Below are 71,230 nucleotides of genomic sequence, written 5' to 3'. Positions count from 1 at the left end.
GCCAGAAAATCCTGATTAGGTGGCTTTCAGTTGCAGGGATAATACAGTGGGTGTTTCTGATTCCAGCTGCAGGACTTTTTTTTTCTTTTTAGGTGGGTGGGTAAGGAAAGCGACAACCTAGCTTCTCTGGAGTTTCCACATTTTACCAAGCTTAGAGGCTGCTTGGTACATTTTCACTCAAACATAAACTCCTGAACCCTCACAAAGTCATTTCCCCATCAGCGGAGCCTGGTTTCAGGGTAAAATCAGATCACCAAACCACAATTTAGACCCCGGTTCTTTTATACATAGTTGAAGACACCAGGCCACCACACTGAAAATTAAACTTATTTCAGGTTCTTGTTTCATTTGTTTGTGTGCCCGAATTTGTGCATAGTGTTCCTCCTGGTTCCTCTATCACACATCTGACAATAAATGAGAACAAAGCAGCGAGCTGCAAATTACACCTCAGTGTAAACCAGCAGATGGCAGATTAATCATTCACATTACCTTCTGTTTCCGTTCTGTCATTTATTCACTCACTCACTCAGGCCTCTCCCAGGTACACTCTATTCCCCAGGCTTTCACTCCTCACCTGTTCCCAGTTTCCCAATCAGTGCACCTGCCTCCTTGTACCCGATTACCCCTCCAGGATTTCTCCAGTCACTGTTGGATTTTCTGTTCTACCCTAGTGAGTCTTTCCCTCTGGTTTTGACCTAACACCCACACACAGAGGTACAACTTATTTTCTCACTCATCTCAGAATCAGCCACCTTATGTGTCAGTAGATTATTACACATATTATCATCACAACTATTTTAACCTTTTAGTGTAATTTAAAAAGTCCAAATCATTCCCAGCTCACCTTTAATTTTCAGCACCTGTTTGGGCTTTTACCAAACATCAGGTTAAGTTAAAAGTAGAATGAAAACAAAAAAATGGAGACTTGGGATAAAACCGCCTCATGGTCACTGTTTCAGCAGTTAGAGAGGTGAGGCTGACATGGTTTGAACATGTGTTGAAGAGGGATAGTAGATATACTTGGCAAAGGATGATGAGGATGAAGCTGTCAGGCAGGAGGAAAAAAGGAAGACCCCAGAAGAGGTTCATGCAGAGGGTAAGATTCTGGCAACAGGGTGAGATGGAGGCAGATGATCCGCGGTAGTGACCCGCGGATCATCCCCTAAAGGAAGCAGTGGAAAATGGAAGAAAACGATAAACTAATGGCCTCTCAGACTAGTATTAATTTCCAGCAGACAGTGTAAAAATTAACTAACTACAATCACTTTCACTTTATATTACTATAATATAAACTACTATAACTATACATACTGAAAAAACCCCCCACAAAAATAAAGAATTTCCTCAATATATGCAAACAGATACTTTGCATATATTTGTATATACTGTTGGTGTTAGAATGAAAACACCAACAGTCGAAACATATTTAAAGTTTTTATCAAACCAGCTGATTCCTTTAGAAGAAGGGCATTCAATGTGTAGTGAATCATTAGCCTATTTTAATCTTATAGAGTATGAATGAATTAAATAAAAACTAAACATAGTTGTTGAGAAGTTCTGTCAGTAAAATGTGCTTTTAAGTCGCCATCTAACGGCAGCTGTATGAAAATACAGCAGAGTGAGTGCACACCTGTGTAACTCCAGCTTCCCCTTCACTGTCTGTGAGCTCACAGATACCCTCACGCCTGTGTCTGGTCATTGTTTCTGAAGGTTCTGAGTATCAGGGGCTGATCTAGAAGGGTGGCATGGGGTAAGTGCCACCCCAAAATGATCTCTTACCATCCCAAGTGCCACCCTAGTTTTGCATATAACAGTGTTGTTTATTAAAATAAGATAGCATTAACACTTTGAGCGTAGTTACAGTTAACAGTGAATATAAATGCTAAAACTGAATATATTGCATAGTGTAACCCCCCTCCACCATTAACAAATGGTTCAGCCCATCGCGCAGACCGTTTTTTTTTCTTCTTCTTTTTTTCCAGTAGTAAGCAATGCTTATGATTGTGCCAGAGCACATTCTGAACAACACCATGGGGATTTCAGAGTTCGCACAGGTGGTTGGATGTTACACTCTGGAAATGGAATGAAGGTGAGTGTTATTAACCCTCTGTGGTCCACGGACACGCTGCACCTCCAAATCACATGACTGATGTAAGCTGACGCAGCAACAAGCTGCAGCCACGTTGACTCGGTTTTTCAGCTCATAGTGAAAGTTCGGACTTCAAAGTATACACCGGTTTTTAAATTTTAATTACAGGCCAGTAATTAAAGTTATGGAGTTATGAAGTTATGTTAAATATATATAAGCCATGCTTTTTTTCTAAACACGGTTTTGTGTGTGTGTGTGTGTGTGTGTGTGTGTGTGTGTGTGTGTGTGTGTGTGTGTGTTTATTTAAAGCGTTTTCTAAAGACGGCTCGAAAACAGTAAAGAAAAAGAAAAAAAAGGCACTTCTTTCCTATCGGTGGAAAAATGTACCATGTCGACCAAATTTTTTTTTAAAGTCATGTAGGATTTGGTTGTTTCGGAAGAGGGAGGGGAGAGTTTTGGGAGTGACAGTAAAGGAGAGAGCCAGAGTGAGCGAGTGAGAGAGAGACAGTTTTTAGATGTGGGAGATTTGTGACGTTTAGTGTGAAGTTAGTATAGTTAGTCTGTCGTGTAGTCGTTGTTTTGTTTTGTGTGTCAGTGAGGGGACTAACGAATGTCCCCTGAGGGAATGTCACAAAAGCACACATTTTTAGATAAATAGTTGTATATTTTTACAAAATGTGTGCATAAGTTTTCAAAATGTACAATTTATATTTGCATTTCAAGTTATAAAAATAATAACTGACTCAACATGTCTGGGTTTTTTTTTTTACAGTAGAAAAATACTACCAGGATTTTAAATTTCCTGTGTGATTTCAGATCAGTAATACTAAGTATTTCAATGAAAAAACAACTAAATTTGGTGTGATAAGTCGTGAGGTTGAGCTGCAAAGAATGAAACCAAATAAGGCAAGGGGAAAAAATAAAATGAAAACAATTTGAGGGTGAAATACAAATGTAAAATCAAGTCGCCTCAACAATGGCCAGTTATATTTTGGACCTCAGTGGGTTAATCCAACAAATCATGAAAAATTAAGTGTAAATTTTTGTTCGTGACAGTGCAGATTTCTGACATTTTGTGTAATTTAAGTATGTAACAATTTGATTTTTTTCTAACAAAAAACAGTGAAACTGAAGTTGAACTTGTGTTTGTAAATGAACCGCCCCATGTTGTGTAGCTTTCTGGATTTTATACTTATTGGTCTACATATTTATTTATCATACAGGCTACACAGTACATAAAATCAAAACTCACATTTTTTATGTAACTAAAGTGTTTAATTATGTGGGCTACAGAAAATAATTGAATTAGACTATATTTTTAGAAAAAACGTGTATACTTACTGCATTTGAATCATTTTAATTATAAGTAAACACCTACATATGTGTTTGGGGAAAAAAAGGCTTTGATTTTGCCACCCTAAGAAAATTTCTCTAGATCCACCCCTGCTGAGGATTCTTTTAAAATAAAAAAAATTACACGAGGGTTTGAGCTGTTACTAAGAAGGCATCAATGCTAAAACAAAAGACGTCAGTTTAGACTTGAATTAAAAGAATAGATGCTCATACAGGAGGAGATTGATATCCAAGTGTCAGGAACTGGAGTGAGAAGTGTCATTCAAAGAGAGCCACACAGTACAGAACAAGCCTGGCAGATGTAGGATGCAAAAAAAATTTAAAGACCCTGGAAAGAAAACAAGTGAGAGACATCTAAAGACTTCAGAGTAACTGCCCAGACACTCGTGAAGGAGTTAGCTAATGAAAACAATCACTCAGACTCTGCACAGGAATTAACTGTGAGGTCGCAGACCAAGAAAAACTCCACTTTTGCAGAAGAGACTAAAGTGTGCTAAGGACAACCTGGAGACAGATTATTCATGCTAGAAGTGAGTACGTTACTCAGATGAGCTCAAACTGGAGCTCTTTGGTCACAGAGACGCAGCTTATGTTGTTTTTAAAGAGAAAAGCGAGAGAAGTACAACCCGAAGTAGAGCGTCCCAACATTGAACCACGCTGGTGGGAATACTGTGAACGTTACTGGCTGACCTCCACAAAGCCCTCACTCCCACTGAAAATGTGTGAGGTGAACTGAAGACCAAGGTCCGTACCAGAAGGCCATTGAATCTGAAGGAACTGGAGAGATTCACGGGACATGTGCGATGTGTTTCTGTGTGTAAAGAAAATAATGTGAGCATTTAAAATAAAACTGGGGTGTTTGAAAAATCCTTGAACCGCTCTGGATCAGCTCTCCACTTCTTTGCCTTCTCGAGTCTCTGAGTCGTTGCTGGTTTTTCTCTGCCAGTTTTGTTTTTCCCATCATTTATTCAGCAATGGTCTTCTGAACCCTCTATCCACCCTGACCTTCTCCCTTTTGCTGAAGGTCCGTCTAACTATTCTTCAAAGTTTGGCTGGAGATTATATACGTTGTCAAAAGAACTGGGGGTCATTTTAAGCTTTATTCTTTAATGAAATATTAAATGTTTCATTCTTTGTCTTCTCACTGAGTGTTTTCTTATTTTTAGGAAATATCTGCTGGTTCCCCATGTGCTCACATGCTGTCCTTCCTGTTCCTGCACTCTTATAGTGCAGTCTGGTCTGCCCGTACACGTCTTACACGTGGGGTGTAACAACCTGAGTTACCGTTTAAATGAAGCGCAGCTCATAGGACGGTCCGGAGTGATGTCATACTGACATTTTTCAGGCTGTGAATGTGACGTGTAAGAAGCAGGGAAGGAAAGCAAGCTGTGGTGACTTTCTCTGGGCACGTTGGAAGTGGTAAGAAGACTTAAATATTTAATGTAATGATTCATTTCAGTGGAGCATTAAAGAAAAATGTAAGGAACTGTAACATAATCTGGATTCTCTGAGACTCAGCATGTCAGGACTCGTCTCACAGAGCCCGACACAGATGATTGTCTTCTTTTCTTTAGAAGAAAACACCCAAACTTTTGCTCATTTACCTGATTTATACAGCAATTTTTCCTACATTTAGTGGAAATTTCAATCAAATTAGTCCATGCATGGATGTAAATGTTCACTCGTGTGGAGTGAACAAAAACACACACAGCAGCACAGTGACTGCCCCTAAAACGAGAAAAGGACTAAAAACACTGAGTTTGCATCCGGTGATCTGGTGTCACTGCTGCGTTTGTTAAGAATCCAGAAGGCTATCAACACTGCAAAAGCTAAACTTAGGACATAATCAAAGCAAACTGAATCATTTTAGGTCTTAACTGCACTTTAATATTGCTCTAATATTTATTTAAAGTATGCGAGCAGACAAATTCACAAGAAGAAGCTTTTATCACAGCAGCGTAATGCTCATATTCATACAAGAATAACACAAACATCCCATCTATTTCTGCTTTTTGGTTTATCAGGAAGCCACAATGACGTCTACTAAAGAAGCTCTTTGGCGCACTCTTGAGCATCTGACAGCTGAACAGTTCAAGAACTTTAAGTGGTTCCTGAAGGAGGGGGATATGGAAAACGGTTTTCCAGCCATCCCAGAGGCCCGACTGGAAGGAGCGGACAGGTTGGATACGATCGATCTGATGGTGCAAAAATACCGCTGTCCAGGAGCTGTGCAAAAAACCATGAAGATCTTAAGGAAGATAAACAGAAATGATCTGGTTCAGGATTTGTCAAACCAGTCAAATGAAGGTAAAAATATGAAGAGCTGAAAAATAAAGGTTCACATTAGTTGCATGAATGATTGCATTTAATACAGCTCGAGAAAAATCCTCAATAAAAAAGTTGTTTACAGCTTTTCCTGTTTTGGCTTGTTTTAGACCACAAGATCTCTGCAGCGCTCCCACGTGATGATGAGACAAGGAGGGCCAAACTGAGGGAGATGAAAGCCCAAATTGATCTGAGGATCAAGGAGAAGCAGATGAAGATCTGTGAAGTCAGACGCACAGCAGAGCTCAGCAGGAAGTCTGCAGAGCGACAGACCTCAGACAGCAGGAGGGCGTTTGAAGCGCTGGTGGCCTCTGTCCAGAGCAGTCTGGATAAAATCATTGGAGAGATCGATGAAAAGCAGAAAATGACACAGAAACAGGCTGAAGGATTAATCCAGCAGCTAGAGCAGGAAATCTCTGAGCTGACCAAGAGGAGCGCAGAGGTGGAGCAGCTTACCAAAGACCAACGTGACTTCCTGCCAAGCTTCTCGTTCACAAATGAGATGCTGACAGAAGCCAGGTTCCCCCAGCCATCTTACAAAGAAACTGTGACTCAGCTGAAGGAAAAACTCAGCAAAGACATGGAGATGTTTCTCGCTGTGACTGAGCTGAACAGGCTCCGGCAGTTTGCAGTGGATGTGACACTGGATCCAGACACAGCACATCCCAACCTCATCCTGTCTGAGGACGGGAAACAAGTTCGCTGTGGTGACATAACACAAACTCTCCCAAACAACCCAGAAAGATTTGACCGTGCTATTAATGTTGTGGGAAATCAGAGCTTCTCTTCAGAAAGCTTTTACTATGAAGTTCAGGTTAAGGAGAAAACCTCCTGGGATTTAGGTGTCGTTAAAGAGTCAATAAATAGGAAGGGATCAATGTATGTGAGCCCCAAGAACGGCTTCTGGATAATATGTTTAAGGGCAGGAGAGTACAAAGCCTCACGTGTCCATCTCAGTGTGGACTCTCAGCCAAAGAAAGTGGGAGTGTTTGTGGATTATGAGAATCATTCGGTCTCTTTTTATAATGCTGAATCCGCACAACTCATTCATTGCTACACTGACTGCTCCTTCAAAGAGAAACTCCGCCCTTTCTTCAGCCCCGGGACTCTTCATGGTGGCCAAAACTCCACTCCGCTCATCATCTGTCCTGTCTACGGCAACTGTCAGATCTGATCAATCATCCTTACAACTGCGTGAGACTCGTCATAGAGTCGTCAGCTTCTCCACCTTTATTTATTTATCACCCCTAAGTGGACATCTGAAAACAAAAGGTCCAGATGACTGTGACAGACTTATCACACCAAACCCTCAGCCAACATTTGAGTGGTTCACTGTTAACCCGATGGGAGTGTTCAGGGGTTAATATAGTTTGTAGTATTCAGAGGGTCCAGTGTGGCCCTCTGAATAGCACAAAAATGTAATCAACCCTTCACCGACCCCATGTCACACAGCAGCATCAGGATTGGGTCTCCAGTCGTTAAACAGATGGTGTCATATGGGGCTGTTTGAATTGTTTATTTTATCATCAGTTTTACAGCCTTCAAACTTAGATTTGTGTGTTGTTAGTTGTGATCTTGTGGAAGGTGTCACAGAAGGGCCACAGTTTTACGCTCAGTACAGTGTTCCCTGACAGATTTATTCTCGGCATTCAGTTACATGGTTGAACAGGTAACTTTGGCCTGAGCTTATTTAAGACCATGCCGGTGACCACTGCACATGAGGTTCGGTGTCATATTTTACTCTAAAAGTTCAGGGTTTGGTCTAAACTCTAGAGAAGAAAAACCTTCCCGCACAATCAGAGAGAGACTGGTTTTCAGCCTTCAGGGTCTTATTTAACACACAGACAGTCATTTTTCAAACATCTCCTCCCTCCAGCAGATCATGTTTTACTTGCATGTCAAGTGGGGGGGATCCAAACTGCGACGGCAACCATTCTAACTTTGCATGCAGCTAGCAGGAGAAAAACTCATTCAAATGCAGGTGTGGTTTTTCTACATTTAGACTCTGTGGTCTCACAAAGGCGCGTCTTTCACCATCCGCGATCTCATACTTTCTAATGCCCTCTTTTTGCAAAATGGAGCAGACATGGTTTCAATTTTCCCACTGATAGTATCAAAGAATATAGACAGTGTAGTGCCTTTAAAATGGCACTACACTAGTTTAAATACATTATTACAGGAAATATCATGACTGTCCAGTTCATCCATAACATTTTTCTTCAGTGTCACCTTCTTGTTCCTCATGCTTATTCTGATGGTGTTTCATAGAGACATTTTTCCTAGTCCACTGTGCAATGCCACCACTCACTTAGTGCTTACTTTCATTTTTCTTTCTGTGTTTGAGCAGGGATGTCAGACTCCTTTTGTCATAAGCTACTTTGATGTTAAGTGAATCAGACCAGTGAAACTGACCTTTCTGTCAGTGTAACTACACAGTTACACCAACACATCTTAATATAAGGCAAAGAAGTGCCGTTTTAACTGTACACCTCAGTTTTTCTGCATGATAAAGAAATATTGCTGTTGGGTCATTCCATCTTCTGCTCGACAGGAGCAACAGAAAAAAATCCTAAAATCTGAACGACCGTGGTCTAAAAAAAGACACACATATTTAACAAAATCATTCTGAAATCACATGAAAGTGGGTTGATGGATGACAAAAAGGTTTCTGAAGTTTCTCTGTGGTCATTATATACGGTAAAACTTTGGATGATAATATTTTTTTGTTCAAATCAGAGATGGTCAAACATAAAATTTTAAAAAGTTTGCTGATTTAAGATGGAATAAATAAATTTGTAAATTTACAGAAGATCTGGCAGCTCATTGTCCAGACTCTCCTGTAATTTCAAAAGTGAAGATTTTGTTAAAATTCTGATTTTTAATTTTTTAAATACAGATTTTTCTCTGATAAATGCTAAAAAAAAATCAACAGCAGCAGTGTTCTGTCATTTCATTTGGAGTACAAATGGCAGTGGGTGAGGTCTTTATCAGTAGGAAAAGCTGTGACCAGTAAAAGTTTAATCTGGCCCCCGGGCCTTATTTTTGACACACCTGGTGTAAATGATTTGTTTTCAAACATTTTTTTTTCTTCTTCTTCAAGAAAGCCATCTTTACTGTTTACTAGAAAAGATCCACACTGAATTTTACTTTAATAAAGATGGATAATGTCATCAGTCTTTTTTTATGTCCCACATTAGCAGCACCCCCCCCCCCCCCCCCCAAAAAAAAAAAAAAATTTGCTGCAGTTTCCCTTCGTATTTGAGTCCCTTTGTATTTCATTTTCATTTCAGTGACTGCGTTGATATGTTACCTGTATGCAAACTTCCTAAAGTAATAAAGACACGATGGGCAGCTGATTACAAAATAACTTAATCACCAGGACACATAAAACTGTACAGTAATAACAAAAACTACCTGCTTTGAGCTGGAGCAATAGATGATTCAATCAACAGGAACCAGCTGTGCTAACGAGCCTCTGTGCTGCACTTCCTGATGTAATGTTTCAGTAAACTGAGTAGCACTAAAATCAGAAAACACCAACCAGAGGATACAGCGTGGTTTCATCATTAGATGCCGGAGCAGTACTGTTGGGTCTTGTGTATTGCAGTTAACCGCCATGACTTACTGACACGTTTTCATGAAAACACCCTGCAGTCCTTGACGTCGGCCATTACTGGCCCACCAGCCCTGTGTGAGCTGAAGTGAAGCTCATTAGAAAGTTTAACACAATTATCTGAGACTTTATCTCCAAACTGACATTCAAGTCTCTGGTTTGTGTTTCAAACTGCAGACTTCAATCCTTTTAGTCATTCAGCAGGGCTGCGTTTGCATTTTTGATTAAATCTGTTCTTACAGGACTCTGCAGTGCTGTGGAAAACTGAGTCCACAGTCAATGATTCAGTAGCTGTAGCAGTAACTACCTGCAGAAACTGTTTCCCTTTGTGACTCGTCTCACATCACTGTGAAGGAATTTTGGACCTCTTGTTCACAGCATTGCTCGAGGGTCCTGCAGCATTTCAGTCATTCTGTTGGAGATCAGCTGCTTTGCTTGGGGTTGTTCACCTGCTGCATGACCCAGTTTGAGTCAAGCTTCAACTGTTGAGCAGATGACTCACATTTTTGGTATTCAGTGCTGTGCAAAAGTCTTGAGCCACCCCTCATCTCTTGATAATTTGTGTCCGAGGAGCCAGACTTTCTACTAATTCCTTAAAGTGGTTTCGAGCAGTAGTTCTTCAGCTTTTTGAAGGTCTTTCAAAGCTTCTTTTGTCAGACATTAGCTGCCTTTCCAGTCCTTACACTGGACCATTTTAGAAGAATTATTTATTTTTGTTTGTTTAAGCCGCTTCACTCTGACCTGAGGTTCGCTGAATTATATATGAACTGGACTGAAAATCAGTGGCAGTAGGTCTGATGGAGTCATGAAAACATATTTGAAATTTTTGACTCACATTATTGTCAGTATGTATGGAGGAGGCCAGGAGGGAGGTCCAACAGTGAGTGTCTGCAGCCATGTGTTAAACATGGCGGAGGCTCTGCCATGACTTCTGGTACATCTTTCGCCACCTTACAATGAAGCGATTGCAGCCATTCCCCAACTGTGTGAATGGTACTCATAGCCATTGATCAGTAGTCTTTGATTAATGGACTTGTGCTACATCCATATGGACAGAATCAACCTTTTGGGATTTTCTTGTAAACTTTAACTAATGTGAAAATTAAATTACAAACTATTTCTTTCAAACACTCTGAAGGAAATGACACGTGATGAGCTGAAGACGTTCTAGTAGTTCTGAAGCAGGACGACACCGATGAAAATTTCTCAAAAAGAGCTGAGATGATTTTAAAGCTGATTTTAAATCTAAAGTTTTTATTCGAGCCTATAAAAGCTGAAGGTTTTTTACATTTCTGCTTGTCAAGAAGGAATCACGCAGCCCTTAGATAGAAGACAACACCAAACTTTTTAAGCTTATTAATAAACACACACAATGATTTAGTGCAGATGTTACGTTCCCCTAAAAGGGTCCAGGCGATGAAGGGGAAGTAACAAAAAGTGTCCGGGTCAGAAAAAGGAGACAGAGGCAAACTGGTTAAAGAGTTTTATTAAAGTTTCTATCAAATACTAACTAAAAGAGACGGTCAAGCCACTATCACCATTTAAAGAAACAAAACAAAACTCAGGCGTTGGTCAATAAACTGAAGAGTAAGTCAAAAAAAAAAAAAGAGTTTAGTCACCAAACACTGGCAGGACTAAACAATCACCAAACGCAGCTCACTAGCAGTAAACAGCAAAAACACAGCTCACCAGCTGCAACCACTAACATGGCACTCTGGCCCAGAGCTCACCTTTCCCTGGGCTTAAATACCTTTAATTACTGATGTGAGTCAGCTGTGTAAAAGAGAAAGGTGGCACCTCAGGCAGAAGAGATTGTAGGACACGCCCACACAGGCACCTTCAGGAGGAGGCCTTGCTAGGGCTGTAACACAGACACAAAATAATCCTACAGATACTTTTGAGTCACTCAAAGGTCACTTTAAAAATCTACTCAGTCCCAGAAAACACACAGAGTTCACTTGTCCTGATTCAAGTATTTACAAAAGGTTGAAAAAGTAGAGGTTGTAAACATAAATGAACAAACACTGAATGTTTTTAATGACTTCATGTTGCATTAAAACAACAGCTGAACGTTAAGACTGACCATGTGTGTGCTCTGCTCTGTGTTAGGTCTGAAAACTCTGCAGACTTCAGTGATGGGACAGAAATCAGGTCTAACAAACTGCAGCACTCTTCATGGCTGTTTCCCTTCACTACTACTCACAGCGCTTCAGTTGTTCCACATTTTGCCGTATTTCACCTCAATATTTTCCAGACAATACTCCAAAATGACAACACGGAAAAAAGTCTGCGTGAGCGTCCTTTTTATTAAAAATAAAACATAAAAAATACGGTTTAAATACAACAAAATGTAGAAAAACTGAAGCTCTGTAAACACTTTCTGGATGAGTTGTATCTATATCTCATCATCTTGAACAAACACATCACCTGTGAGAGAAAACAGCCATGAAGAGTGCTGCAGTTCGCTGGACCTGCACAGAGTCTGTGTGGATGTGACAAATCATTCTTCTAAACTTTCCCCTGCATAAAGAGCTACTCTCTAAATTACACGTGATAGCTCAGAAACATTTTTACTTTTTAGCCTCTTCCAGCTTTGTTTCTCTCTGAAAAACAAGCTGCAGACTGCAGCACGAGCATCGAGTGATGCAGGGAGATTTTTGTTTATTTGGCGGGTAAACCTTGTCTCTGAAACTGTATTTTGAGCAGCCAGTGAAACAGAGCTTGGCTTTAGTACATTATTTTCTCTCGTGTACACAAACGGGCTCTGGAGCAGCGTTTGTTTATAAGTGAAGTCTCACAGCTCCTCCATCTCTCTCTGTCCACAAAGAGTTTTTACAACTTCTGCTTCGATGTTTTAAGTTCACGTCTGCCAACAAAAACGAAGCGGTCTCCATTTAACACCATCGAGTGTTGCTCACCAAAAAATAATTTAATGATGCATATGAGTCACTTCCTGTCCTGTATTCATTGTTTAAGCCCAGCTTGTTGTTTAACACCAGGCTAGTTATCATTAACCAAAACGAGATGCAAAAAAATATTTTAATTAAATAAAAACTTGAGTTTTGCGAAAATAAAAGCATTTACATTAAAAATGAGAAAATAGAAAACTGTAAGTTTCACACTCTGAACTTGTTAAATTGACACAGCCAGTTTTCTATTCTTACACATCTACATGGATTGTGTGACAGTTTAAAAACCCAGCTGAGCTGTGGTTTAAGAACAGCGCCACCTTTTGTCCAGTAACAGCATGTGCGAGTTGTGTGACTAAAGTTCAATTCAGACGTCTGCAGGAAATTTATCCAAACATGTAACTGGAAACCCCTTTTCTTATTTTGTTGAATTTTCTTTTAAAGTCAATTTTGACTTTTAAGTTGCTGCAGTTGTGTTGTACGCTCTTATTCCTTCAGTTTTCTTCTCTCATGTAAGATCAGGAACTGAAGAGCGAATCAAACTAAAAATATTAATAATTCGTCAGCCTTCTGTTGTTAACTCTGCTGCACAGATGGGCTGCTGAGGCGTACAGACGCCATGCTTCATCAAATTATTTGAACTGCAGACCTCAGTCTGAGGGTTTGTCTGCACACTCCATTCTGCCTCCTAAGATCATTAAACTGAGGAAGCAGGAAGATGTGATAGGAGCACCTGCTGACGCTAAAGCATAGAAAGCCTCATGCCTGACCGTGAAACCAGAAAGAGCCTTTTGTAGTTCTTTAAATGCAGCTGACACCAACCCTTTGACCTCTGAGGGAGGAAATAAAGATCAGATTGACTGCGCTTCCCCAAAGATGAGAGAAGCCTTCAATGAGAATCAGTCAATGATGAAGACGTGGAGGTCAGAGAGCATGTCACATCTGAAGCTCCAGCTTTTTGTATGGATCTTTAGCGAGTTCTTCACACATTTACACTCATACATCCATCTGACTGGCTTTACTGGCTAAACCTTTGAGTCTATTGCTCTTAAAGAAGTCTGAAGCAAAAGGAAGATGAGCTGGACTGATTCAGACATGACCTCTGGATTATCTGGCTGAACTCGACCTGTCCTCAGTCCAGAGTTCCCCCCCCCCCCATGCTTTTCTCCCACTGACTGGGATCCATAATTCCCAGTTTCAGTCATTTAGGATAAAATAAAGGGACAAACAACAGAAGGTTTTAATGTAAATTATATTTAATCTGCAAAGTGCTTCTCAAAAACACAATTCCAATGAAATAAATGTGCAGTTTATTCTACACATGAGATCCTGTCACATGACTGTGCGTCAAACCATAGGCCAGAACAAAAGCACTCACACAGTCTCAATGAATAAAATTAACACCAGAATCTCTTCTCTGAAATTAAAATAAAAAACTTTTCTTTTAATTCAAAACAGACAAACATGTGAAACTGGACCAGTTCAGCTTTTGTACTTGGTGCTGAAGTGAGCGTTGACTTTGAGGATGGAGACGTAGAGCGTGAGGCCGACGAGGAAGAACTGCTGCTGCTCTTTCAGCCGGACCAGTTTCATCTTCACCTGCCCCTCAGAGCTGCGGTACACCATCAGGAAGTTGGTGCCGCTGTAGCCCAACGACTGCGACTTCTTCACCACGGAGATGGTAACCGGGGTGCTGACGCACCAGAAGGGTTTCTGGAACTCGTCCAGCAGGGTCAACGTCATGACGCAGCAGTTCTGAAGACAGAGTCAGAGCGAGACGTCACGGCGCGCCAAGTTATTCACACTAACATCACACCACCTATCACACATTTGTATTTGTATTCTATTTTTATCTTATTGTATATTTATTTTATTCTACTGTATATAGTATTTTATTTTATTCTATTCTGTACAGTTGTGTACTGTATTTATTCTTATTGTATTCTAATTTTTGCCTCATAACTTTTGCACTGTCCACTTCCTGCTGTGACAAAACAAATTTCCCACGTGTGGGACTAATAAAGGTTATCTTATCTTACACAACGACGTTAACACACGCAACACCACACTTTAACTGCAGCTTAAACTCAGACATCACATGTGTAAAACACGTCTGCACGAGTTCAAACATTTGGTTTCTTTGTCTGTACTGTGCAGAAGTCTTGAGCCAACCCTCATTTCTTTGTAATTTGGCGTTATAAGGTTTTTCCGTTGTTAGGGCAATTCACACCGACCTGTGAATCATTCAAGCTCACAGGATGAAGCTGTATTGTGTCTACATCCAACTCAGCAAGGAAACCATTTTAGCCAAACACACAACACAAACTGACATAAAACTGTATTTTTGCACCAAGGTGATTCCCAGAGAGCTGTTAGCCAAAAAAATGTCTTTCAGCATGATTTGCAGTGAGTCTCTAAAAAAATAAATAAATAAATAAAATAAAGAGCAAACTGGACAAATGGAAGATAAAGCCTTAAAAAATAAATAAATAAAAAATACACACTGGCATTTCAAAATCCTATGTCACCTTGTTGAGAGGTAGCTTGAGACCTCTGCACAGCACTATAAATCTCTGAATCATGTGTGTCAGACGGCTGTACCTCTACCGAGCCTTCCAGCTTCTCCCACTTCCAGGGCACACGGATGCTTCCAGACAGTGATCGGTGCTGGGACACATTAGTCCTGCTGATGACCTTCATTTCAGCAAGTCCCTGTTGAACTGCCCACAGGCCAGAGAGTGTTGGTGATTTAAAATTTTTCACTTACTCCTCAGTTTGTTGATTGTAGAGTTTCCATAATGTGAATCCACCAAGTGTGACCATCCGCGCTCCATGTGACAGGATGGAAGTTACCGATGTCGTTACATACGGTGGAAAAACAGCTGTTTAAAAAAAAAAAAAAAAAAAAAAAAAAAACAACAACCCTCGACAGACAACATGGCGCCCACCCCTAGTCTTTACCTGACATTATAAGAACAAGTCAATGTATAACTCAACGCAGCACAAATGTAAGGAAACAGAAATGAGTGTAAATCCTAAGATCAGAGTCTAAAGTGCAGTTTCTTGGCTCGTTTTAAATTAAAAAAAACAAACAAACAAACAAAAAGTTACATCTGCTCTTTTGTGAAAGACTCCCTGCTTAACAGGGAATGTAATCTCATTACTCCGTGATTACTTGTGCTGCAGGAGAGCTGGCAAAAGTGTCCCGACATGATCTGGGTCCTGGTATTGTGCAGGACGAAGTGCAGAGTGTAGCCGTGGAGACCAAATTTAGGGTCACGGTCGTCCACGGGGGGCGGGTCCAAAGGTTCGGAATATGGGCTGCAGGAAGGGACAAATGAGCATTAACACAAAACTGAATATTAAACAAAGTTTCTCTTAAACTGATGACAGACGTACAAATCCGGCCCATTTATTGTTAATATTATTTGGCATCACAGGAAAGCCAGGCTACTGATGCTGGCCTCTGTTTTAAAGCAGGACCACTTCCTTAAATTTACCAGACTGGAGATCCCAGCAGAATCTTCTCCACCAGCTTGTGGAAGTGCAGGTTGATCATGATGAAGGCTATGTTGCCCCGACCCTACACACAGAATCTTCTTTTACTTTTATAATTCATTTTATTCTAATAAAAACATACAAGTTAACGTTACAGAATTAGAGGCTTCACTGCAGAAGAACTACTTAAAGATGTTCTGTTATTTTAGGAACACTAACAGGAAAAACTGCATTTAAAAACGCACAGAAATTCACTCAGGAATTAAAACTAGGGGTGGGACTCTTTATAATTAAGTAATTAATCTTGAACAATCACATTTCATCACATAAGAAAAACTGCATTTCAATGCAAAACAGAAAAAATATAACATCCCTAGCCAAAATTAAGCAGACTTATTTTAAATACTTTAAGTACATTTTCAAAATGGTATTGTCTTTAAATAATAAAAATTTCAACATAAAGTGCAGTTTTTCTTCTTAATAAAAAAAAAAAAAAGAAAAAAAAGAAAAAGAAAAAACGCAGAAACAAAAGGGTATTTGACCAGCTTCACCTTTGAACTCCGAGTAACCTTAGCCAACTTTATTTTGTACATTAGGTTAAAACGGTGTGATCATCGACCATTTCAGTGGAAAAAAAACCAAAAACAAACAACCAACAAAACCCCATTGGACTCACAATACCTCCATTCTCATTTACGGTCCTTCTCTCAGCCAATTACTGTCAACTTAGACAAACTAGACTGTTCACATTCGCAGAGCTCAGTGCAGTTCTCCTATTTGTTACTATGTGACTGTTAGGGTCGCTGACCTCTAGAGGCTCTCCCCATGTGAGAGCTTTTTCTCCTGTGTTTCAGGTCTGCCTCATAAGCCACAGCTGAGATGTGTTGCAGCTCATCAGCCACTGAATAAAGACTGACGTCTCGAAAGGACCTAACTGGAAAACGCCTTTCTTCAAATTAATTGCAATTGACACGTTAAATTCCCACCTTGATTTAAAAGTAATTTAATAATCAGCAGATAAACATGAGATGTTAAACAGATTATAAAATGTGCATCTAAACTTACAACACCTGCATTTAAAACTCCAGAGCCACAGAAACGTTTTGGTTCCTTTAAAGAGTTTTGTTAAATATTTACCCTCCAGAAGCCGATGACGACTCCCGGCGACAGACACGCAAGCCTGATCTGTCCGTCTTTGCCAGTGAGCTCATACGGATGGGTCCTCATATCCAGGTTTAAAATCAGAGAGCGCCAGGCCAGCCTGGAGGAGGAGGAGAGCACACCTGACCATCAAATTTAATTACTGACAGAATTCAAAAGGATGAATGAATTTGATAAATGACATAAAAGTATTAAAGGCCCAGAGTGAGGGCTTCATACTACCAGATATTTTTACACACACACACACACACACACACACACACACACACACACACACACACACACACAATAAAAATAAAATGAAGTCAGTTAAATAAAAGTAAAAGCATTTAACATTAACAGAGCATTCTTTCCATGAAGGTGTTTAGTATCAGTTTTCACTTTTTGTGATCAGTTGACGACGTCAGCTCACTGTTGCAGTTTTAAAGGTCAATGATGGTGCGTCGTTACTCTGGAACATGGTCGATCTGCTCCTTAATATGGGTGGATACTCCATCTAACCATCACCAGAGGTCCACAACCCTGTTTGTCTGAACCTCATTAAATTCATGTCTAGAACTTCCTGCTAGCAACTACAGAGCATCTCCAGACTCTGCTCGTCCTCTCAGGCACGAAACCCTCAATCACACCTTCATCACCTCCAGCCTGGAGTGCTCTGCCTATCAAAGCCCTCCACATGCTGCACTTAGCTCAGGACTTTGCTTTGAGGTCTTACATGCCTTCGCTGACGAGAACAGTGGACTCCCGGCACATCGTTTTCAAACCCCCCGCGGTCTTTCACTACTCAGGTTAAACATGATATACAAGTCACAAAAATGTTATTGTATGGCTTTTTTTTCAGTGTTTTATTTGTTCCTGAGTAAATTGGTCTGGTGAGAATAAAGTTATAGTTTTCACATAGCTGAATCAAACAGAACACAGATTAAACAGAAGTGTGAGATGGTAGCGAATTTACTCCGGTGTCCTGTTATATTTGAGGGGGCAAGAAGCAGACGGCTGACTTTAAAACTCTACCGAGACAATCTGCAAAATTCATTAAAAGTTTAATAAACGATCATATTGTCTTTTTTTTAAAGTTAGCACATACCTTAAACACCTAAAGCTGTAAGCTAATGATAGTTATAACAGCAGATGCATGCTGGTGCAATGAGCTGTACGTTTTAAGTCCAATGGATGCATGATCTGATTAGTTGACTATCACAATAATCGTTTGTGGCAGCCCTACTGTCATTAAACTCCCAAATTTCCTTTAACCCTTTAAAGCCGGTCAGAGCAGGCACGCTCCGTTTTGCGTAACAATTTTTAAATCCCGGTAGAACCGGAACCGTGTAAGCTAGCGCAATAATTTTTTTTGCATATGAAACCAGATGAGTTGTACTTACATCTTATGCCATCAGCTTGTGCTAGGCCATGGTTTCCTTCCACATAAAGCTTTGCAAAAATTGCATAAAAAGCGCTTGCAGGAACAAAAACATAATATTCCAGAAACGGGCTTTGCTGATCCGATTAGCTGTTCAGAACACTTCCTCCATTGAAATAGACGTCAGTGCGAACTATCGCATGTCCGCCATTACCTCCCCGAAACCGGAAGTGACGTCATTTTCGTGGAAAATGTAGTTTTTTACTTGTAGGCCTTATAAGCCTTTACTGGTGTTTTTAAAAGTCATGTTTGACTTTATGCTTTTCTGAATAGTTTCTAGGATGCTTAGAACTCGAATTGCACTGCTTTAAATATTTTATTTTTATGCACATGCTGTTTTCTCTGCAAATTTGCATTATAGGATTGGTTTTTGTTTTTTCTGCAGTATATAAAAATTGGTGTATCTCAAAAATAAAACTATGAAAGCACTCAAAATAAGTTTCCTGTTGTAAACTATTTTTTGCAACTTTTTTGTATTTAAAATTTTGAGGGATAAACCTCTTAAATTTAGAGTAGAAAATGTGTTTAAAAAAAACAAAACAACAATTTTCACATTTTTTGTAGTTTATTGCACTTTTTTTGCAATTTATGTAGTTACTATGGACTTAATGCATACATATTATTAAAAATTGGGCTATAATGGTTGTATTGATGTATAGCAACTTGAAATGCTCCCAGAAATGGCTCCACAGCATGTAAAAATATAATATAAGCTCTGGCGGACTTGGTTCTATGGTAGGTCTTAAAGGGTTAAAATCCTTCTCCTCACCTATAAATCCCTCCATGCTCTTGCCTCCCAGGATTTATCTGATCTTCTCTTACATCCCATCTCAGATTCTACCTTCCACAGATAAAAACTTACTATTCAACCCTCAGACTGCAGTCTTTCAGAGACAGCCTTCAGTGCTCTTGAATGCTGCCTGCTCACTGACACCTTTGACTTTTTGTATAAAGCGGCCCTGGGTTCCAGTTTTGTCTTATTATTATTCTTAAATATAGAGAATAACACAGAGATACAGCTCTGTGGCCGTCTTACTTCTCCTTCCTGACTCCGTAGAGCTGGATGCTGTTGATGTCTTGGTAGGATGGAAGGCGGCCTCCGCTCCAGTGGACAATCATGGAGGACTCGAAGTAGTGCCCTCGGGTCTGCTCCAGCACGACCACCTGACCCCAGTGAGTGTGCAGCATCAGCTCCCAGCTCACATTCAGGTTCCTGCAAAAATCCAGTGAATAAATCTTTATTACACATACAGGAAACACGGGCCGCCCCGGAGTTCAACCAGGAACCATTTTAGTGACTTAAACAACCATTTATCCAGTTATGGGTCACAAACTCATGAAACCGACTAATCGAGCCTGAAATAAAGAAACAAACACTTTTGGAATAACCTGAAGAGGTAGCGGCTTGTACCTGAGCACCCACTCAGTCTGCTGGGGCAGGCCGGTGAATGGGCCGATGTCTCTCAGCTCTCCTCTCCACTTGTTCATCTCTCGCCCAGTTATCATCCTGAAGTACATCCACTTCCAGCAGCTCGTCGATCGATCCTCCGCTGGCTCCATCTTCACCGCCACGTTGCCCGCCGCTTTTGGCTTCCACCCAAACTCTGACATGTAGATCCTGTACCACAAGACGCTGGAGAGAAAAATGTTTCTTTTGCATGTTTCTGCTGTTTGTGCAGGAGCTTCTAATCTCACCACCTGGTGGGTAGATGAATCCTTCCACCTGCTGGCTGCAAGGGTGTATTACTCCAAGTGTTTCTAGGCTGTGTTCATGTTGCAGCTCGGCAGGTTTTGATGTTGTGAATTTAAAACGTCCTCCCAATTTTTTAGGACAGAAAACAATCACAGGTCTGTTTGTTGCATTTACATTTTTAAAAAGTATTAAGCACTTTCAGCTGCTTCATAGAGCCCTGCATATTTAACACAGTCCACATTTAATGAAAACTAAACTGAGATGCAGGCACTGCTGGAAATCCGGGCGCGTAAAATTCAGGATATACTGCTGAGCCCATCTGATGCAAGGCTGTGCAGGTGTGCCTCGTCTTACTCGTCATTGGTGAGCTGGTAGAAGAGCTTGCTGACGTGGCTGATGCAGAACAGCGAGGACACGTCCAGGTACGACAGAATCTTGTGCAGAATCTCAGACGGCATCCTGGAGAAAAGATGAGCAGAAAACACGGTGAGGCCACAGAAATTTAGGATTTTTGTGCCGGTCGCAAAAATTTACCTGTACCTTTTAAAGGAGCCCTACTGTGCATGATTTTGCATGATTCACAGTCCAAATATCCTCAGTTATGTTATCCTGGGCTTTGTGCGGCCTGGGAGTGGGCAGATTGATCCAAATATCTACAGTATTGATTCCATTATTGCCATTAGAGTCAATGTTAACTTCAGTGATAGGAATAACGGCATTAACAGTAGCGGCGTTACTAACAGCGTTACTTTTTTCAGAAACTAGTAATTTAACTAATTACTATTTCTATTGTTATAATAATAACAATAATAATAATAATAATAATAATAATGGATTGGATTGATATAGCGCTTTTCAAGGCACCCAAAGCGCTTTACAATGCCACTATTCATTCACTCTCGCATTCATACACTGGTGGAGGCAGCTACGGTTGTAGCCACAGCTGCCCTGGGGCAGACTGACAGAAGCGAGGCTGCCATTTCGCGCCATCGGCCCCTCTGGCCAACACCAGTAGGCGGTAGGGTAAAGTGTCTTGCCCAAGGACACAACGACCAGGACAGAGAGCCCAGGGATCGAACCGGCGACCTTCCGGTTACAGATACGCTTCCCAACCCCCTGAGCCACGGTCGCCACAGTAACTTATAATGAAGTTACTGTTACTAACAAGAAAATGTGATGCAGACGAGTTACTATTTTTCAACACACAGACTATTGAAGCTGTCTTCAGCTAACTAGGAGCTGAAGACAGCTTCCTGGCAGCACACAAGTGCTGCTGATTGGCTGAGGAGGAATAAAGTAGTCATGGCAAACCAATCACATGACCAGTTTAAGATGACATAGCAACAAGATGCTATGTCAACCCAAGACAACCCTGAGTGTCTTTTTGTGTTAAAAGTGGGGACTTTAAACAACATTCCAGTTTTTAAATTGTGTTGGGAAAAAAAAAAAAAAAAAAAAAAAAAAGAGTTATGATTAAAATAAAATATTTGTGATGTTTTTTCCTGAATATTATGGTTATGTCTACTGAAGAAAAGGGAAAAACTGTTTTCTAAAAAAAGCGCTTGCAAGAAATCTTGCAACCAAAAAAAAAAAAAAAAAAAGGAAAAGACAAAGAAAGCGAGAGAGTGTGTTTTGAGATGTGAGAGATTTGTGACACTTAGCATCTTCGGAGTGTGTAGTTAGTGGGTTGTGAAGACAATCATTTTGTTTTGTGTGTCAGAACAATGAGGTGACTGTTGAACGTCACTGTTGCTGCCAAAAAGCCACCAAGACAGATTACAGTGTAAACCAGGGGTCGGCAACCCTAGGCACACGTGCCACAGCTGGCACGCGAAGGGTTAACTGATGACACGACCATAGCTGGACTGGCCATCAGGCCGATGGTGATTTTTCGTTTTTATGGGCCGATGATTTTTTATTTTTTTTGTAACAGTATAAACACTGAAAGGTGGTGGATTGGCCAGATGCTGGTCGATGTGTAAAAATAACTCAGTTGTTTGGTGGTGGCTATGGCGGAGCTTCCACAGAGGCCAGCAGGTGGATGAGGGAAAGGGGAGGCAGGAGGAGGAGAGACCCGAGGCGCCCGCCGGTCCCAGTGTCAGGTGAACTGAATTTCAGGTAAGAAGTTATGACTGCAGACTATCTGGGTCAGATATAAAACAAGTTTAGGTGGAGTTTATTTTCGTTGTGCGAACTTTATTTTATTCATAAGGTTAGTTAGTAGAGTTTCCAACTGTCCCGTAAAAAATGGAATTGTCTCGTATTCAGAGAAAATATTACGCGTTTCATATTGAGTAAAGGAATACAGTTTGTCCCGGACTTCAGCTAGAATGAAAAAAGACAAAGCTGGAGTTATTCTGTGTCTTTATGCTGCTTCGTCTTCTCTCATTCTCTCCCCTCCCTCTCCTGTTTCTACTTCAATCATGAAACTGATCAATGATCAGCTGATCGGCTTTTCTGACGCAAGTCCTGTCTCTCTTGTTTGTTTATCGCCCACCCCTGGTGTAAACGCTGGCTCAAGGTGGGAAACAGTACGAATGATACACCACCTGCTGTCAAGTGCTCCTCTATCTTATAGTGGACAGAAATTATTTTTTGGAGTGACTCAAATAATTTCTGTGGCATCTTATTGACTCTTAAAACATGTTTGTGGTTGTTACAGTAAAAATAAATTTTCTCTATTCTGATTTTGTGTGTTAGTCTGACTGGACCAAATTGTGTTAATACAGTATGTCAAAATGAAAAACTAACTGTAAATTCAGATATGTGCGTTTGTCCTGAAAAGAACGATACCAAACAAGACAAGATAAATAGTTTCTAAAGGTGAAATGAAAGTAAATATAACTACTTTTTCAAAATAACTTGTCCAACACTGGTTAGCTTACCTTTCCACCAAGTTCACTTTGGGAAATTCTGCTTTTTTGTTGTCTGTCGGTGCTTCTCGACATCTACTTAAAAATGACGAGAAAAATAATCATAATCATTTTTAATCAAAATTTTAATTCAGTAATACATTAACTTAACGGGGGGGTATTTACCGGGGCTCGTTCCCGCCACACTGCCTCTGGTTTGGGGACTCTGAAGTCGGCCACCTACGGCCGCCGGTCTGTCTTCTGCTCGGTCGCCTGGGACCTGGCCGTCCTCTTCCGCGACCCTGCTGCAGTCTCTCCAGAACTGGCTGGTTCCACTTGTTCTGAGTCTGGGGAAAGCTGCGGGAAATTTCACTCTCTTTCTCCGCCATGATGGATCCGTTTGAAGCTGTTGGCCGCGTTCACAATGAGGCCGTGGCTTCCGGACAGCTCTCACCTTCACAATAAGAGCCTTACCACTAGATGGCAGCCACGCGTTGGCTAAGCAGCTCCACAGATTCATGCAGCATTTCTTAAATATTTAGCATTATTCTACCGTTTTTAATCATTTACCATTACCTGTGCACATGTTTTATCCCAACAGAGGTGGCTCTAACAGCCATAAGAATAGTTTGTTCTACCCCTAACAATGGCATCCTTCACTTGGGTCCCTGTATATCTATGCCACCGGTGTCAAACTCCAGTCTCCAAGGGCCGGTGTCCTGAAACCTTTACATGTGGTCCTGCTGCAACACACCTGAATAAATTTAGTAAATCATTAGCAAGACTTTTGAACTTGACTGCATGCTGAGGTGACAATTCAGCCATTTGATTCATGTTACAGCAGCTCATCAGTGAATGAACATGGAGTAATAAAAGTAATTTGTAAGTACATTGTTGCAAACACTTACATTTATTTAAATTTACTTGAGTAGGATTAGGGAGTGCATGTCACCTCAACATGCAGTCAAGTTCTGTAGTCTTCCTAATGACCTACTAATTTTATTCAGGTGTGTCGCAACAGGGACAGATGGAAAGGTTTCAGGACGCTGGCACTCGAGGACTGGAGTTTGACACCCTGATATGCTTTTTAATACTCTTTCTCTTATTTCTCTTTACTGCTGTACCACGTGTGAAACAAAATAAATAAATCAAGTACCTCTATTCTCTATTCTCAAGAAAGCCGTACAAGTTCTATTGTGTTATTGCAAATCTTGTCAAATTACTCAGGGATTCATATTTAATTTATTTTAGAAGTGTATAGCAGATAATCAGGAGATCCATTTCAATCTGATCAAACCACTTCACCTGGACGCAATGAATCAACAGCCATCTTGAAACAAATACGGGCACTTATTTGGACAGTTATTTTTGAATGATCCAAATTCAATTCCATTTTTAATGTTGAGCAGTGTTGACTTTCCTTCAAAAACGTGTTTTAAAACGATTCTTCTGGAAGTTCACTCTGATACATCTTTGCTCAGTTCATTGATGGTAACTGATACTGCTCTGCTGTAGGAGGCTGTTTTTGGTGAATGAGCTGTAGTCTGGGATCATGACCTGATTAGCAAGACTTGGTTAAAATTAGTAAAGTCGGTGTTGAGAATATTCTGGGTGTGGTCCCAGTCTGCTGAATTGACCTATTGTGTGTGTGTCTGTGTGTTACACAAGCATGCTACACTGTGTAATTTAAGTAAAAGCCATGAAACCTGAGATCACACATGCACACACACACTCACGTAGTGACTGAACAAACTTTATTATCTACACAACACTGCCCAGGAGCAGCAGCAACAAACCTCTCTTTGTCGGTCACATAAACATGTTTTTGGTCTCCAAGCAGCTTCATAAACACACACAGCCTGTAAAGTGATGATGTCCTCATATGGAAGACTGCGGCTGATGAAGAGCGTCGCTCTCCTCAGCATCACTGACAGCTTTCTGGGACTTACAGCAAAGAAAAACAAGTTGGTCAGAATTACTTGGTGAGTACATGGGCATCACATTTATTAATGTTCACTGTTCTTGTTGTCAAAGGAGCTTGCAAAGAAAAGCGTCTGGACTTCTTTAAGTTGCTTGAAGACGTTTCACCTCTCATCCGAGAAGCTTCTTCAGTTCTAAGGTCAAATGATGGAGAGTCCCAGATATAAACCTAGTGGGAGTAACCCCCCACAGAGGGACAAAAGGACCCCCTGATGATCCTCTAATCGCCTGAGCCAAGGTGTGAAACTGGGTGTGGGTCCCAATCAGCCAGAGTTTCGGGTGAGTTCATTGTGAAACCTGGCCCCACCTTATCATGCGAATTCCTGAGATCAGATGGCCCAGGATGTGAGTGGGCGTTAAGGCATCTGGGAAGGGATCTCAAAACTGGATTATAGATGGCAGAGAGTTGGTGTCGTAAACCCCCGCCTCTGTTCAAAGATGGTCGCTCACAGTGGACATAGATGGCTTCTTTCACTCCTCTTTCAAACCATCTGTCCTCTCTGTCCAAAATGTGAACATTGGCATCCTCGAAAGAGTGTCCTTTATCCTTAAGATGCAGATGGACTGCTGAGTCTTGTCCTGTGGAGGTGGCTCTTCTGTGTTGTGCCATGCGCTTGTGAAGTGGCTGTTTGGTCTCTCCAATGTAGAGGTCTGGGCATTCCTCACTGCACTGTACAGCATACACCACATTGTTAAGTTTGTGTTTTGGCGTTTTGTCTTTCGGGTGAACCAGTTTTTGTCTGTGTGTTGCTGGGTCTGAAATGTCGTGCTTGGAGAAAACTCTCCTGAGTTTCTCTGATACACCGGCTACATAGGGGATGACAATGTTGTTGCGTCTGTCTTTCTTATCCTCCCTCGCTGGTGTCTGATCTTCTTTTCTGTGCCTCTTTGCTGACTTTAAGAACGCCCATTTAGGATAGCCGCACGTTTTGAGTGCTTCCTTTACATGTGTGTGTTCCTTCTTTTTTCCTTCAGGCTTAGAGGGAACATGTTCTGCCCGGTGGTGTAGGGTCCTAATTACTCCAAGTTTGTGTTCCAGAGGGTGATGGGAGTCAAAGAGGAGGTACTGGTCCGTGTGTGTGGGCTTCCGGTAAACTTCGATGTTGAGGTTGCCATTCTCTTCAATGTGCACAGCGCAGTCCAGGAAAGGCAAACAGTCGTCCTTTGTGTCTTCCCTGGTGAACTTGATGTTTTTATCCACAGAGTTAATGTGCACAGTGAAGGACCCAGGTGTCGTCTACATATCTGTACCAGTGGCTGGGTACTCTTCCTTTGAAAGAGCCAAGAGCCTTCCTTTCCACTTCTTCCATGTAAAGGTTGGCTACAATAGGTGACACGGGGGAGCCCATGGCACAGCCATGTTTTTGTCTGTAAAAGCCTTCGTTGTACTTGAAATATGTAGTGGTGAGGCAGAGGTCTAACAGTGTGCAAATCTGATCGGGTGTGAAGTTGGTCCTGTCCTCCAAGGAGCTGTCTTCTTGTAGTCGTTTTCTGACAGTCTCCACAGCCTCCGTGGTGGGTATGCAAGTGAAGAGAGAGACTACATCAAAGGACACCATGGTTTCATCTGGATCCAGGGTAAGTTTCTGGACCTTGTCGGTGAAGTCGGTGGAGTTCTTGATGTGGTGTGGGGTTTTCCCCACGAGAGGAGCAAGGATGGTAGCAAGGTGTTTAGCAATGTTATAAGTGGCTGAGTTTATGCTACTGACTATGGGTCCACAGGACAAGACTCAGCAGTCCATCTGCATCTTAAGGATAAAGGACACTCTTTCGAGGATGTTCTTGTTCTTTTTCACTGATCTATTTTTAACCTCTGATTAAAGCTGCACATCAATGTACATGAATAGATACAAACTGGTTGCATAGACTCAAGCTACACAATGACTCCAAAAAGGCACAACCAAATGAAAAAAAAAAGATGACCACAAAGAGTATCTTTCAGTCTGGCTGTCTCTCTTCTTCTGTGTAAAAGACATGGTGGCTGTGCACAAGGTTGTGCCCACTATCTCATAATCTGACCAAGATTATTTTTAGATTTGTTTCTAATGTTCTGTTTACATGAGTAACATTGCGCATTTCTGTCACTGTCTTTTATGACAGACCTGTAGCAGACTGCTGCTCACTGTGCAGGTGTAACATAGACAGTGATCACTCATTTAAAGTGAAAGTAGCATACCATGATAAACAATATATCTCATATGCTATACCTACCAATAATATGGATTATACACAACTTCAAATAGGAGAACATTACACTTATACATATACACTTCCGTGTATTCATAATACACTGAAAAAAAATTGTTGCCACGGAGAGAGAGAGAGAAAGTACCAGGGGCAGAAGGAACAACTGGAGCAGATGTGGAAGGTAAAGTCCAAATAGGATCAGAGGTCTCTGTCCAGAAGAGCACAGGCCTCGTAACAGCTAAGATACTGCACCAAACCCTCAAACTCCCAGGACTTTAGATTTTTTTTATTGTGTTTATGAAAAATAATACTAAAAACACCAATTAAAAACATGAACAAACAAACAAAACATAGTTATGGACACAAGTTGTTTCTTTTTTAAAATATAAATAATACATAAAGTATAAATGTTTATATATTTTTTTTAATGATAATAATGATGATGAGAAGACGAAATAACAGTCATAACAGTGCATATTTTGTATTATGCTAACCTCCTAGGACCTGGCGTCCAAATATGTGCAGTGTTGGGTAAGTTACTTTAAATTAGTAACTTAATTACATTACTAGTTACTTCTGTCAAAAGTAACTCAGTTACTTCAAGTTACTCGCTACTTTCAAAGTAACTAGTTACTAGGGAAAGTAACTTTGGTTTTACTCAGAATTCTCTTGTTAATGTGTTGCTTCCGTAATTGGATACCCAGCAAGATTGCCAGTCTTCTAGCTTGCTTACTTGCCACAAGTGCACTGTGCCACCTACCAATAGAAAGGAAAAAATAATGTCCATATTTCCATGAGAGAAATCCCACGCCTAGACCGTCGTTGACCGCCGCCATGATTCTAGCCTACGTCACAGCGTCATGTACGCTTTTTACATCCAACACGAAAACTGTAGTCGTGGTGCTTTCGATTGTACTCAGAACTCGGAAATTCTGCCCTCCGAATAGGAAGATGTAGGTAACACCAGACTGCAGATGAGCTGCATACATGGCTGGACTGGGACAAAAAATCGTCCCGGGCGTTTTGACTAGAGACCGGCCCACCATTACAGGAATAATCGTAAAGCCTTTGAATGAAAACAAACACTGTTGTGACAGTGATGTACACTGTTTTGATGGTATATATGCATCAATCTATGAATCATTTGTTGTAAGATTCAGATAATTATTTTTTAAAAGCTAGACATTTTAAATGAGAATAAGAAAGAAAAGTACTTCTTTGTGCCCCCCTCTCCCTGTTAATGCCCTACATGCCCCCCTGGCAAAACTTTGCTAGATCCGCACCTGCACAGTTACCAGCTGTCAGCTACCTAAAAAATGATCCTGGGGTTATTTGTCTCTCAGAAACAGTTCATAACTTCCCTTCAACTCATTCATGTTACCTAAAAGGTAAACCTGATTCTCCATCACCTGTTCAGCTCTGATGATTCAGTAAGGACATCTCCTGGTTTCATCTTCATGTTTCCCTCTCACCACATATCCAAACCGCTATCATGACCAGCAGTTCAACATCAGTAACATCATAGCACCCACCCAGCTGTATAGAAACTCCATCGTGCTAGCTAGTACGAAAAAGTCAGCATAACGAAAATAAACTCCACCTCAACTTGGTTCATATCTGACCCAGATAGACTGCAGGTCATAACTTCTTACCTGAAGTTCAGTTCACCTGACACTCGGACCTGCGGCCACCTCGGGTCTCTGCTCCTCCTACCTCCCCTTTCCCTCATCCACCTGCTGGCCTCTGTGGAATCTCTGCGATAGCCACCGCAAGAAGTAACGAATAACGACCCTATATAAATCCCAGTAATGATTAACGCGTTCCTGATTTTGGCATAATAACTAGTTACCGTGCTCGTTACCACAGTAATAACGTAGTTACTGTAACGCGTTAGTCCCTACACTGCATATGTGGACATCACATTTTGGGTTACTTAGACCAAAATACTCAACTTTGCTCTACAAGGGCCTGATATCCACTTATGAGCAATGTTCCCTCTAATTTTTCATGTGTCTGAGCGAACACACAAACTCCCTGAACGATCCCGTGGACCACTGTGAGCAACAGCAGATGTGTGCACTGTGGTCACGCCAGCATCAAATCCATCCAAGTTACATGGTTTATTAGAATAATCAAATTACAGCATTTACATTTATGTTAGACTACTTTTAATTAACTGCTTTAGCCCACTTACAATGAAAATTTAAAATAAATGTTGTTCATGACCTGTGCAGTATGTTAACACTATTGGAAGTAAAAAAGCTCTGCCTCGTATTATGAGTATGAGTCTGTGGTCTGGGAGAGAGTCCTGTAACTCTCTGTCTGCAAAATACAGTAAACAATGACCAATGTTGGGCAATTAATTATATAGTTACTTCTTCAAAAAAAGTAACTGAGTTATGCAAACAACAAAGTTTTTTGCAGCTGTTTACCTAAAAATGCAGCCAAGGCGTTTTTTTAAACAAACATTTCAAACTATTTACAGAACAATCAGCTGTTCTGCATCAAATTTGATGCCACACAAATTATTTGTGCCACTCCCAAAAATAATTTCTCTCCACTATGAGATGAAGGAGAACAGTCTGATACCTGCAGGCCTGACAACAGGAGATGTATCACTCCTGTAACACCTGTAACATTCAGCAGCCGCCTCATTGTTCTGACACACACAACAAAACAGTGGCTACACTACACACTAACTACACAAGATTTGCGCTAAACGTCGCAAATGTCTCACATCTCAAAACACCGCTGTCACTCCTAAAACATCCCCCCTTCCTAAACAACTAAATGCCATGTTGCCATATCATTTTTTGATTGGTCAACATGGTACATTTTTCGACCAATAGGAAAGGGTGGGGGTTTTGGGCGTTGTTTTTGCTCACAGGCGAAGAGTGCTTTCGAGCGTTTTACTTATAAAAGGCCGTTTGTTTCTCCTGCAGTAAATATAAACAATGATAGTATTCAGGAAGAAAACCAAACATTGCAAATATTTTTATCATAACTCTGGTTTTATGTGGCCTATCAACACAATTTAAAAACTGGTATAAAGTCCACACTTTTCCGTCAATTGTTCGGTCTGTCCTGCTCACATCTCCATTGGTTGTACACATTGTCATTAGGCTTGTCATCATCAGAAGCCACGTGGCTTCACTCCACATCAGCCATGCTGCTTTGCTAGCTAAAACAGTGTCGGCACATAAGGACGCTGTCATAGCCTGTCAACGACGTTGATTAGCTGCCTATATATGAATGTGAATTGGCTGGACTATGGGATAAGGTGGCATCGTTCTAATCCCATACGGGAGCAGCCAGTCACTTACTGACTAACACTGCAAAACAGAATTGTTAAAGTATTAATTTTAATTTTTTGCGCCCAACGCAGATTTTCTGTGCAGAGACCATGTCAGCAGTGCGCAATTGCTCACCCACGCAGCTTAGAGGGAACATTGCTTACGAGGACATTATACTACTACTGTTCTATCGAAATTTTAAATGAATATCCTAATATGTGGCTCTCATTTTTCTTAGAAACAAAAATTAGCTAAATTAGGTAAATTAAAAATGCATGCCGTGGAAGAGTTCGGGTGGTTTAATTAAATTAAAATAGATTAGATTAGATTAGATTAATGTTTTAAAATGAATATAATGAAGAAATATTCAATATTATCTCATATTATTTCACATTTTATATTTCTTATATATTTCTTTATTCTTTACATTATCTTTTTACATTTTTATTTGTTTTTTACATGATTAATTACTGTGTTTAATATTCATCATCACCAATGTACTATTTATCATTTGAAAATCTAATATAATCCGTTATTATTACTATTATTATTATTATTATTATTATCATTATTATTATTATTATTATTATTATTATTATCATCATCATTTATTGCTACTACTACTGTAACATATATCGGTGATTTAACAGTAAACTATTACAAATAACAAAATTAATTTATTATTTGTTTTTGTTTGTTTATATTTAAATGAGGCGATGGAAGCACTAATGCGTCTCTAATTGTCTCGGGGTCTGAAGGAGCGAGAGGAGGAGAAGTGGGAGGAGTAGGTAGAGGAAGAGGAGGGGTGGCTAATGGAGGAAGAGGAGGGGTGGCTAATGGAGGAAGAGGAGGGGTGGCTAATGGAGGAAGAGGAGGTGTTCTGCACAGTTGAGTCCAGAGGAGAGGAGCGGCCGCCATGTTAACCAAGAAGCCCGTAACCTCGGTCCTTCCGACGGGTGAGCATACCCTTTGTATCCGACAGAAGGCACCTGAGCCGGGCCACGGTTGAGGAGATGCCCCAGTGTTTCTCTGGCTGTCTTTAACGGCAGGTAGTGAGTGAGACACGGAGGAGCAGAGCGGGGAGGGCTGGGGGCTGTGCTAGCTAAGTGGCTCCAGTACGAGCAGCCCTCCAGGCTCGCCTTTTTCGGTCTCTGCTCTTTAAATTAAGCATAAAAGCTGGGAGCTAGCTGGGCTGACAGCGGGAGAAGTGAAGGAAGGAAAATCAGCTCTGTCCGTCAGGTTAATTTTTAGCAAACAGATGAGAAGTGACAGCAGCAGTAGCTTTTCCCACAGTCTCTCCTTGCTCGGTTATTCCTTCTGCTCTCCGTCAAGCTGCCTTTGTCACCGTGCTACTCCTCGGTGTCCTGGCTCTCCTGGTGCCCTGTGTGTGATGTTAGCTTTGCTGGTTTCTGTGTGTTTTGCGTGTTTTCCGTTGCCGGGTAATTCTTGGCCTCCGGCTCCACGGACAGAAATAAATCTTCGGTCAGAGGTCAGTTGGTTTGCTCCACATTAAAGGTATGGTTTCCCCCTCCTATCACTTCCTAAAATCTTAAGGAGCTTGACAGCCTCACGCTGAGCGTTACAGCTGATATTCTGCCTTTATATTCATATAAGGATTCAGTGGCTTTGTGCTAGCATGGAAGCTCTTCATACACTCCTGGCGTCTGTGTTTGAACCATTAATACGAGATTAATTCGCTCTCCAGAGGTTTGACGATTGTGCTTGGTTTTATTTTTATTTTTTTTTTATCATACACTTAATGTCAATAAATACTTTGATGGTTGGAGGCAGTTTCATTTTGCGTGATGAGCCTGATTGGTATATTAGCATTGCATTAATGCTGTTAGTGTGAGGAAGTCACAGCAGAAATTACTTATGGTATAAACAGATTAAAGGGCGTAGCCATCCATTTCTGCGTGGACTGTTGTTTTGAAGCCTGAAGGTTGGCCATAGTGGTTATTTTGAAGCTTTATTAGCCATAAACTCCTTTATTTACACTGATGCTATTTTTGGCTGGTGTATTCATAGACTTTTGGACATGTTGGATATAGACAGCCGCTGGTTTTTGGTCTGCTGTTTTGAAGCCACAGCTTTGGCCCATTTAGATGTTTTCTTGAAACCGGATGTGGGGCAGACTTGGGAAATTGTTAGCTTGGTTAGCTACTTTAATACTCTACTACTTTAAACCTTTGTTGCTGTTTTTTTTGTTTGTTTGTTTGTTTGTTTGTTTGTTTGTTTAAGGACGTGACCCTATTTTGGAGCAAATGTATAATATGTACAATTTACTTTCTTGTTAAATAGGGTGCTGAAAAGGCATTTAAAAATATTAATGAGTTGTTAGCTGATGTTAGCGCTTGCTAGCATCATGATATTAAATGGAGTTCTAACTTTTGCTCATGGAAAATGTGTTTATATTTGAGCTAGGAAGTTGTTAGCTAGCCTGGTTAGCGAGGTACCAATTCACACTGTGATATAAAATGGTAGTCTAATCTTGGCTAGTGAAAATGGGCCTTAAATATACACACATGGATGTAAAAGCTAATGGTAGCCACAGGAGGGGTTACCTAGGGAACTATTCAGCAACTAGCTTGGTTGACAAGGTGATAACCAGGGTTACTGGGTTTTGGAAAACAGGCTTTATGTTTTGCTTATTGAGGTTTTGGAGACTCTTGACCACTAACCATGTGACTTAACTTATCCACCATTCTAGATGTGTGATAACTAAGGGAAGGGATCAAGTAAGTCCCCGATCACCCCAGTTGTGAGGTGGAAAATGAATATCATTTTTGTGAGCAATTTGTGGATTTTTATGGCAATCGTTGGAAAAATGATCGCTAAAGTCAGTCACGTAGGTCCCCTGGCAACTCACCTGTTGCTAGGGTAAAAGACCCCGACTAGTGTGCAAAAAACTTGTGATTGCTGCAGTCACAGTTTCAGTGGAAATGAATTGACTTGTGTACAAATTTCATCCAGCTGCTAAAACGCTGAAAAGTGCGACACAAAATGTAAATGGAGGTTTACCTTTAAAGTAAAAATTACACCTTTAACTTCATTTTTACTTTTCGTGGTTTTTTTTTTTTTTGTCAGTGTTGTAAATCGAACAATTTCTGCAGTCTCTCATAGTATAAGGCCCTTACCGGTCACCTGTGGCAATTTTATTTTGACTGTGTTGTTTACTGTCGTGTACTGTGGACCATACTATTTTTACTCTTTATCGTACTGGTAGCACAAAACAAAAAAATCCTTGTGGGATTTTTTGAGCATTAGTAACAGTCACACCAGTCTCAAACAACCCTTGTTTAAGAGTAGAATCACATACACAAACTACAGTCCCAGACAAAAGTTTAAGATCACTTGGGTGGGATTTGTATTTTGCATTGTTGGATCTTAACAAGGTTTCAAGTAGAGCTTCAACAAGAAGAAATGGGAGTGAGACAAAACATTTTTTTCAGGATGCAATTTATTGAAAACAACGCTTAAACTGAAACAGGCTATATATACACAGTAACAACCCAACTATTGTTACTGTTAAGTTGTTTTTCACAAGTTTATTTCAAACTGTGTTAACTAGAGCAGGGCGATATGGCCAAAAATATTTATCACGATATATATTTGAAAATTTGCGATAACGATATAACCGACGATATAATTGATGCGAGACAAAATACAACTCCACAACATTACTAGCGCAAAAAGACAACCTTCCATTTATTTTCACTTAAACAAGAAGCTGGTTTTTATGTACATTAAAGCTTTATAAAAATGTAACAGTGCAAATGCAAATTCCTTGCTGAAAGTTTAACCAAAAGGCATTTCCAGTAGAAATGGGCTGACATATCCTGAGCAGAACCATGTATAATATCCACTGAAGTTAAAAAGAGGTGCTTTGCAACATTAAACTGCATTGTGCAGTACGCATTTTTCGGACCATAAGGTGCACGGGATTATAAGGCACATTAAGCGAAACAAAGCAGTCAGATAAATCAAACTTTATTAAACTCATTCTTCTTGCTTCCTCCACTTCTGTACCATTGATTCATTAATGTTGAATTCTCTGGCAGCTGCTCTATTCCCATGTTGTTGCAGTATATTAATGACTAACCTCGTATTGTGGATGGATTATCTCAGTTGTTCTCCTGACTGAAGTTTGGTCCGTTTACAGCATCCTGCCATGCGATTGCATTTGTCTCTAACCATGAAGAACCTTCACGTTAACTTTTATAAGTGGAAAAGTGTTAGTGTTCGTCCTCCAGCTTCACTGTTTATGTTATGCTAACATAGCTGTGTCGCTAGCGATCACGTAGCACATCATTATATACCAGCTAGCCCAACTTCAGTAACCCTACAAACGTCACTGCTGTTTAGTTTCCTGTCTTCATTTATGTTGGAAGTGATAGCAGAGCTGTACGTTTGATTTTTTTCAGAAATCTCTCAGTCAGAACATGCTATATCATGCTTAGGTAACTAGCGAAACTAGCGAGCTAACTTCCGCTAGCTTCCTGCTAACTTCTAACTCCGTTAAATGTAATAACTTTTGTTTTCATGGATGCCTGGAAGTTAAACTTTATAGTTACACCTGGTAAAGCAGCAATGCTGATCGTTTTATTAAAGATGAAAGAATTTAGACAGTTTTTAACTCTAAGTGATGCTGCAGTGTTGTTTGACCTGAAGCATACGGAGTTTAGGACCCAGATTACTCCCAGATTTAAGAGCATCTTAGTCCGACAAATACGACAATAACGACGGCTGCTTGCATGTTCTGCAAAAAAATGCGCTTTGTTGTGTATCTGACGGACAAACACCAAACCAGTTCCACATCACTGAAGTTGCACCATTTTTACAAACCAATTCTGGTTCATCTGTTTCACTCAACAATCGGCCATGTGCGTATGAAAACAAAGGCACTGCGCATGCGCGTTTTACTCCCATTCTATCGCGATATTTCATTTTCCTATCGTTGCCTAACATTATACCGGTATTACCGTGAACGGTATAATATGGCCCAGCCCTAGTGTTAACTCATCTTCACTCTAATTCTACAATAAACATATTTAAAAGAAATATCACGTGCTTCATGAAATAAATAACAGGTAATTTAACCTTTTTAGGCCTCATATATACAGCAAGGTGTATGTCAGGCAGTTGTGCCAAATTTATTTGAAGCTTGTCTTGTGGATAATGTAAGGGTGTTATGTGTAGTAGCATGAAGTATATGCTTTGCAATGTATTATGCTATCTTTAGGAACTAAGACATTGCAGTTGAGTTTGATTGCACATTGCTGTATTCAGTTACAGTGATGTAAACAGAGGCAGGCAGCCAGATGTAACATAGCTCTGATATTATTGCTGTCATTTGCTCAAAGCCAGCGATGTGCTGTCAGTAATGAAGTTTAAACAGTGACTGATACAGAGTATAATTACTCTGTGATCACAGTCCTGTTTTTGTCATTTAAACTGTCAGACTTGTAGCAAGCTTTCCCTGCTCATCCCTCATCCTCGTCTAACCACCTGCTTTATAATCAGTTCATTAGCTGCTTGAATCAGAGTCTGTTTCCTGCTGTGTGCTGGCAGTTTGTGCCAGTTCATGCACTGTTTCCAGATCTGTGTCCCAGTTTCTCACTGTACACCAACAAGCATGGGGTGGATGTCGTAATGTTGACGCTGCGTGCTGACAAATGGCTGTTAAACTGGCTCTGCTGCAGCAGCACACGGGGTTTTAAAAGGTGCTTTTGAGAGGAGGGCGGAGTTTGCAACTGTCTCGGTTATCTGTGTCAAAGCAGATGGTGCCTGGTTATCAGAATACCCACATTCAGAGAGTTTCTGTCTTTGAAAACATCACAGCTGCTTGTTTACAAGTAGTGCTGATCATCACTCTCGCAGATAGATCGACAAACCTCGTTAATGTGGGTTTTTACCAGCTGCTGCTAATTAACAGTGATTCTGAAATGGAAAGGTTTGGATGTCATCGGGCTGATTTGTTCTTGTTTTCCATTTGAATGCACTACTGCTTAATTCTTGTTTCTTAACACGAGTTTTCCCAGTTTCCCTGTCTTTATCTTCATGTATCTGAGTGTCTGTGCCATAAAGTGACTAGTTTTGACTTCTAAAGGGCAAAAATAGGTGAAATTGTGAATTTTCTGATATTAATTTTCTTGGTGATTTTACCCAGAAATCAGGTTTCAAAGTCCAAACAGTGAAAATGTGGCAGAATTTGTGGCTTTAAAATAAAAAGATGCTGCTGAAAGGGAAGTGAAAAGTTAAAAAGGCGAGGCATCCTGAATAAGTATGATGACGGCATCCGATTTCCATAATTAAACAGAAACATGAATACCCAGCACATACCTGCCTCCTGAGGCGATAGGTTGATGCTTTAGTCCAGCTCTTGGTTTAACCGCTGCTCTTTAAAAGTAGAGTTTGGATGAATTACAGTTTGAAAAGTCTTCACATGTGTGACTGAACAGCAGCAGTACAAGTCAGTTTACATCTTCATGACTGAAACAGTTTGTTTACCCTCCTGCATAGTAATGTTAGCACACCACCAAAGGAACAGCAGCATGTGTTGATAAAAACATACAAGTAATTAATGGCTTTACTGCAATTTTTACACTTTGTAAAGCCACCCAGGTTCTGTTGGACCATTTGGCTGAGCACTTTTGGTCCCCGGGCTGCATGTTTGACACCTCTACATTAGTGGATTGCCCAACCAGAGTCCTAACAGCCAATCGGCAGCTTCAAAACTGAGGGACTTTGACTCCACAGCTGTATGTGCTGCTAAATTTGGGTGTCATTAACACCCAGCCATGGGCGTCTGTTTTTAAAAAAAATTTTTTTATGATACTTCACTCACTATTTTTACAGTGTTAGAAGTAGGGAATAGTGTAGAAGTTCAACTAAATGTCAGTGAGTCATCTACAGGACCCTGTGAGGGACAGCATGCTGTGACTTTGGGAGCTTCGTAGTTTTTTTTTTACCCACATCTTTTATATCTCCAGCACCTCTGCTGGCTTGTGACATTGCTGAGCGTCACAGCGCTGACTTTCCCACTCGACCGGTTGAGCAGCATGCCGAGCATGCCTGCCGGCTCTCTGGCATTTCCAGCTCGGTGTTGAGTTTGCATTCAGAGCGCTGCTTTTCCACTCCGGTAGCATGCATTTGTCGGGCTCGCAGCGAGGCAGGCTGTGTGCGCCTTCAGTACAGATCCCTGTTACACTATCAGTACGTGTTGCAGGAGCCCCTGCAGAGTTGATGAAGGGCTGAGAGCCCAGCAGGACACTGGATGGTCTGAGTTAGAGCCTGAGCTGCTCTGGAGATTTAACCTCTGCTTTTAATGCTTTTATTGGCTGATAATTTTATTTTTCTGACTGAAGCAAGGACTTTAACCCTTTAAAACCGGTCGGAGCGGGCACGCTCCGTTTTGTGTAACTATTTTTAAATCCCTGTAGAACTGCAACCACGTAAGCTAACGCAATAATTTTTTTTGCATATGAAACCGGAGGAGTTGTACTTACACCTTATGCCATCAGCTTGTCCTTGGTCACGGTTCCCTTCCACACATAGCTTTGCAAAAACTGCATAAAAAGCGCTTGCAACAACAAAATCATAATATTCCAGAAACACGCTTTGCCAATCCGATCAGCTGTTCGTAACACTTCCTACGTTGGAACAGACGTCAGCCCGAACTATCGCCTATCCGCCATTACCTGGCCCGAAACCGAAAGTGATGTCACTTTCGCGGAAATGTATTTTTATTTTACCATCAGGGCCTCATAAGCCTATACTGGTGTTTTTAAAAGTTATGTTTGACTTTATGACTTTCTTTGTCATTTCTGGGAGGCTTAGAGCTCAAATTGCACTGCTGGAAATAGTTTATTTTGATGCATATGCTGTTTTTTTGCAAATTTGCATTGTAATATTTATTTTCATTTTTCCTGCAGTATATAAAAATTGGTGTATTTCAAAAATAAAACTATGAAGACACTTAAAATAAATTTCCTGTGGTGGGAAACTATTTTGTGCAACTTTTTTGTATTTACAGTTAAGGCTGCTCGATTATGGCAAAAATGATAATCACGATTATTTTCACTGAAATTGAGATCGCGGTTATTTGACGATATTTATTTAACCCTTTAAGACCTACTATAGAACCAAGTCCGCCAGAGCTTATATTGTTTTTTTTACATGTTGTAGTGCCATTTTTGGGAGCATTTCAATTTGCTATGCCACTGTTATAGCCCATATTTTAATAATATGTATGCATTAAGTCCATAGTAACTACATTAATTGCAAAAAAGTGCAATAAACTACAAAAAAATTGAAAATAGTTTTTGGTTGTTTTACATATATTTCTACTTGGAGAAATTTAAGAGGTTTATCCCTCAAAACTTTAAATACAAAAAAGTTGCAAAAAATAGTTTACAACAGGAAATTTATTTTGAGTGTCTTCATAGTTTTATTTTGGAGATACACCAATTTTTATATACTGCAGGAAAAACGAAAAAACAATCCTATGATGCAAATTTGCAAAGAAAACAGCAGGTGCATCAAAATAAACTATTTCCAGCAGTGCAATTCGAGTTCTAAGCATCCCAGAAACTATTCAGAAAAGTCAAACATGACCAGTATAGGCTTTTAAGGCCTACAAGTAAAAACTACATTTCCGTGAAAATGACGTCACTTCCGGTTTCGGCCAGGAAATGGCGGACATGCAATAGTTCACACTGACGTCTGTTTCACTGTGGGAAGTGTTACGAACAGCTGATCGGATCGGCAAAGCGTGTTTCTGGAATATTATGTTTTTGTTCCTGCAAGCGCTTTTTATGCAATTTTTGCAAAGCTATATGTGGAAGGAAACCATGACCGAGGACAAGCTGATGGCATCAGATGTAAGTACAACTCCTCCGGTTTCATATGCAAAACAAATTATTGCGCTAGCTTACACGGTTCAGGTTCTACAGGGATTTAAAAATAGTTACACAAAACGGAGCGTGCTGCTCTGACCGGCTTTAAAGGGTTAACAATGACTTTAAAAAATAATATAAAATAGTGTGCAACACCACTGAAGTTTTTTTTACCTCTCTTTTCAACCAACGGCAGTCACTCTCCTCTCCAAATAGTTTCTGCTTAGCTTTCAGATCTTCCTCAGCTCCTCTTAATCAGCAGTCTCCAACCTTTTTTGCGCCACGGACCGGTTTATGCCCGACAATATTTTCACGGACTGGCCTTTAAGGTGTCACGGATAAATGAGGGAGGGGCTAATAATCGGCTCAGTCATTTTTAATGATCGTTGAAAGTCCAGATCGTAATCGTGATTAAAATTCGATTAATTGAGCAGCCCTATTTACAGTTTTGAGGGATAAGCCCCTTAAATTTCTCTAACTAGAAATGTATGTTTAAAAAAAAAAAAAAAAAAAAAAAGATTTTAAATTTTTTTTTTGGAGTTTATTGCACTTTTTTGCAATTTATGTAATTACTATGGACTTAATGCAGACATATTATTAAAATTTGGGCTATAATGGTTGTATTGATGTATATCAACTTGAAATGCTCCCGAAAATGACATTTTGTGATTATGCCTTGAGCTTGTTCAAATTGCTTGTAGCAGGAGGCCGTGGGTAGCCCTGGCATGTATTTCTTCAGGTTGGCTGTGTCTGCCATAGGGCCTGGTCTGTCAGTCAGAACAGGTTGTTAAAGTTTGAGATGCTTCGGGGACAGACGCCTCTGTCTCCACAGTAAGGTGCATTCCTCAAGTATTTTTAGTGTAACGTTACCTACCGTCATGCATGTTTGCCATTACTCAAATGCTGTTGTGACTCAAACAGAGAGGATGTCATGTTTATTAGCATCTTTGGCTTCAAACAGCAGCTTCGTTCATTTACTGGAACTTTTTCAGACTGTGGACACTTCTGCAAGCTAATTGGGTTTTACTCATGACAGGTAACCAATAATCGAACCGGAGATCTTTTGTTTGCTATGCTTATGCTATGTTCTGATCATTGAAAAGTCTCAGCAAGTCTCTGTGTGGCCAACAACAGACACACATTATGCCCATATCGTGGTCTAAACCAATCAGAGATAGTCAAAATTAAAAGTGCCTCAAAAGCTTCGAACTGAATATCTTACTTGGACTATCTGTTTATTTTATATATCTTGAGATATTTGAAGTTTAAATTTCAGCTCACTGAAGCACTTTAAGCACAATAACTTTTTCAGCACTGTATTTTTCGGACTATAAGGCGCACTTAAAATATTTTTATTTCCTCAAAAGTGCGCTTTATGTATGAATTTTGGTTGTGCTTACTGACCACAAACTGATTTTATATAGTACATGGCGCTCAAAAATCTGTCAAAATGTTTTAGTATGACTTTGGTAAGCTACGAAGCCGCACCGCTTGATGGATTGTTGGAGCATTACAGCTACTGTAGTCAGGAGAACTTTGTGTTGACAATAGGGCTGCCTCGATTAGTCGACTAGTCACGATTACGTCGACTATCAAAATCATAGAATACTAATAGTCGACGCGTCGTTTGAAGCTTTGTAAGATCCCAAAAGACACAGGAATAAGTAGTAGGATTTAAGAGTATAGTAACGGACTGAAACAGAAGATGGCAGCACTGCATGTACAAGGATGCCAGCTGCCGTTAAACCCAGAAGAAGAAGCAGTGTCCGGTATCGTAGCTGTGTCCAAATTCAGGAACCGCATCCTTCTGTGCCCACATTTGTAGGCCGATTACGTTACAGCGACACGACGAAGACGGTCCAAATTCGAAGACTGACAAATGCGGCCCACAAATGTGCCCTTGATTTCCCCAGATTTGAAGGATGGGTCGGGTGTATACTTCGTGGCCCAGCCTATCCCAGAATTCATAGTGCGGCCCTGCTCAATTTTCAACTATGGCGGCTGCTAGTTAGTTTTAATATTACTGTTATTATTCTCTCTGGGTCACAAAATAAATGTGTAACATATTTTGAGGCAAGGATGTAGCTGTGTAAACTTGAAATATCTGCTCAGTTTATCAAGACACCGCATATTTTCAAAACGTCTGTTACCCACCAGCTCGATGGCTAGCCGGGGTTCAAGGCTCACTCTGGTGAGAACACCAGACTCCCAGCAAATCGTTTTCAAACCCACCGCCGTCTTTCGCTACTCAGGTTAAACATGATATACAAGTCACTTAGATAACTTAAAAATGTTATTGTTTGGCTTTTTTCAGTATTTTATTTGTTCCTGAGTAAATCGGTTTGGCTGAGATTAAAGTTATAGTTTTTACACAGCAGAATAAACGTCAAGCAGACAACAGACTTGGGGGGGGGGGGAAGGAACAAACTATCTTATCAAAAATGATAATTGGAAAAAAAAAGGAAACATGCCTGCGGTTAGGGCTGCATGATTAATTGTTAGAAAATCGCGATCTCGATTCATACTTATGTGCGATCTCATTTCCAAATTACGACGATTTAAAAAGAAAAAAAAAAAAAAAAAAAAAAGACGACGACGATTGTACCGCATTTTGATCCGGGACGTAATCTGCATGAAAACAAGCGCTCACTCTTCCTGCTCAACAAATGACAAGGGCGGAGCCTTATACCACGTGATACAGAAGCTGTGGTGTGATGCTAAAATTAGCAGGGAAAAAACAACGGAGAGCACGTCAGGGATGACGAGAAAGTGACAGGAGAAAATCCGTCCCGGTCAACCACCAAAACATCAATAACAGGAACCTTATACAGCGCTTCCCTATACAGGTCGAACTTTCACAGGCACAAAGAAATTACGGAGGCTATCACTTATCACCTGACCAAAGATATGGCTCCCATCAACACTGTGCAAAACGAGGGATTTAGGAAAATGATCAACACCCTAGACAAACGCTACACAGTGCCGTCCAGCAACTATTTTTCTATTATTTTGTTGCACTACCTGCTCTATACACGCAGTGTCGAGCAACGGTGGAGACGGGATTTCAAGCAGTACAACATTTTGCAGCAACAGAAAAACGTGAGACATTTGTTGTTTTTAATGTTTATTTATTGTTTTTATGTTCAGTCTCAACTGTTATGAAGTTGATGTGCAGTTAATAAGTGCAATAAATATTTATACTGGAAAAGAAAATCGTGAGAGAATCGTGATCTCAATTCTAAGCCAAAAAATCGTGATTCTCATTTTATGCAAAATCGTGCAACCCTACCTGCGGTGTCAAACATTTCAATCATTCATTTCAAATTCTCTTTTTTGTATGTCCATCTTCATTCAGCTTTTTTTTTTTTTTTTTTTTGTTGTTGTTGTACGTTAGCCATTTCCCCCAGTCCTTCAAAAAGCGTTCTTCCGTCAGTTTCAGTTTATATGTAAAGTTCTCCATCTCCATAATGTCCTCCACTGCTTCTTTCCTGGTGTCTCTGTCTTAAGCCAGTTTTTGGTGATGGCCTTCTTTGCTGTTGAAAGGAGAATCTTAGCCAAGTAACGATCCTTTACATCTACAGTACCTTCCAAGTATCCTAGATACAAAACAAGGCAAGTTCTGGGAATTATGTAACTAATATATCACAGAGAGCTGAGTGAATTTTGACCCAGGAAGTGTGAATGTTTCTGCATTTCCAGAAAATGTGTGTATGGTCTGGTTCATCCCATCCACACAGCCTCCAACACTGTTGTTGGGGGCGATCGTGGCTCAAGAGTTGGGAGTTCGCCTTGTAATCGGAAGGTTGCCGGTTCGAGCCCCGGCTTGGACAGTCTCGGTCGTTGTGTCCTTGGGCAAGACACTTCACCCGTTGCCTACTGGTGGTGGTCAGAGGGCCCGGTGGCGCCAGTGTCCGGCAGCCTCGCCTCTGTCAGTACGCCCCAGGGTGGCTGTGGCTACAATGTAGCTTGCCATCACCAGTGTGTGAATGTGTTTGTGAATGGGTGGATGACTGGATATGTAAAGCGCTTTGGGGTCCTTAGGGACTAGTAAAGCGCTATATAAATACAGGCCATTTGTTGTGTATTGGTTTGTTTATTTTTAATCTTAGGTGTAATAAAGTAGCAAATTTGATTTTTCCAGATGAATTCTCTCCACTTTAATGATTGAGTTGTATTCTTATGTTCTTTCCATGTTTCATACCACACCTTCTCAGTGATTTCTTCATCCAGCTCTTTCCCATTGTCCAGTTATATTTTAGATAGCAAGGAGCAGACGGCTGAGTTTATTAAACTCCACCGAAACAATCTGCAGTTGTCATTAAAATTTAATAAACCATCATCTTGTCTTTATTTTTAGTTAGCACATACCTTAAACACTTAAAGCTGTAAACTAATGATAGTTATATAAGAGCAGATGCATGCTGGTGCAATAAGCTGTACGTTTTATGTCCAATGGATGCATGATCTGATTAGCCGACTAAGTGCAAAAATAATTGGTGACTAATCAACTATCAAAATAATAATTTGTGGCAGCCCTAGTTGACAAGATTATTAATCATTTAGAAATCAATATTCTCTGTATGGACAGCAATTTAAAAAAAGAAAAAAAAAAAAAAAGAAAAAAGGAATGTGTAAAGCTGCGGTGTTAAGCGATGCGGATGAAAAATTTGTTTGCACCTAACTTTTGTGCTGGTGCACCTAAGAAAGGGGGGAAAAAAAAAAAAAAAAAAGTTGGGCGCAACAGTGCAACTGTGGCAAAAAGTTAGTCTAGAGCCCTGATCTGACTACAGTGTTTCTGGCTAACTGATTAAAAGTTTTTTCCAATAAAATGTAATCAAATAGGCAAAAATGGCGGCTTTTTAAAATCCCAGTGTGACATAAAAGTTTTAGTTTTGGACTAACAAAAATTAGTCCACAGTCTCCGACTTCATCATGCAGTTGTTCGGCGTCCTGCGTCATGCCTTGTGGGCTTGCCGATGTGGTTTTGCCTCACCCTCCATGTCATCCTCATTAGCGGGATTAAGTTTGGATTAGAGGCGGAGAGCAGCAGTACGGTCCATCTGCCTGCTTCAACTTGCACCGACACAGAAAGTCACCGGACGGTGGCCTGCAAGGGTCCTCTTTGTTTATCCATTTATTGTTTCCATGACGAGCCAGCGGAAGATTCTGATTTTCATTTCCAGCTGTTCGGAAAATATTTTAATGATCTGGAGCTTTCTGATTCACCGATGATTGAATTATTACAGAAATAAGCTCACAGGCACGACTCAACATAATGGGTGGGTTAGCTTACTGATCAGCCATCTAAAACAGAGTTTGGGCTGTTTTTGTTGAAACCAACTTTACTTGTGAAATTTGATAAATGCTGATTTTACTTCAGAATGAGGCTTTAAAAATATTTTATCCTGAGAAAGTTGAGCCTCTACATGTGATATTTCCCAGGTAGCACATGGAAGTATCCTGTACCACGTCCATCTGTGCTGCAGGCATTTGTGTCTATAACCTCCTGAAACACAATCTGAAGCTCACAGCGTAAAGTCCTGATTGGCTGTGTGGAGGCGAGAAGAGTCAGCCACTGAACTTCTCTTTGTTGCTTTATGTTTTCATTTGTTAGTTACGTTTCCCGTGAACGACCCAAAGTGGCAGAGAAGACATGAAAACTTTGACTGTTGTCAGACACCTTTTCCCTTTAAACTCCTTGGAGTCCTGTCACCGTTTTCGGGGGTTCAGGTCAGAGCTGTTTGAAATCTGCGTATTAACCCTGTGCAATCAGTATGTGGTAATGTTTGGCCTGCTCTTGTTTATATCACTGGTTCCCCTTTAAAAGTGATGTGAAAGTGACTGCTTTGCTCCCTCAGAGGCAGTTCTTAAGTTAACAGACTCTGCTGGTTGCTGAGTTTTGATTTCCTGCTTCTCCTTTTTCACGTCGTCACTCTGAGTCGGGCCGTGAACCATTGACAGCGGCAAAAGCTGATAAGTGTCTTGTTTAAAGTCCAACATGCTTTATCACCCAGCGGCTGTTTAAACTTTTGGCTCTTCAGTTAAGAAGACACTGTGACCTCTGACCCGTGCATCGTGTTGCTGTCGTCATGTTGCTATTAAAGAAGGTGAAGCTGCAGAGGGAGAGGCAGAGAGGTAGGCACTGTGTTGGAGATTACGAGGCTAAATTAAAACCTTCATCCTCCTTAGACTCTATAGGACTGACTCCAGAATGAACAGGATTGCTTTGGGTCAGTCCAGTCCAGAGCTATTTGAAGGCATTTAGCAGGACGGTCAATGAGCTGTTTACATGCGGACTGGTAGCTAAGCTTTCAGCCACTTCAAGCTTTCTTATGCTGTATTTACATGGTACTGTACAGACTGCAGTGTTTCCCACAGGTTTATTTTTGGCACATGTGTATGTTTGTGTATGTGTCAACACAAAGTTTTTACACATTCGTCACCTTTACATGTTTCAGGTACCAAATTAATCTTGGACAAAAATAACCCGGGTAAATAGAGATCGACAGACCACGTGACTTTCGCACGTTGCATTGTAAGTACGAGTGGCAGCAAAATTAGCCACTTGTACCCACAATCCTTTGCGGTTTTACCCTGGAAATGACGCCACATTTTCGATCGCTATACAAAATGCAGTTTTTAAATGATTATTTCATTCATTAAGAAAAAAAAACATATCCAAAGCTAACTCATCTCATGTGAAAAAGTAATTACCCCCTCTAAGTCATAAATTAACTTTTATTGTCTGATTTCTGCCAGATCTGTTGAATTATTAAATTGCTTAAATAGAACCTGTATGATAAAGTGAAGTAGCCTAAAAGATCTCAAAAAGCAACAAATCATCCCAGGATCTAAAGAAATGGATGCGAAAGATCTGCTGGTCTGCTGCCGCAGCTGGTCTGCTGCCGCAGCTGGTCTGCTGCCGCAGCTGGTCTGCTGCCGCAGCTCGTCTGCTGCCGCAGCTCGTCTGCTGCGAGTTTCAACGTGTTTTGCATTCAGAGATGCTCTTCTGTATACCTTGGTTGTAACGAGTGGTTATTTGAGTAAATACTGCTTTCCTGATTGAAGTTCAGCAGGTCATCTTGACCATGTCTGAGTGCTTTGGGGTGCTGCTGTGTGATTAGCTAATTGGATAACAATTAAATAAAAATAAATGTTAGAAGCAGTTTACTCGCAGCAATTCAACTGCAAAAACCAGAAGAACATCATCTTTGTTACCTTGTGGCAGCGTGAAAAGGGTTTTTGGTGCAGTGATTAGATGGTACAATACAAACAGGAAATGTACACAAGGTCAAAGACTACAGCATCACAGAAAAAAGCTGTGGAGTCAGATTTCTCTTGTTCCAGGAAATAAAAAAGAAGATTAAGAGTTAAGTTTATTCGTACAGCTCTTATCAAATGCAGATAACTTTCTTTAAAATTGAGAACTGGGGCATTAAGCTGTTTGAGTTTTATCAGTTTTATCAGCATGTCTAAGTAGGTAAAAATTGAAAATGATATACTAAGCTAATTCAGATTTAAAAATAAGTAAGTAAATGGTGATATTTTTATGACAGTTTTTTGCAAGAAAAGTTACAGATTAACTTTTCTTGCAAAAACTGCATAAAAATCAGCAGATCTTCACATATGTGAAGCTGCGTCTGTAGAATGTTTACAGATATTGTTTCAAGATATTTAGTTAATAACTGTAGCTCCTGTGCTGCTGGAATAACTGGAGGTTTTTCCATTCTTCCCATTCCTCCACCATGGTGTGAATTCAGCTCATTTTATCTTCGTAGACAGCACAGTGCTGAGTTGGTCTAAAACCTCTTAAAACCACAGTTTTAGTCTTCATTTTCGTGATACTGCCCAATAAAGGTTGTGTAACTCGTCAGGTTTCCCATCTATGACTTAAAAAAAATCCATCTTGGCTTCCTCCTGAGGCTAAAACACTCAAATTAAGAAACTTTTTTTTTTTCAGCATTTTCTTTTCTTTTTCTTTTCTTTTCTTTTCTTTTTTTTTTTTTGTTTGTTTGTTTGTTGTCCAAGCAGGACTAGTTGAAACACAGGCATTGGTCTTTATGATGTAAAAGGCATTAAAACACACATGACAATAACAAAGCTGTCATATAATCATCTTTTCTCACTCTTTCAGGCAAAACGGGCGAGCCGGTCTACTCTCCCGGTCACAACGGCTCTCAGGCCACGTCGCCTGCCGCCCTGCCCCCACTTCGCAACAGTAACCACCATCATTTGACGGTATGGCTGCACACTGCTTTATCATTTATTATTTTCACTTCTTTGTCATTGTTGTGTTCAAAATAACACATGTGAAGAGCATAAAGCGGATATCATGCCTAAGTATCTGGACTTCTTCCTCTTGATCTCAGAATCTTTAAAACTTAGATGAACTGTGAGTAGTTTGCTCATTTAGGTTTAACCAAAATTCACAAACTGTGTAAATGTGCTTTGATGAAATTAGTACTCAAACTGTGTTTTCTTTTACCAAAATACAAAATTTTTCTTCCAACTAGGCCAATTATGCTTTACCTACTTTTAATGTTTGAGGTGACAGTGTTGCTGCAGTTCTAGGAAGCCCTTATTATACAAAAGCTTTCAAAGAGCCGCCTGGTAAAACAAACGGAAGAAGAAAAAGACTATGAACCCTGCACGCAGCAGGCTGTCAGGGAGCGAGGGGAGAGAGCAAGCCATGCGCCGCCCTAATTGGCTTTATGTGAACGCAGGTGAGACTCGGTAGTCTATCAGCACAGAGGATGAACCACAGAGCAAGGGCAGGATAATAATGATGATAGAAAAAGTTGAAAAAAAGCTGCCTAACAAGGTTTTGAACAACGATGGTAGCATGCAGAAGTCATTCAGATCGCTCTATCAGAATCAGAAAGTCATTATTTATCCCTAAAGGGCAATTATTTTATATTTGTTTATCTGCTCTTGGCTCTGTGTGATGTCACGAATAGGGAATGTCACTAATAAGGTCATTTGAGTACCTCAGACTAGTTTATATCCTCTTTTACTGTGTGGTTCTCCTTTTTTTTTTTTTTTTTTTTTTTTTTCTTCCCTATTCTCTTTCCGCTCTCAACAAATCGGGGTTGATGGCTTCCCCTCCAACAGTGTCTTCCTGTTAATAGGGAGTTCTTCCTTTCCACAATCACAGAGTGCTTGCTCACAGGCAGTCACCTGACCATTGGGGTTCTTTACCTTACAATACACATGAAAATTAAAATTGAGCAGTCTGCTGAGCTGAATAGAAGCTCCACTCTCCTCCTGCTGTTCAGATCTTCTGTTTGTGGGAGGCTGCCAATCAGGAGATTAAAGGAAGTGGATGAACTACACCAATGTAGGGGTGGGCGACATAAACGATATACGATAGAAACGATATAAATTTGGCTAACGATAGAGCGTTATAGTCAAAATCTCTATCGCGCATGTTGATGATGTCATCAAGCTGTGCCTGTTTTGGTCGAAAGCATCGCAGCGTGTCACCACCCAATCCGTACCAGAAACCCGATCGGTACCCCGCATGCGCGAAAGGTTTCTACTTCCGGTCGTAGCGTTTTACGATAGTTATGAGTCAGAGTATCTGTTAAGATGTTAAGAATAACAAGTATATCTTAAAATGTTTGCAATAATGAAGCATTTCAGTACAATGTAGACAAAAACGAAAAATAAAAAGAAAGTTACGGATCAGGACTCTCCGATCCTTACTGCGCATGTGTAAAGTCTGACCGTACAAATCGGGTCTACCCGATCCGTACCGCGCATGTGCAGATGTTTTCTTCTTCTTCTGTTCGTTTAATGGCAGTTTACTCCCCAGTGTACGAGGATACCGCCACCTGCTGACCGAGCGAATAAACCCTATTATAAACTGAATTATCGTCATTACAAACGTGTGTTAAATCTGATTTAGTGATAGTCGAGTGTGTTTATGCTTGTCTGTGAGGAGAGGATTGTTGGAATAGTGATGATGATGTCCGCTATCACTGTCAATTGTCAGTTAACACTTCATCTGGCTGATGAATCTACACGTGAGATATTACAAAGTCTGCATTATTAACTCTGTAATTAGGCGCCATTCTTCTTATTTTACGGCGCTGTTGCTCAATCGGGGAACGCTCTCTGTTGAGGAGAAAAGCATGAATTTCTTTGTATACGGATTATCCATTGTTTAAATGTCCTGGGCAGTCGAAAAGGAGGCAGAGCTGTTGAGAAATGCTAGGAGCTAACTGGGCGATAACAGTATCATTCAAATATATTGAATGTCGCAATGTTGGCAAAGAGAGGAAGTGACGTAAGATTTGCGCATGCGGGGTACCGATCGGGTTTCCGGTACGGATCGGGTAGTGACACCGCGGCTAAAACCATTATCATCTGCAAATTATGGCGGGCGACAGTCATAGTAAAGAGATGAAGCACTTTTGAAATATGGGGAAAGCCAAAAACTGCGCTTCCTCCACTTCCGTAACATTGATTCATTAATGTTGAATTCTCTCGCAGCTGTTCTATTCCCGCGTTGTTGCAGTATATTAATAACTAACCTCGTATTGTGGATGAATAATCTCAGTTGTTCTCCTGACTGAAGTTTGGCCCGTGTATAGCATTCTGCTATGCGATTGCATTTGTCCCTGACCACCAGAATCTGTCACGTTAACTTTTATTGAGTGGGGGAAAAAAGTTAGCGTTCATCCTCCAGCTTCACTGTGCTAATGTTATGCTAACATAGCTGTGTCGCTAGCAATCACGTAGCACAACATTATATACCAGGTAGTCCAACTTCAGTAACCCTGCAAACGCCACTGCTGTTTAGTTTTCTGTCTTCATTTATGTCGGAAGTGGTAGCAGAGCTGTACGTTTTAATTAGTTTCAAAAATCTCTCAGTCAGAACATGGTATGAGATGTTTAGGTGGAAACTAGCGAGCTAACTTCCTGTTAACTTCTAACTCCGTTAAATTTAATAAATTCTGTTTTCATGGATGTAAAACTTAATTGTTACACCCGATAAAGCAGCAACGTTGATGATTTAATTAAAGATGAAAGAATTTAGACCGTTTTTAACTCTTAGTGTTCGTTTGGCTTTGGGACCTGAAGTGGACGGAGTTTTGGACCCAGATTGCTCTGCGAAGCTCCTCACTACGGCAGCCGTAATGCTCTGACAATCCATCAAGCAGTGCGGCTTACCAAAGTTGTACTAAAACATTTTTTAACAGATTTCTGCACGCCAAAATCAGTTCGAGATCAGTAAGCACAACCAACATTCATACATAAGGCACACTCTCGATTTTTGAGGAAATTAAAGGATTTTAAGTGTGCCTTATAGTGTGGAAAATATGTTATACAGAAGAAAATAATATATCGTGATATATATCGTTACCGCACGTGCTTCAAATTATATCGCAATATGAATTTTAGGCCATATCGCCCAGCCCTACACCAATGCCTACTTTAAAATAAATACCGTAACTGTGAAGCTGTTACCAAGAAGAATGTGAATCTGATCCAGTTTAATTATAAACATTAAGTCTGCTAGTGTGCCTCAGGTACATGGTTTTATTCTGATAGTCATCAGCAGGTGAATAACAGAAAAAGTGATGAACAGATTAGCGGCAGATGTTCTGCTCAGACCTTTGTGGTCAGCAGCTTCGTGCAGGTCGTGATTTTTTGAGTTTGATTCAGATTCTGCAACTCAGGGTTTTGTCCCGTTCATCTTGGCTCATCGTTGGGAGAAATAAGCTGGTGAAGTCATCTGTCGGTGTTGGCGTGTTAGCATACTGTTAGCGCCAAGAAGCAGCACTTCTGTGCACCAGCCTGCTGCAGCCACATGGCTAATAATAGCCTCCTGTGCCAGGATGCTTTAAACAGCTAAATGGTTTATAGGCTGGTGTGAAGAGCAGACACACGCACACACAAGACTAATGTTATAAAAGAAATAATGCATCATTTATTTGCTCTGTTTATTTTATCGCCACTTTTGTACACGATAATGACGTTTCCTGTGGCACGTCAGTGGAATCTCTTACCAGACATTAACATTGATGTCCAGGACGGCAAATCGGAGGCTTCTTATCACTTGGAAAAAGTCACATGTTTAATCAAGGAGCAAATATTAATTGTCAGAAACTGATCTTCCAGCCTCAAGTAATTTACCTGCATTAGTGTGCCTTAAATACAGTGTGCCTTATGGTCTGAAAAATATGGTACACAAAAGAAAAAATAAATAAAATTAGAGCTCAGCATATAAAAACATTAAGAATTTTATTGCATTATATTAATGAGGGCAACCTAACGACAAGTGAACCCTGGAAGAAATAAAATCTTATATTGGGGCAAATTCTTTAATCACAGTTGACTGATAATTCTGTACCGGCAGTTTTTATTTCTCAGTAACGATTGAAATGAACAGAAATGTTGATTATTCTTCAAAATAACTGCCTGAATATGTACCTGGACACAATTCAAGATGGGTGTCCAGTGGCTAACCTTTCACCTGAAAGAACTCATTTCCCAGCCCTCTTATATAAAACCATTTAAAAACATGGAAATATTACACCTAGCTTTTTTATGTATGTTTAATAATAAAAATAAATAATCTGCAGATTAATGAATAATGGAAATCCTTGAAGGAAAGAAGCAACATTTGGCTGACTGAGTCGAGGTGTAGTCAGGTAAGGGAGGAGTCAGCAGAGCCACATGTCATCTTATATGTCACTGTAGCTGCTGAGACACACACACAAACCTGTTTGTGTGAGTGTTTCATCTCCTGATTTTCATCCTCATGTTTGTGCCACCGTGTCCTCAGCTGCCGGGTCACGAGAACACACACTTACTGTGTTTTTGTGTTAAGGACCAGGTCTTTGAACCAAGCCGCTCTGCCGTGTGTGTGTGTGTGTGTGTGTGTGAGTGTGAGAAAGCACCTCTGTTATCTGAAAGGACCCAGGTGTGCTGGTCACCACAGCAACGGGGAGTGACTCAGTGAGCAGGAGACAAAGGGAGACAATGAGACGGAGACGGAGGCGCCTGTTAATCAGAGGGGGATAATTTTTAAGTTCATCTTTCCGGGAATAGTTTTTGTCTAATTCACTCATTTCTGGGTGTTAATTATCCACGTTTCTCTGAGAGCGCACGTCCAGGTCCATATTTGGATGACACGCATCAGAAAATGAATAATTAAAAGGAGAAAAATAAAGTCCCAGAATCTAAACTTAAACCAAAGACGACATAAGTGGTCATAAAGTGGCCACCTGCTAGTTACTGTTTTTAAATAAACCTCGGTTTCCTCGGCTCAACTTGCAGAGGACTCTCTCTTATTTTTAGCCAATATTTCCCTCTGTTTTCGGTCAGGGAGGCTCTAAAGTTGCGATGTCGGACGCCGTCCAGCTGTCATCGCAGTCGCAGGGCCATGTCACTCAGCTCTATGAGGAGAACACCAACAAACGCCCGGTGCTGACCTCCCAGCCCAATGGGCTGGCTCCAATCAGCTCGTCCCGACCTGGCTTGCCGCTGCCAGACCGGCAGACCTCGACGTCAGAGCCTGCCCACCACCACCGCCAGAGCAGCGCAGCCTCCAACAAGTCGACGGACAGCAAGCCGAAGGTCAACCCCATGACCCCGGAGCAGGCCATGAAGCAGTTCATGTCCAAAATTTCGTCATTCGAGCAACACGAGATGTTCAGCTATCCCGAGGGTGAGTGTCCCTAACCACTCCGCCTGCAGATGGTCGTTCTGATTGATTAGAGGTCGGGTGTATTGACAGGAGAGAACCACCAATAACTGATCAATCATCTGCTTCCTCCTCAGTGTATTTTGTTGGCCAGAATGCCAAGAAGAGGCAGGGGGTCCTCGGTGGAGCCAACAACGGGGGCTATGACGATGATCAGGGGTCTTACATCCATGTACCACATGACCACATCGCATATCGCTATGAAGTCTTGAAGGTCATCGGCAAGGGCAGCTTTGGACAGGTATGACTGCTGACCCCCCCCCCTAATTTCCTGGTTTTTTTTTAGTCTCTGAATTTTTTTTTCTTTTTTTCTTTAAGATTATTTTTGTTGACTTTTTATTAAATTTTGTTTGCGGTTATGTTTAGTTCCTGACTTTTTAAGAGTGATGACAAGTTTTAGCGTCTTTGTGGTAATAATTTTTAACCTTAATGCCTGCAGAAGATTCCAGATGATGTTGTAGTTTGTAGCAAAGACAGTAGAGATGGTTATTACACAGCTTAGCAGCTGAGCTTTGTTTGCTTTATAAAGGAATGCCACAACAAAAGGAGCTTTTAGTTATCAGGTTATGAGTCTTCATGTTTAATTTTAAGATGAATTTTTTAATAGAGAAATAACAGTTGTAGAATAGAACCAGGAAAACTATGAATATTAAAAATATCTTTGCATACTCCTCTATTCCGAGACTTTAGTTGGTGGGGTTTTTTTGGGGGGTTTTTTTGGTTTTTTTTTTTTTGTTTGTTTTTTTGTTTTTTGACATCAAGAATATCTAATCTAAGATTAATGACGGCGTCATGCTCTTCCTTTTCCTCCTGCAGGTGGTGAAGGCCTTTGACCACAAGACTCAGACACATGTGGCTCTGAAAATGGTCCGCAACGAGAAGCGCTTCCACCGGCAGGCAGCGGAGGAGATCCGCATCCTGGAGCACCTGAAGAAGCAGGACAAGGATTCGAGCATGAACGTCATTCACATGCTGGAGAACTTCACCTTCCGAAACCACATCTGCATGACCTTCGAGCTCCTCAGCATGAACCTGTACGAGCTCATCAAGAAGAACAAGTTTCAGGGCTTCAGCCTCCCGCTGGTCAGGAAGTTTGCCCACTCCATCCTACAGTGTCTGGATGCACTGCACAAGAATCGCATCATCCACTGCGATCTCAAGCCCGAGAACATTTTACTGAAGCAGCAGGGACGCAGCGGCATCAAGGTCAGCTGCTGTAAACAAATCAGAGGAAAATCCCCTTTCTTCACTTCACAGACCCTTTCAAACTGCTTCTCTTTCTCTCCTCAGGTCATAGACTTTGGTTCCAGCTGTTATGAACATCAGAGGGTTTACACCTACATCCAGTCCAGGTTCTACAGAGCACCGGAGGTTATTCTGGGTAAGAAAAACACTGAGAAAACTGAGAGCAGCGTTTCCTTTCGCATATGGAAGACAAAATAAACTGGCACGTTATAAGTTACTCAATAAAGGAATAAAAGCCATTAAATAAAAAATAATATTAAAAATATAGAAGAAGACTGAATTTAGGGAAACTGATTTAAACATTTTAAATAAATAGTAATAAAATATATATAAAATTACGTATTAAATTTTTAAAAAAAGGTTTTTAACCAAACTAGTCATCGCTTTTGAGCTCTGACAGCAGAGGTTTTTTTTTTTTCACTTTTAAGATAATGTACAGAATAAAAGCTTGTTATTCTGACTTTAAATGAGAACCAACCAGCGACTTAAAAAAACAAAAAAAACCAACAACGAACGTTTCCCTTTAAAATTAATGTGCATCAAGTTATCTTTGCAATTTAATAATAGATATAGTTATTATTACTTGCATTCTGATGTTTCAGGAAACTCTTGAAAGCAGTTCATCGCAGGAAACGGTCTTTGGACTTCCTGAATGTGACTGCTTTACTTTTTGTTTGACCGACTAGCCAATAATGACACAGGCTGGATTTGATGGTGACCCTCTTTCTTCTCTTCCAGGCTCCAGGTATGGGATGCCCATCGACATGTGGTCTCTGGGCTGTATCCTTGCCGAACTGCTCACTGGTTACCCCCTGCTGCCGGGCGAAGATGAAGCTGACCAGCTTGCCTGCATCATCGAACTCCTGGGAATGCCCACTCAGAAGCTCCTTGACGGCTCCAAGAGAGCGAAAAACTTTGTGTCATCAAAAGGCTACCCACGGTACTGCACCGTGACCACGCTACCCGATGGCACCACAGTGCTGAACAGCGGGCGCTCGCGGCGGGGAAAAATGCGCGGCCCCCCGGGCAGTAAGGACTGGAGCACGGCGCTGAAGGGCTGCGATGACGTGCACTTCATCGACTTCCTCAAACAGTGTCTAGAGTGGGACCCGGCACTCAGGATCACGCCCAGTCATGCGCTTCGGCACCCGTGGCTGAGGAGGCGGCTTCCAAAGCCTCCGTCAGGAACCACGGCTGGAGAAAAGACCTCATCGTCCAAACGTGGCACAACCACTACTGATGGCGCCATCACCTCCATCTCAAAGCTCCCCACCACGTCATCCTCCTCAAAAACCAGGACTAACTTAGCAGCTATCACGGACGCCAACGGAAACATCCAGCCGAGGACAGTGCTGCCCAAACTGGTCAGCTGAGAGTGAATGCACCCCACTCGCTGCAGGGAGGATGGCAAACCAGCCGAATAAAATGGTTTCGTCCAGTTTGACAAACGTTTGGTTTTTCAGCGTTGTTGGGGTGCATTCAGAATAAACACGGCATGGAAATGTGCGGATTGGCTACTCCGCCGCACAAAACCCAGTTAGATGAACTTGCTTGCGTTCAGGAATGCCTCAAATCCTCAGTTTTACATTTTGAGCAGTGAGACACGAAGTAACCGCACATTGTTTGGACCCGACTGCAGCGCCACTCAGACAATCAGAACTCACTATACCGCTCTGTAGCTCCAAACTCACAAACACATCAACAACATGGTGCTGACGGGGGAACAAGGCTGTTTTTAAAGCGTTTTTAGTACAGAATCTTTTTAGCTGGTTTGATTAATCAATTTAACAGCTTCAGTCTTACAAGGTTATATCCAAACACAGTGTAGGGCCTTATGAAGGAGGTTTATGAGGTTAACTGACAGTTAAGTTTGATATATCCTTTTAATTCTAAAGGTATAGTTGTGCAGTGATTAGCTTTCTAGTCTTTGTTTTATGTCAGAGTGGAAAAAAAAGTTTGTTGGGTTTTAGTTAGGGGTAGATTGGTGGTGTTTGTTAAAAGCCCAGCAGAACCCACTCTCTGCTAGGTAGCTAACTTTGTTAGTTAGCTTTTGTTTTACAGTGTAGCTAGCCTTTTTTTTACCGTGCTAGCATAGTGCCTGTCAGCTGGCTAACTGCTAGCTGGCACTGTTTGTTGTTGGACAGCTACATGTTTCTTAGCTGTCCCTTTGCTAGCTATTTACCTTTTGACTGGCTAGCAGTTAGCTTAACAAATTTTAAATCTGTCAGCTAGCTATAGCTGGCTCCACGTTTGCCTTTTTTGGCAGTCTGGCGGCTAGCCTTAGCCGGTTTTTAGCCATAGCTCGTTAGCTCTTCACTGCCCAGCCTTACGAAGCACAGACAGAATGAAAAAGATTTTTAATATCTACACTTTGTTTTTTGATGGGGATAAAATAATGCCTGAAAAGAAGAATGTTTGAAGTAAACAAGTACCAGTTTTTTCCTTTTGTAATGAATCAAAACTGAGCACTGAGGGCACGAAATGGGGTTTGAGGGAGAGGAGCTGGTTTAATAGTAACATTATAAACCTCACAGCAAAGAGCATGGATTAAAAAAAAATACATTTAATGTTGTAAACCAAAGGGGACAGTGAAGAATTTTCTTAAATAGCCATTTTAAATAGTATTTAATAATAATTTGTCATTGTATAGAGAAAATAAAAGATGATTGTTGACCGTTACGCGGTAGACGTATCACCTGAGCCCAGAAAAAAAAGTTTATCTAAAATTAACTTGTACACAAATCCTCATGTGCAACAAAATGAGTGTAAGCAACTTTGATTTTCAAAGTACCATAGGTTTACTAAGCTCCTCCATTTGGTTTTTCTCAAAGTATGGCGAGGTTGTTTTAAACCACAGCCTTTAGAGCCATTTGGAGCATGATATGTAGTGAATACCCTTTTAAAAAAGTAACAAAGAATAGTTAAGGAGCATCTACGTCAGAATGGATCGAGCAATAACATCTAAAGTTCAGCCTTTTCTTTTTCTTTTTTTCTTTTTTTTTTTTTTTTTAAACTTGCGGCAGTCAGTGAGCGATTAAAGGTGAATACCAATGGGACCTAAGCATAGTGAGCCACTGCATCTGGCCCTGAATGACGCAGTAAAATTACAGATTAATTTAATGATTATTGATTATATAGATCCAAAAAGAAGTACATTTGCTGATACACGGATCAGAGTTAATTATTGAAAAATTTATAATGGGACGGGAGATGATTTTATTTATTTGCGACACGTTAATATTTATTAATCTAATCTATGTATTACGTGCAGTTTATACTGTATACTTGAATGTGTGTGAGCTGGATGTATGTACTTGTGCGTGTATGCGCGTGCGCAGTATAAAGGGTCTTTTTGTTTGTTTGGGTTTTTTCTAAAGCTTGTTCCCTCAACCCTGCATACTTTTACACACACACACACACACACACACACACACACACACACACACACACACACACACACACACACACACACAGAGCTGTATCTGAACGCACTCTAAAACTTAGGAAGATGACGACTAGGAGAAAAGCTGGCCCACAGTTGGCTGTGTGCACCATCAGCCTGGTGATGTAATGTAGCACGCAGGAAGTGGACGATGATGCTCAGAAGGAACTCTTGTTTAAAAACAAACAAACAAAAAAAAAAAAAAAACAGACACTACCTGCTCCACCCATCTCAGGGGAAGCTTTGTCCCCCTTCTGGAGGAGGAAGAGGAGGATAAAGGGGGGGATCCTCTCTGATGTTGGTTTGTTTTTTTTTCTGAGGACTTGATTGGTTGAGTTTTATTTTATTTTTTTAATTCAGTGAGATGAAGTGCAGAGAGTCATAACTGTGTGCCTTCAGTATCTCATTGCCATGTCTCTCTCTCTCTCTCTCTCTCACACTCACACACACACACACACACACACACACACACACACACACACACACACACACACACACACACACACACACACATTCTTAAAGAGGTGATGTCATAGCATCAATAACAAAAATGAACAACAAAACCTCCCAGGAAGTCCGTCAGTATCCTTTGGTGCCACTCACACCAGCATGGTGAGATTTAATGGCTTAGAGTCTGGATGCTGATCAGTTCCTGGTTTGTTTCAGTAAAGCCCAAAGATACCTTGTGAACCCGTGTGACCTTTGACCTCTAAACCCCAGCTTGTCTTCACTGATCTGATACAATGGTTTTGTGGTCAGTGGAGACTCAAACACATGTTTAGCACAGTTTACAGAGCAAACAGTAGTGCAGCAGAAAGCTCAAACAGTGGACACAAACACCAAAACGCCCACATTTGACCCTGTGGAGGTGTTCTTGTGAAAAATCAGTCCGGCTTTCATTTTGATCTAGGAAACCGCTGTTTTGCTCAAATCCCAAGCCCTGGATACATTTTAGAGGTTTTACTCTTGATTCTTAATACTTTTGACTGTAAGCAAGTCAGATTTATAGCTTTCTGTATAGTCACTCTGAGTCCTGACCCACTATAAATGGCAAACTTCCTGCCATAGGTAAGACCATATGGGGCCCGGAGTTGTGAATGAATCAAAAAACGATGTAGTAATACTAAATTAGTGCCACCATATTTCAGTACCTGTATCCACCTGTGAATGGTTTCCCTGTTATTGCTATCTGCTGCATTACAGAACATGCCAACTTACCAGCCAAAGTAGCTTTAAGCTAACCTGTACCGACATCCACAGGTGTGTGTGTGTGTGTGTGATAAGATGATTTTTGGGGTGGGCAGGGGATGTATAACATGGCTGCACAATGTATAGACACATATCAGCCCACTGTCGCCATCTGTCACTGTGGTACAGACCAGTGACACCTGCTGACAAGAGGGCTAAGCTAACACTAGCCGTTCGACTGCTAGCGCCCAGCCGCTAGCTGCTGCACTGACGTTTGTTTTCTTTGCAGTGATGCTAACACTAGCCTATTGCTAAATAAATGCTAGTAGCACATTTTTACCTGCTAGCGTTGAGCTCTGCACAGAGGGTGCTCGTGCAAGCTGTTAGCATTAGCATTAATGTGGTTTTAAAGGTTTGTTGTTGTTTTTTTTTTTTAAATTTAAATATTCGTACCTCAGATCGCTCAGTTATTATTATTATAACCGCTGTCACTAACACCCAGGGCATTTGGTTGATTCTACCAAAGTGCATTCCTTTACAAAGCTAGCTCAGAGCTAGCTGCTCAGATAGACACGCAGGTAGGTAGGCAGGAAGTATGAAAGAACGCAAAGGGGAAGTGGACAGAAAGGCGATTGAGTGAGAAGCAGCTGTTGTTATTGAGATCAAAAGAGCATGAATTGCTTTGTTTTGTTTTTGTTTTTCTAAATATTGTCACTGGCTGCAGTCACGCTCATGATGTTTGATTTAAATAACCTCCGGTAGCAACCAGTTGGGTTTTTTGTTTGTTTTTATTTTGGAGGGGACAGCAACTATAGCCTGGCTATCTTGCTAGCTCAATGCTACACTAGCCAGTTAATGTACAATCCCATTAGCCATTTAGGTTCTCTTCGGGAGTCTTTGCAGCCAGAGGTTAGCGGCTGATAGCTTGAAGCTGCGCTGTATTTCTGTGATATTTGCCAGCTGGTTTTTATTGTGGATCTTATCTGTAAATAATGTGCAAAGTGTTTGAATAATAGTTGTTTTTTTGGGGTGGGGGGGGGGGGTTAAATGCGCTGATGTGCCACGCCGCAGCCAGTTTTACAACGTACTGTATCTACTGTACAGAACACAGAAGTTGACTTTTCTAGTGAGCCTTTGTTAAATTTTATTGTGGTGCAAGAAAAGGATTATTATTAATAAAACAGTTTTATTGTTCGTCTTTAGGTTTCTGTCTTTTTGTGAGTCGGAGTGTAATGAATGGGATAGATGTGCCTCTTTCTGCCCACTTTTAAATTGCAAACAAAAAATGGAAAAAAGGCACAAAACATGAGAACACTAAGAGTTATTTAGAAGTTAAACTAAAAGGTAGTACAACCCCACAAGGTGCACAAGCACACTGAGACTTTGTCTGACAACCCCGGTGCCTCTGTAGAGTGGAAACTCCGGAGTAACAAAAAACAGCTGAAAGTAATAAAGGAAAATGAGGTAAGAAATGGAAACTAGAAACAAAGCACGTAAGAATCAAATTTGAGTTGCCAATGCAGGAAAAGTCTTGGATTGGCCTCCCCAGAACCTGGACCTCAACATTACTGGACCAATGTGGGATCATCGTGACAGAAAATAGTACAAAAGGCAGAAATGTGCAAAGAAGAGGATTGAATGTCTTTCTAGAAGGCTGGACAACGCAAGACATCTGCCTAAGAGTCCATATTGTGTTAAAGAATGAATGGTCCTAATAAATCCATTTCAAGCTAGTTAGAATTATACAAACTTTTTATTCCAGTCTGGAAACAGAGAACAATTCAGCTTGGAGTTTGAGTGTTTCTCCTCTTCTTCCATCTCAGGTAGAAATCCATCAGACACTTAATGACTTGCAGGAGTCTGTGGAGGAAGCTGAGCGATTAGAAGGGGGTTGCCATGACAACAGTCTCCAAAGTATTAATGAATGCAGAGTTTTCAAGGAAGAGGACGTAACATCACATGCGACAAGGAGCCAGGAAACTGTGAGGCACGCTGTCATGGCAACCAGCTCGGCATTATTAGCGCTGTTTAGATTAGCGCCGACAACACAAAGTGTTAGAATACAGAACACACAGGATGTAAAGGTGTCACAGGTGTAAAAAAGTCTTTATTTACATTTAAATTTACTTATGAGAGCCATGTGAAGGACAGATGCCAAGAAGCAGCAAGTTAAGAGAAGATTTACCCCTCTTCTTCATAATATCAGCCATCAGATCCTCTGTGCTGTGGCCTTGTAGAGACTGAACAGAATTATTTTTAGAGCCTGTAGTTACTGGAGGTCCTTCACACAAAGTAATAGTTTTCATCCAAAATGCACCTGATATTAATAATTAATTGAATTCTCAAGTATACAAATGATCAGACAGCTCAAAAATGACCATTATTGTTGCCTAAAACCAGCACGGTACTTCTCATGTTTTACTCTGTTGGACCAAAATATCTTAATTACCTCCATAAAAACCCGTCAAACCTCCAAATTCACATTAAACAAGAGGATCTATGATAACTAATCAACATTAACCATTTACTGGCTGTTTGTTTGTTTGTTTTGTCTGGGGGAAAAAATGAAACCAACATGCTTCTTCAAGTTCTTTAGTTCCTAAAATAGTAGAACCTTTGGCTGTATTGGTTTATTGCACAATTAAGATTTTGACTGGATGCCGATCGCAGCGGCCATCTGTAATTTGTATGGAAGAAAATTTACTTTTCAAAGTAAAATGTGATCCTCAGCATTACTTTAAATGTTATCAATTCCAGTTTCACTCCTGCTCAGTGAATAGTTTCTGAGTATTTTCAGATTAGTCGACTAAAGCAGCGGTCCCCAACCTTTTTTGCGCCACGGACCGGTTTATGCCCGACAATATTTTCACGGACTGGCCTTTAAGGTGTTGCAGATAAATACAACAAAATAAAACTAGTACCGGTACCTAAAAAAAGATTTATTCATAACACACGTGAAAAGACCCAGGAAAACAGAGTTAACGATAAAAACCCTGAAAACCATACATTTCACACCTGAGCCTCAACTCTCGCGGCCGGGGGGTTGGGGACCACTGGACTAAAGCAATCAAAAGTATTTTCTTCTCTAGCAATAAGTGGTTGCCAGATGGTTGCAGACTGGACTCTTGGAGTCTTAACTCCACACGGTTTCATGTCCAAAATAGTGGAAAAAAATTATTGATGTGTGGTAAGTAGTCACATGACTGCAAAGCCTCAATAATGATATGCTATCTGGTAGCTAGCAACACAGCTTAGAGTAATATAAACACATTAGCTTAAGGACAATAGAGGGTGACTGTTTTTAATGCTTCTCTTTGGAAAGCAAATGTGTTTGGCACAACAAACTATTCAGAACATGCTTCTGCTTGCTACAACTGCCTGACAGGACAGGTGTTTAACAAAAAAAAGTTCATAATGAAAGTAATGGTAGTTCTTGGTGGGCGGAGACAAACACCATCATGTGATGACAAAGTCTGAGATGATCTATCCACAACACCAGGCGAGTCATTAATAGGTTGCTGCACTGTTTGGATTTTTTCCTATGAAAGAGTCGTGATCGAAATCTTAGCGATTCCTTTGTTTCTTTTTGTAATATTGGGTCTCAAGAACACTTTAGACTCAGTTTTTAAAACCTTAAAGGCATTCTTGGTATGAACAGAGCTGTAACTTTCCAGTAACAATCAATGGGCGTGTCCAACAAGGTGTAAAGATTGGACATTTTTCCCATTGTTGCCTCCCTCGTGACTCACAGAATCCTGGGCATGTTCACTGAAAGCACAGCTGTTCCTGCCCTCTGGTAGCTGGAGGCTTTTTTGGGGATTTTTACACCACACAGATTATTGATGTCGAAATGCTTCCAGAAAAGATGCATTTAGACTCTGTAACCTGCTGCTAGGTGTGGGACACACAAGACACGTTTCCACAGAACGAGGAAATATGCAGCACAAACAGAAACTATGTCTTTGTTAGGCTGTAATTTAACAAAGGGCACAAAATGTCTTGAGTGTGAAATATTTCTTTACACCAAGTAACAGTATGTGTTGGTTTTTGGTTGTTACAGGTTTTCTTGTTAAGAACTTTCTAATCTGAAACAAGCTGCCAGACAGTAGCAGTACAGAGTAGTTGGCAAGTTAATACTGACTGATGGATGCTTGAAGTCTAACAAAAGCTTAGTTATACCCAGTGAGCTATACAAAGGAAATGGCTATGGAGCCAATCCTTTTAACCAGCTGTGCACATAATGTCCACAAACGATCAGAAGAAACACACAATGAAGTTCAAAAACGTCCACTAATAGACAGAGCCTCTTTTCAACTCATCTCCCCAGAGTCATGTTCTCAGTCTTTACAGTTGGCTGTTCCGCAAGTTCCCAATGAAATCAGAGGTTGGTTTCACCCATTACTCCAGTTGCTCATTAGGCGTTTCCTTAGCCAGCCTCCCAATAGGTGCCCACATATGACCCAATGGCTTTATCTCATCTTCAGCTGTCTTTCTCTGTCTGCTTTGGTCTTTCTAGTCTTTGTTTGCCCACCTCTCTAATGGCATCCTTGTTCATTCTGAGGACGTGGCTGGTTCGTCTCCAGGTCTTTCACAGTACACCCATGTAGACTCTTTAAAAGTTAAGTTTGAGTTAATCACCATGTTCCCAGAAAGCATGTTTGTCCCTATAATGATATTAAACACACACACACACACACACACACACACACACACACACACAGGTTGTCACATCTGCGCCCATGCATACACATTTCCTATTTTCGACACTTCTTCTTTCTCGCCTGTCATTAACAAGATAATTAGTTTGCCATGGTAACGAAGCACAACCATGTGATTGGAGCAGCTGTGCTCTGTTTAAGGCTGCAGGGGGAGATTAGCAGGAAGGACATGGCTGCTAATTATAGCAGCTGAAGCAACAGGCTAACATGCTAATGGCTCAAAGAAGTCCTGCAGGAGCAGCTGCTGCCTGGCTCAAGGGCAGGTGTTCAGAGAAGCCATAATGCAAGTGGAAGTCAACCAGAAATCAAAATTTTGTGGAAGTTTTGATGCTTGGTTTTCTCTTCATTTACTTTGAAATGGACTCAAATCAAGGTCTACTCTGGATGTTTGAGTGGTTTCCTCATAATTCAAAACTTAACGTGCATTCTGGATAAACTTAAAACAGTTATATCACCACCTGGGAGGGGTTGCTGCTCAAAACAAACTAAAGCATGTGAAAGGTTGACTTTTCGCTGACTGACAGCAGGCTGATAACTTAAATCTCATTTTTCTTATTGACTGAGCACCATTTTCTTTAGTGTTCAGAATAAAAATCAATCAAACAACTCCAGGTTTCTTTTCACCACTGTAGACCAGGGAGAAAAGGTCTTAGGATGGGCATGGTCAGCAACAATACTCAGATAGGTTGTAGCATTTTAAATGATGTTCATGTAACCCTGGTAAGATTTACAGCATTCAGAAGTACAGGGTTCTTTGAATGCATCGTAGTTCTTGTCTGATCGTTAAATTTCCGGGCTTGCCCTGAAGGCATCACCTGCAGCTCGGTGTACGCAGTGTTGCCAACTTAGCGACTTTGTCGCTATATTTAGCGAGTTTTCAGACTCCTTAGCGACTTTTTGTTTGTTTTTTTCTGAAAAAAGTCGCTAAAAAAAGACGTGAAAGTGCGTATCGCTTTTACTCTCAACAAGTAGCGGGTGCTGTAACGCAGTCAGTTCTTCTTTTACTCTTTTACTCTTATGCTGTTTTGTGCATCACAAGGTTTAAAACTACTTATAAACACACACACAAAGTAACTCCACCAGATTGCCTATTTCGGGTCACTTTTACCAGTCCAAGCCCGGGTAAAGGAGCAGGGTTGGAATTGTGACATTAAAAAACCAATAATTGCTAAAAGAAATTTAATTTGTAGTTCTAAATAAACTCTAAATGCATTTAGGACGTTTTTACTCACTTTATGTCTCTTCCACGATGTTATTTCTCTCTCCAACAACATAGGTTACAATTGGATTAACATGACCAATTATGCAAATTAGGCGATGACGTCATTTAGCGACTTCTAGCGACTTTTAGGACAACCACACAGCAAATTCAAAAGTGTTAAATGTTTTGGTGTTAATAGTCTTCTTGCAAAAGTAGAGTTAATTTTACTCTAAGCAGAGTCACATTCTTTTAATGTAACTCTGAGGTGTAAAATGATAGTAGTTAAAATCGAGTGTTAAAAATGAGTGTTTCTCTGTCAAATCTGGAGGTGTTACAATGGAAACATTAACTCTTGACCTCTTAACTCTGAACTCCTAGAGGGGCTATGACACCAATAGAGTAAATTCACAGACTCCGCCCCCAGCACGGCTCCAATCGAAGCTGAAGGGAAGCCGTTTCAGAACATTTTGCTCTACATATTTGAGTTGTTTGCCATGCTTGGTAAGTCATTTTTTCAAAGATTGTTTCAATTATTATTATGAGCTTTTACTTCTGTGGCTCTTTGGAGTTGAGACAAAGCTGTGTGAAAGGCATTAGCCATGTTGCTCGCTGATAGCATAATATTCTGTTTTAGTTAGCTGAAAGGTATTGTTTGTGGGCAAATACCACAGCCTTGAAAAAAAGCTTGCATGTGAATTTTCAGTCAAACTTTTGGTCAAATACACCTAAAACAAGGTCTAGAATGTGAAATGTTGGTATAATGGTGCTACTTGAAGCCTGAAAACGATCGCCCATAAAAAAAACAAAAAAAACCCCAAAAACGAGCAAACAGCAGTAGCAGACGTCCTGACTGGGTTCTACGTTAGCATAGATCCCTCCAGAGTTTTGTGCACACGAGCAGCTGGTCCTAGCACACTTCAAATCCTGTCTCCCCCCCACCCTGGACCCCCACCAATTCGCATACCGCCAGAACAGGAGCACAGAGGATGCAGTCTCCATCGCACTGCACTCTGTCCTCTCACACCTGGACAACAACAACACCTACGCCAGAATGCTGTTTATAGACTTCAGTTCAGCATTCAATACAATCCACCCCTCACAACTCATCAAGAAACTGACAGACCTGGGCATCAGTTCCCTCATCTGCAAATGGTTACTGGACTTCCTGACCAACCGCCCCCAACATGTCCGGCTGGATAACCACTGCTCATCTACCATCACAATGAACACCGGTGTACCACAAGGCTGTGTGATGAGCCCTTTCCTCTACTCCCTCTTCACCCACGACTGCAGACCTGCTGATGGTTCCAACACCATCATTAAGTTTGCAGATGACACCACGGTGATTGGCCTCATCAGTGACAACGATGAGGCCGCCTACAGGGAGGAAGTGGATCGTCTGGCTGAGTGGTGCGACAGAAACAACCTGCTGCTTAACACCGAGAAGACCAAGGAGCTCATCGTGGACTACAGGAGGAATGCTGACCCACATCCACCCATCCACATTAAGGGGACGGCTGTGGAGCGTGTGAGCAGCTTCAAGTTCCTGGGAGTCCACATCTCCGAGGATCTCACCTGGACGACCAACTGCTCCAAGCTGGTCAAGAAGGCTCATCAGCGCCTCTTCTTCTTGAGGACTCTGAGGAAGAACCACCTGTCCTCAGACATCCTGGTGAACTTCTATCGTTGCACCATCGAGAGCATCCTGACCAACTGTATAACAGTCTGGTACGGGAACTGCTCTGCCTCGGACCGGAAGGCGTTGCAGAGGGTCGTGAAAACTGCCCAGCGCATCGCCGGAGCACCACTTCCTGCCATAAAAGACATCTACAGGAAGCGGTGTCTGAAAAGGGCTGGGAAAATCATCAAAGACCCCAGTCACCCATCACATGGACTCTTCACCCTCCTGCCCTCTGGGAGGCGCCACAGGAGCCTCCGGACTAAGACCACCAGGTACCGGAACAGCTTCTTCCCCACAGCTGTCAGACTCCTGAACTCTGCCTCCTGACATCTGACCCACGTTAACATATGGACTGAACATACACACACCCACAATGGACAACTGTACCCTCAAACACACAATAATAACATGGACTGAACCACCACTCACAACCACTAGCACTTTATATAGCCTCTGTAGAAACTATCTACACCCTCACTTATCTTAACTGCACTACTGTATAGCTCTGTGTAAATAATCATTCTGTACATTCGATAATCTTTAATTCTACAACTGTTTACAACTTGCATAGTTCCCATTTCTGTATAGCTGTATATCTCAGATTTCTGTAAAGTTATTTATTTCATATTCTGTATAGTTTTTCATATTTATATCCTGTTCATAGCTTGTACTCACTACAGCCTGTACATACTTATAGTTATAGAATATTCACAACATACTTCATACCGTGTACATTATAACATACCATAATAGACCCATTTCTGTAATATACTTACATATCTATACTATTGCTAATATATATTGTAATATATCTATATCACTAAAGCACTTCTGGATGGATGCAAACTGCATTTCGTTGCCCTGTACCTGTGCAATGACAATAAAGTTGAATTCTATTCTATTCTATTAGGTAAAAATGAAAAAGGTTGAGGTTTTACATTTAGTTCAGTATTACCTGTTGCCTGCGTCCTTGTTTTTTGGGAAAATACTTTACACAAGTAATGGCTCAAAGAGGATTCCTTTTTTTTTTTTTTTTTTTTTTAACTGTGCTGCAATTGTTTACTGGATTATTTGTGCCATTAATTAGTGTCAACTAATTTTTATTCAATCTCCGCACAGGATATGCTTGTGAAGATGGAATATGGGGGAGAGCAGAAGTGCGTTGAAGTTCCACAAAGGGATGAATGAAGGACATGCATATTGTATTGAAGAAATAAGTGATGAGAATGCTGTTATTTGCATTTACCATGTCAGACCTTTTGATAAACAAAATTCTAATGAAAGTGAGAACATGTATACTGTTACATCTTTCAGAAAATGTTTTGAAATTGTGGTGCACAGTTCAGAATAAATGTTTTTCAAAAACCATTGCATCTTTTTAGTAAATGTTTATTTCCAAAAGAAATTTCTAGAAGTTCAGAACAGTAAAATTCCCGCTTTTTAGAATGAATTAGAAGATAACTCTTACGTAGTTAAACGAAAATACTCTTTGAGAGTTAATATATAAACTCTTAACACCAAGTGTTAAATTATCAACTCCAGACAGATTTGGTGTTTAACACTAAATCAGAGTTAACGTACCAACTCTCCAAAAAGAGTTAAATTAACACTCTCTGGTGTGGACCCATATAGACACTTTAATAGTGTTGAAATCAAATCCGACAGTGTTAATTTGGACATGCTGGATTTGCCTTGCAATAGTGATTTTCCTTACTGAGGAGTTGGCAACACTGGGTGTGCGTGAAGGTGTGGTGTAGAGGGAAAAGGATGGCAAGGAAAAACTCCATGCTGCCGCGAAGCACGGTTTCCCAGTTAAAAGGAAAAAAAGAGGTTAACATTTGTGAGAGAGCTGCCGTTAGCGGTGAACCGCAGACGGGTACCTACCTCGAAGGAGTCGGAGTGTTTCTTCGAACTTTTTGAACTATTCTGTGAGTTAGCCTAGCTCACTTAGCACCGCAATTGCAGTTAAGTGCACTAAAAAAAAAAAAAAACCTAACCAGTCAGAATAGTAGAAAATGTTGTTTAATGATGTGTTTTTATAGTATTGCGATGTTGTGACAGTTTTGTTTATTATGAGTGTTTATTGTTTTTTCCTTTCTTAGGCCTGCTAGTTTCTGCCGCTGCCAGCTAAGTGGTTATACGCAGTTCACGTGCAATAGCTGTGCTGTAGCTGTAACTGCGGGTGATGCAGAGTAATGCCAGTGTATTTACTTTTTATGTGCCACAAGATGCAAATTTATTTTAATATTTAAAAAGAACCAAGGACATTAGGAACAAAGACATTTAAGGAATGTGGACTTCTAATGTTCTGCATATTTCTGTGCAGACTGGGTTTTTTTTTTGGTTTTTTTTGAGGGACAATTCCATGTGTGCTGTGTAAGGAGCTGCCATCGCAGATTTAAGGCACCATTACTGCTGTGGAGGTCTTCTGTGGATCAGGACGCGGACACGTGATACCTGCCGTACCAGGAGGGCGGTAGGGAAAAAACAAAAGGAAGTCCACCTGAGAGATACCTTATCATTTTCTTTTGCTACTTTTATTTTTTCTTCGCCTGGTTCTTTTTTGTTCTCAAACCCAAATAAACTGGTAACTAAATGAAACTCATATCATAAAAACTGACGGTTGACAACCAGTAAAAGTCTAGTGGTACCACATTTTCCTTTTCTTTGGGGGTGTTGAAATATTGTATTTTCTTTCTTGTCTTACATCTATTTTGATTGTTTCAATTATTTTTGTGATGCATTTGAGATTGTTACTGCACTTGAAGGTATCTCTACATTGAAAATGAGCAAAGGGAACTGATCCAAAGAAGATGAATATATACACACACACACACACACACACGAATAGGGATGGGTATCGTTTAGGTTTTATCCGATACCGGTGCCAAATCGGTACTTTTGAAACGGTGCCGGTGCTCAAACGGTGCTCAAACCGGTGCTTAAAGAATGGAGAACACAAAATTGGTCCAAAAACCTCTCATGTTCAGCTGTTTCTTGTTAAAATATAACAATGTTAGCCTTTTCTCCAGCTATGGGGCATATATGGTATCACTCTTGGCTGGAAGCAGTGCTTAAACAATGGAAAAAACACAAACTTTGTCCTAAACCTCTCATGTTTAACTGTTTTCCACTTTTTCTTTGGTCATTTTAGCCTTTTTAGCCAGGGTGAAGGGAGTATCTGCCATCAAACAAGAAGACAGCAGCATGTAGCTATGATGATGTTTGCTAGTTCACCTTACATGCATTAATGTAATAACGTGGTTAGCCTACGAACAGCATTAAGCTACTCACGCAGAGAAGAACGGCTGCTGCTGCTGCCATCATCATCCGTCATCATTTCTGCTACACTGGCAGGGCTAGGGGCCAGGACTCTCCTCTTCGTGTTTTTGGGGGATGTTGCATAACAGGCAACCCACCCGCAGTAGATGTGCTCGGTGTGAGGTCTCGCAGCAAGCTATCAAATACGGCGCATTTCTGGGCTTTTAAAAAAACGCTATGCGTCGCCAGGTGTTTCATCGGATTTGAGGTGTTACCTCCTTTGACAGTATCACAGTATCAGCTTAAAGCACTTGTTGCAGGCTGCTGAGTTTGCATATTTTGCTGTGAAGTACAGCCAGACTTTTAACCGCTTCGCCTTGGGCATTTTTAATCTGTAGCTCTGCTTTAACAGAACGTACGTACGTACGTACCTGGCCCCGCCTACTATCCTCGGAAACGTAAAATGATTGGCTAGAATCTAAAGTGTATCACAGCTCAGGAAAAAAAAAGCACCGAAATAAAGCACCGAAATGTGCGCTGCTTTTCGGTCTGGTTACTACCGTTTATGTCAGAACCGGTGCCATTATGGCACCGGACACCGGTACCCATCCCCACACACACGAACACATACACACACACACACACACACACACGAATATAGATATAGATCTATATCTATATATCTATCTCAAACTTTGTTTCACAAACCTGGGGTTATGCGTGTTATGTGGGTTGGAAGTCTTATTTGCTCTTACAGAGTCTGCTACTGCCAATCTCCTTCCCAAACCTAGTAGATCATTGAGCGCAAATCTGAGGAAACCTGTGATGACTCTAAAGTAGAAGGCCCTAGGTCTGAGATTTCTGATACGAGCCCTAGATTCAGATATTGTAGACATTGCACTTGGGCCAGCAGTATAGATCATCTATTTATAGACAGAGGGACACACATTCAGTTACACTCAGCTGGTACTAAAAGGCCCAAAGTGCACTGAGAACACCATTACACCAATAGCAATCTGAACTCTTGATACCAGGCAGGATGGATCTATGCTTTGATGCTGTTTACACCAAATTCTGACAATATTATGTCACAAAAGTAATCAAGACTCATCAGACCCGGCAACTTTTCCAATCTTCTGTTGCCCTGTTTTGGTGAGTCTGTGTGAATTCTAGGCTCAGTTTCCTGTTCTTATTTGACAGGCGTGGCACCTTACTGAGGTGCCACCGAGTCCTTTGATGCGCTATCAAACTAAAGTGTTTATTCGTGGGATTTGGTATCACAACGCCAACGCACACCTTTTACAAATATTGGTGACGTCACTGACTTTGAAAAACTACAACATGTGATTCCCAAATGTTGAATAATGGAGAATTACTCTCATTTTTACCTTTTTCACCACATGGTTACTGCAAGATAAGTACTTAAATTAATAATTGTCAAAATCTTTGCAGGTGCTTTTGATCATGTGAGTCATTGACTGACTCATGGATTCAGTTCCAATAGACGTCT

At 40.8% G+C, this 71,230-nt stretch overlaps 3 protein-coding genes across 5 annotated transcripts; 2 read left to right on the top strand and 1 right to left on the bottom strand.

Annotated features, from left to right (window-relative positions):
- The first annotated feature begins 1,952 nt into the window (after positions 1 to 1,952).
- On the top strand, positions 1,953 to 9,092 carry LOC146649679 (putative E3 ubiquitin-protein ligase TRIML1). The gene is made up of 4 exons (XM_085387438.1): positions 1,953 to 2,089; positions 4,609 to 4,861; positions 5,467 to 5,749; positions 5,878 to 9,092. Exons 3-4 carry the CDS (start codon positions 5,476 to 5,478, stop codon positions 6,939 to 6,941), a joined length of 1,338 nt encoding a protein of 445 aa, XP_085243564.1. The 5' UTR covers positions 1,953 to 2,089; positions 4,609 to 4,861; positions 5,467 to 5,475; the 3' UTR covers positions 6,942 to 9,092.
- A 4,472-nt stretch (positions 9,093 to 13,564) lies between these two features.
- Positions 13,565 to 23,498, bottom strand: LOC146649678 (F-box only protein 15-like). 2 transcript variants are annotated; one of them, XM_085386273.1, is made up of 10 exons: positions 23,100 to 23,498; positions 22,947 to 23,012; positions 20,416 to 20,520; positions 19,780 to 20,001; positions 19,405 to 19,581; positions 16,925 to 17,048; positions 15,790 to 15,872; positions 15,465 to 15,610; positions 14,891 to 15,009; positions 13,565 to 14,044 (listed from the first exon to the last, which is right to left on the bottom strand). In XM_085386273.1, the coding sequence occupies exons 1-10, from the start codon at positions 23,300 to 23,302 to the stop codon at positions 13,772 to 13,774; spliced, it is 1,518 nt and encodes a 505-aa protein (XP_085242399.1). In that variant the 5' UTR covers positions 23,303 to 23,498; the 3' UTR covers positions 13,565 to 13,771. The 2 variants fall into 2 exon arrangements, with proteins under 2 accessions (XP_085242399.1, XP_085242400.1); XM_085386274.1 differs by having other exon boundaries at positions 22,947 to 23,009.
- A 7,677-nt stretch (positions 23,499 to 31,175) lies between these two features.
- Positions 31,176 to 58,184, top strand: dyrk2 (dual-specificity tyrosine-(Y)-phosphorylation regulated kinase 2). 2 transcript variants are annotated; one of them, XM_085386265.1, is made up of 7 exons: positions 31,176 to 31,329; positions 47,405 to 47,508; positions 52,606 to 52,948; positions 53,062 to 53,225; positions 53,801 to 54,190; positions 54,275 to 54,365; positions 54,968 to 58,184. In XM_085386265.1, exons 1-7 carry the CDS (start codon positions 31,290 to 31,292, stop codon positions 55,600 to 55,602), a joined length of 1,767 nt encoding a protein of 588 aa, XP_085242391.1. In that variant the 5' UTR covers positions 31,176 to 31,289; the 3' UTR covers positions 55,603 to 58,184. The 2 variants fall into 2 exon arrangements, with proteins under 2 accessions (XP_085242391.1, XP_085242392.1); XM_085386266.1 differs by having other exon boundaries at positions 31,311 to 31,422.
- The last annotated feature ends 13,046 nt before the right edge of the window (positions 58,185 to 71,230 follow it).

The sequence above is a fragment of the Rhamphochromis longiceps genome, linkage group LG17, assembly GCF_057381845.1.
Source record: "Rhamphochromis longiceps isolate RC_006_pf linkage group LG17, R_longiceps_female_GT1.1, whole genome shotgun sequence".
Lineage (NCBI taxonomy): Eukaryota > Metazoa > Chordata > Actinopteri > Cichliformes > Cichlidae > Rhamphochromis > Rhamphochromis longiceps.
This window is presented reverse-complemented; position numbering and strand designations above follow the sequence as displayed.

Excerpts from the sequence above, each read along its gene's own strand:
- LOC146649679 (XM_085387438.1), top strand. The coding sequence starts at position 5,476 with ATGACGTCTACTAAAGAAGCTCTTTGGCGCACTCTTGAGCATCTGACA. Across the intron at positions 5,750-5,877 it reads GTCAAACCAGTCAAATGAAG|ACCACAAGATCTCTGCAGCG; the intron begins GTAAAAATATGA and ends GGCTTGTTTTAG.
- LOC146649678 (XM_085386273.1), bottom strand. The coding sequence starts at position 23,302 with ATGGCGGAGAAAGAGAGTGAAATTTCCCGCAGCTTTCCCCAGACTCAG. Across the intron at positions 23,013-23,099 it reads TGTGGCGGGAACGAGCCCCG|TAGATGTCGAGAAGCACCGA; the intron begins GTAAATACCCCC and ends GTCATTTTTAAG. Across the intron at positions 15,010-15,464 it reads CCAGCTCTCCTGCAGCACAA|TTCAACAGGGACTTGCTGAA; the intron begins GTAATCACGGAG and ends GCCTGTGGGCAG.
- dyrk2 (XM_085386265.1), top strand. The coding sequence starts at position 31,290 with ATGTTAACCAAGAAGCCCGTAACCTCGGTCCTTCCGACGG. Across the intron at positions 47,509-52,605 it reads GTAACCACCATCATTTGACG|GGAGGCTCTAAAGTTGCGAT; the intron begins GTATGGCTGCAC and ends GTTTTCGGTCAG. Across the intron at positions 53,226-53,800 it reads GCAAGGGCAGCTTTGGACAG|GTGGTGAAGGCCTTTGACCA; the intron begins GTATGACTGCTG and ends TTCCTCCTGCAG.